Genomic DNA, 72,089 nt, shown 5'->3' with positions numbered 1-72,089 from the left:
AGACTGCAATTGGTTTTTCCTATTATGGTTTCAATGTAAAAAATCAAACTTTGAACAATTGGTCAATTAATGACATTAATTTAAATTAATTTTTTAACAAACAATCAGATGCTTTGTTGACTCTGTCTTTTATTTACCTTCCATAAAGACCAGTGTTCACAATCAGGAGTATTTATTTCAACCCCCTTTCTTCTGAAACACTAAAAGCTAAAAACGGCTGATCTCAGACACTTTTAGGTCGGTAGTTAGATCAGCATCACTAAATGCTGACCCTAATTCCAGGGGCTGTAATCAGATACACCTAATCGAAAATAAGGGAGCACCTAAAGAAAAAACTGTACCAAGAACAAGCTGAGCAAGTTACAAACCAATAAGCCAAATTAACTTAGATTGACTTTACTGTTTTCATGCAAAAATGGTGTAGTAGTAGAGTAAACCTACTAAGTTCAAACCCAACCCTCTATAAGTATTCTGCTAAACTTGGTTCTGCATACAACAATAAATAACAAAAAAGTAGTGCAGAGTAGTCTACTCAACTGTATTAGCCCGATTAGTTTTAAAGAAAAAGTAAAAAAGCTCTAGAAAAAGGTTATTTTTTTTTTAATTAATTTATTATAAAGTAAATACTATAAAAAAATTAAAAAAAACTAACTAATAGTGTTTGCTGTGTTTCTTCAAGAACGACTGGTGAAACAGTGCAAATAATGCATGTCCGAGCATTACCACCCAAAGACTTTTGAAGCAGTCTAGTGAGTTTTGAGTCACGATAAGGAATGTGACAACTGTAAAGCAAAAACACTTTGACTATTATTTTAGCTTTTTACAAAAAATAAAAACAAAAAATATAATACTGAAAAAAATAGCTTATAGTACAGGGTAACCAAATATTGATATTCTGGCATCACAAAAAAACCAAATTATTTAACTTCTCAGTAAGTTATTTCTTTTTAATAAATATAAAAACACATTAAATGTTATTATGTTACATTAAAAAATCTAATTTTTATTATATAAGAAACATTTCAATTTTAATTTTATTTTCTACTTAGCAAAATTAAAGTTTAATGTATCAAAATAATATTAAGCGTTCATGGTTAAACTGAAATGATAAACATAACTTATCAAGAGGAAGCGAAACTGTTATTTTAATTTTTAAAATTAATATATATTTAAAAATAAATGTTATACAATTTATACATTATATAATCTTAACTTTATATAACTTACAAAATTTTATATAATTTACTAATAAAATTTATTATATATAATAAACTTTACAAAACTTTGATGACTTAAAAAAAAGATTTAAAATTTTTATTTTTGTAAACAATCAATAAAAGTCAACTGTTGCTTTGTTTAAAAGCGATTTGCTAATATAAAAACATTTGATCAGAAAAGTCTACAAAGTTAATTCTTTTAGTGCACATTTGAAATTTTTATTCAGACATACATGGACACATACTTAAACTTGAATGTTCTCAAAACATTTGACAAGCCATGGTCAAGTTGTCACAACAAGAAAATGCTTTCGCATCCATTCCTGATCAAAACTGTAACATTTGTTTAAAAAAAAATTAAACATAAAATAAATAAAAAATTGGAAATACCTTTTGTCACCTTCACTAAGTTTTCTGATAACTACACCAAGTGACATCAAACTTGTATTTATGAAGGATGATTCTTTTAAACGAATACCTAAATTATAGCAAATAAAAATGTTAATATTAGATTTTTATTATACATAAAAGCTATACCTAACTATATTTAAAAGATGAAGAGTCAAAAAAATTAGTTAGAATCTATGTATCTGATTTTCTTGGGCAAAAAATAATAGATATTTTTGCAAAAAAATAAATATTAAGCAAACCTTATCATCATTACCTAAGCAATTGAACAATAAAATTAAAAAAAAAGAATGTGTGACAGATGCAGAAGAAAAGACAAGGTCAATTTAAAGCAACTACACTTCTTGTTTTAGCCTCTACATGTAGGTTATGCTTTTCTTTTTAATTAATTATTTGCATGACTTATTTAAAAAAAAAACAATTGAATATAAAGGGTATGCTACAATTAAATTAAGAACTACTCAAAGAGTTTCAGATAAATATATATATTTTTATACATTTTAAAAAAATATTAAAAAAGAGCATCAGTTGAAATGCAAATGTTTTTGATTAGATTATACTAACTGAAAAATATAAAAATATTAGACTCTAAATTATGGGATAATAATTTTTATTTTATGTTTTAAATTATATTTTTTATATATTAATTACATTAATATATTATTCATTTTTATTGTGGAATTTTTATTTGTTGTAATAATTCTTAAAATGGCATTCTATTACAATAAGAAAATATAAAACATTTCTTATAAGTAGTAAAAACTTTTGCAGCTCTTTTCCAAACTTTCTATCAAATAAGCAAATGTTGTTTATAAAAAAAATGGATAGCTAGTGTGAAAACACAAAAACAACGCTCATCTAAAGTATTTTTACAAAGAGCAATAAATGATGCATTTATGTATATATTCTTGTAACATTAACATTACAAACATACGATTGTAACAAGTATAAAACCAAATTTTGCATATACAAACAATTTTTTAAATGAATAAATAGATAGCTTGTGCAAAAACCAAAAGCTCTGGTAAGAAGCTGTTTTGAGGAGCAGTTCGCATGGCTTGCCATGTTCATTTTAGGAGAGCTTTTCTCAACTCTCATTCTCATTTAATCCTGCCACGGCCTATATACATATACATATATATATATATATATATATATATATATATATATATATATATATATATATATATATATGTATGTATATATATATATATATATATATATATATATATATATATATATATATATATATATATATATATATATATATATATATATATATATATATATATATATATATATATATATATATATATATATATATATATATATATATATATATATATATATATATATATATATATATATATATATATATATATATATATATATATATATATGCACACACACACACACATATATACATTTATATTATAAATTATATATGTCAATATATATTTGTATTATGACTTTTAAACTTTTTGTAAATAATTAATTTCCTGTGTCATAAATTGATGAACTTTTACCAAAAAGTAATGAAAATTGGTCTTATTCTGATTAATTTTTCGAAAAAGATCACCCACAACATAAAATTTTTTTCAAAAAGAAAACACTACATTTAGAAAGCTGGTCACTGTACTTTGATGGTAAACATATTAGTCACCAAAAACATCAAGTGTTATTGTTGAAGAATAAACAAAGAGAAGTTAAGTTACAAGCACTAGATCTGCCAGAAGGAAAAAGCAGACAAATCAGATCACTCTCCATAAAATTGCACAAAGTAATTTGCATTACTCTGTGCAATTATTGATGATGACAAAGAAAATGTATTACTTGCAAACAATTTCTCATACCCGTTCAGTCAATGAAGAAAAATATAAGCACTTTTAAAAAAACCTAATTAGCTGCAACTCTAGATTGCACTCACATGATGCAGTGCTACTATGATATTGACTTAAGCAATGATTTAAACTGGGTTGCCTGGATATAAACAGCTAGCGCAGTTTCAATTATCACTTTAACATCTTCATCACACTCCCTAGATTCAAAAAAAATTGTGCTTTGTCAGTCACAATAATTGTAATGAAACTGCTGAGCAAATAAAACCATGTTATAAAGAATCAAAATTTGTTGTATACTGGGGCAGAAAATTGATCTCTGCAGTTTAACTTTAATTGATTGTCTAAATATCTGGCTTATATCTGCAGCATATGGCAATAGCAAACCTCTTGACATTGTCTGGGGACTGGACAAGTCACCACTGATGCTGTTCTTCTGCAGCTCAAGTGTAAATCTATCATTATAGGAGTGTGCTTTGATACCATATCAAGCAACACAGGATGACAAAATGGAGCTTTTTAAGTAATGGAGAACTGAGAGAATTTAATGCACATGTAGACACCATATGCATGAAATTCTCTTGGACTATCCAATAAGCACAAAGTCATCTTTTTCAATACTGTTGTCATATTTGAGCTGATTCTTCTAATGATACTCTTTCTTTAAAGACAAGGTCTAAAAACCCATTGTAAATGTAGTTGGACATCTTATTAACAAACTGAAGAAATATGGTGACACAGTTATTAGTAAGCTTGGTTTGAATATTAAATCCTCCCAATGACAACTCGAGTGTTTTTTGAAACAACTGGATGTGATAATAGTTTTACTAGCCCATTAATGAAGGACTTGCCTAAAATGTTGTAACATGAATAAGTGCTGTCTATCATCACTAAACCATAAATAGTTTAGTGATTTTATGACTGTACTGAACAGGGTATATTTATTATACTTATGTTTGGGATCAAGTAACCTAAATTTGAATATCCCAAAACATTTAAGAGCTCTTGACTATTCTTTGAAGTTGTATTAAAAATATAAAACTTCCATATTTTAAAAATTTAAATATAATATATAATATAATTACCTTGGGCTCCAGTTTGGCCAGCTCTTTCTGAACCAGCCAAGTCAACAACATTCTAGAAAAAGTTTTACAAAAACAAATAAAATTAACATATCAAATTCAAAACATTTTGAAAATAAAAATGTGTAAACAGTTACTAGCTCAGCAGCTATGATGGTACCATTAGCTTCCATACTGTTGTTTAGTTCTGAGATTTCTCTACTTTCTATAACCTATCAAATAATAAATAACTATACTTAAAAAACCACCATATTTGTAATTAAAAACAAATAATATAAAAATAAATTATATTCACACTTTTAGCCTTTTATGGAGGTTTTAAATCTCCTTAAAAGGAATAAGAACTTTTAAATATTCTCACTTTAAAATCAAAAACAAGGAATACAATAATAAGAAATACCAGTCTAAAAAATAATTAAGAAATACCAGTCTAAAAATAATAAGAAATACCAGTCTAAAAAATAATAAGAATTACCAGTCTAAAAATAATTAGAAATACCAGTCTAAAAATAATACCAGTCTAAAAGTTAATAAGAAATACCAGTCTAAAAATAATACCAGTCTAAAAATAATAAGAAATACCAGTCTAAAAAATAATACCAGTCTAAAAATTAATAAGAAATACCAGTCTAAAAATAATACCATTATAAAAATAATACCAGTCTAAAAATTAATAAGAAATACCAGTCTAAAAATAATAAGAAATACCAGTCTAAAAATTAAATGAGAACGACTACTCCTTTCATTCATGTTTGTAATGCCAATTTTTCGATTAACTAAATATAAGAAAATATAGAAATATAAGAACTTTCTATATCCATAATTCTGTGAAATTAATATATGCTCAATAACTTTTACTGTAGTTATTTTGCACATTTATTTAAAAACAAATCCATGAGGCACTTTTAAAATTTTTCTAATAATATTCAAAATTACTTAACACTGTCAAATTATTAATAAGTAATAAATATATTAGTAATAAATTATATATGATTGTTAAAAATAGATTTAAAAAATATATAAAATGCTATGTTAGTGTTGCATGATAAAGAAGCTTATTATCAGCACTTTTTAGAACAATTAAAACCCATAATCCTACTGTATCAAAATAATGTCACTGTTAATGCATCAGTCCCCAACTTTTATGAAATCAATTCCATCAAAACATTCTTAGGTAAGAAGCTTAAGAAGACACAATCTTATTACTGGTCTTATAAATTTCTTTTTATCACTTAACTTTCACAATTCTGACACATTATCTTTACTTTTGTAAAGATGACTCTTTTGTAATTCTACTGAGCGACCAATGTATGGCTGGACAATCATGTTATCTATTTTAATTTTGCATTTTGTTTTTTTTTATTTGATTTATAACATTTTGAAAAGGAAGAAAGCTGGAACTAAAGAAAGTTGGAACTAAAAAGTTTAATTGTATCATTTTTTCAAAATGATACAAAATTAGAAACTTTTTTAGTTCCAACTCAGTCCTTAAAATCAGGAACTAAACAAACTTTCAGCACATCAGTAATATTGGTTTTTAGTATTGATGCTACTGTACATGTTGCATCAAATCATAAAACCTTGACCATTATTTCAAATACACCAACAAGATGAGATCTTAATGGACCATTTAAGTGGCACTTGATTCTTTTGAAGATCTATTAACTTTATTCCTATCTAAGTAATAACAAATTTTAGTTCACAGATATTGTAAACTAATAGAAATTATCTGTTGATAATTACTTTTCATAATTTTTTACAAACCGAATTTGTTTCACTGTCCGTCAAAACAACAAATGGTATTCCTGTTCTGTTTACCAAGCAATAAAAAGCATGGAGGAATAAATTTGTATCAAAGTTTCTGGCACTTTTGAGATGTACTGCATGAGATAATAAAAAAAATTAACAAGCAAAAGTATCTTTAATTTCGGGTCTCTTCTTCATACCCTGCATAGTAAGAAAGGGTACAGCAAAACCAACACAAACTCTAAAAAATCCACATACTGGTTCTTTTAAGCAAATTCTTGATAGAAGTGCAATTGTTGGTTGGCATTTTTTTATTTTACATTTGTCGCAATTTGATTCACAGATTTCTTCTTATCTTTGTCTTTGACCTAATATTGTTCTGATAACTTTGTCAACAGTTAATTAGTTCCCAGTAATCAGTAAGTTCCCGTTACATGATTTCCTTTGACGATTTTTAACTGTCAGTTTTGTAATTATATGACCTCTTGTCAAAATTATTCAATACTTAAAATTAAAGTCCAAGTAATACATGTTTTGCAATCGATTACAAGAACACAGTAAACCATCTTCATTGATTTTTGGATTTAAAAAAATAGTTTTGCATAATATTGATACCATGTTTTCTTTTTTAATGTTGTTATATTTATTTTTTAATCTTTCCTGTTTAGCCTTAATTTAATGTTTAGCTTTAGCAATAATGTACATTTTGACAGTTACTTATAAAGTGATGTATCCATCAGTTTATCCTTACAAGTATTTTCTAACATAAGAATTTATTTACATAAAGCAATTGAGCAGTAACTTCATTGCATAACACAAAATTCATCAACACATTCTATTTTACTTCAACGTGAGCCTCTTGCGTGACTTCAATGTAATTGTGTGGTCATTTTTCTTCTAAAGAATGCAAAAAAACTTGATCCATCATACTGTCATATTTAAACTCCTTCACTGATATTTAAACTCCTTCGCTGATATTTAAACTCCTTCACTGATATTTAACTCCTTCACTGATATTTAAATTCTTTCACTGATATTTAAACTCCCTCACTGATATTCCTCTAGTTAGTAAACCAGCTATATAAACTTTTGTTGACACCTCCATTCTTTTGATCAGTTTTGATTAAATTAATCTATATGGCCTGGCAACAAACAGCCTAAACTTTTGACTTTGATTACTAATCCACCAGAAAACAATAAGACTATTACACCCTATAGTTACATATTTTTTCAAGCGAGCTTCAAAACTTTAAGATTCTTCTCACAAGTCGTAAACCAAGAACAGCTCAAAATAATTCAAGCCTTTGCATACTAATAGACTGCAATAACTCAATAACTCAACTAATAGATCGCAACTCACTCAAATACTTATGATGGGCAACTATTATACTTTTGTTTATTTTATACTTTATTAATCTTTTCGTTCTATGAATTAAAAGACACATCCATAAAAATGTGTATCAATCTATTTGCAACAGTTCAAGATATTTGCAGGCTTCTAGGAATGTTTATTATTTGAAGATATTTTAGTTCTTAAAACCATTGATCAACATCAAAAACATTCTTTTTAGGAATTTTATCCTAATTGAGTTTATCAACCCATAATTTTTGCATAATAATTTTGATGCAAATGATATAGGGTGATAAAGATACCAACAAGTCAAATGTTAAATTTTTTTTTTTAATTGTCCAGTATATAAGATACACAAGAGGCAAATTAAGCGATCACGAATTGCAATGGCAAAAGCTTGAAAGAATGTTACTTGAAACAATCTATAAAAATTATAAAAATTATAAAACTATAAAAATTGCTAATTTTTATATTCCTGGGTAAAAGTTTTTATGAAAAAGGTTTCATCAAAGTTTAAAAATGATGTTGATACAAAATAACCTGGTCAGACGAGTACGATATATAAAAAACATAATATGTATACAGGGCTCGAAATAGGCGTCGGACATTGGACATTGTCTGGCACTTGTCCGGTAAAAAACGACATCTATCAGTCATTTTGTCTGACATATATTTTATATGCATTGATTTTCTAATCATTTTAGTTGTTCCAAAATTATTAATAAATTCAGTATTGTGTATAAACTTTATTGTTTTAACAATTTATTTTTTATCCAAACAAAATTGAAGTTGAACGTACGGCTACATAAACAAAATATGTCATTTTTTTGAGTTCATTCATTTTTTAAAAGACGCTAAAGCATTACAGTTTTTTTGAATTAAGTAGCCTGGTTTTTATCATTCATATTAAAACGTTGCAATTAGTTATTAATTTAAATTTATAGTTTTAGTTTTTTCTTTTTTTTTTTATCCTATGGTTTTATAAATTTCAAAACAATATTTTAGCTTTTAAAACCTCTTTTAAAATTATTTTCTAAAAATTTTAATCTTAAAGTTTTTTTTAATGCTTATAGAAACCAGTACTTTTTACTACGCTATTTGAGTTGTTATGTAACATTTGATTTTGCACTAAAAAATTTCGCTATTAAAGTGTTTATAAAATTAAAAAGTTTGAAAAGATTTAAATACATATTTATATAAATGTAATTACATATAATATACTTTGATAATTTAAATAAAATGTGTTTATTGTAAACATTATAATTAATTTGTTACTTTATTTAATAAAGTAATAAGTAAATTTAATAATTTATTTATTTAATATATTTACATAGTAATTGGTGTATTTAATAATTTTTATTTTTATTAAACATTTTTAATACATAATAAAATATAAATTTAAAAATAAAATAAATTATTTATTTAATATTTATTTTATAAAATATGTATTTAATAATTGACAAAGCATTTCGCATAATATAGTAATTTTTAAAAAACGTAATATAATTATATTTTCCTTTTCAAATTTATATATATATATATATATACATTTATTTATACTTTCAAACACTTTAAAGATATCAATTAAAATTAACAACAATCGTTGTATTGCAAAAGTATTAATAAAAATTTCCTTACTTATTCCCTTTTGTACCAAATCCATTGTGCTTTCATATGAAATGACAGTGTGAGTTGTGAGATTTTCAACAACAACATCATTTTCAGAATTTGTTAAAATTTTAATGTTTTCTTTCTTACTTGCCAACAGATCTGTCATCTCCTAAAATAAATATATACAGACTACATTTTAAGTATTAGTACATAAAACAAATATCATTAATCGATTAAAAAAAGAAAATAGAAGACAAAAGAATTATTTTAAATATTTAAAATCAATCACAAGTGCTAACTAACATATATAAACTTTCTTGATTCAATACAATATACAGTCTTTTCTGTTTAAAATTTAATGCCAGCGCACAAAAAAACGCTGCAGGATGGTCATTTTTAAGTTAGCCTGCGCGATTTAAAAATTTCATTTTGTCTGCTATTTAAAATATAATAAAAATAACAAAAAGAATGCTTCAAATAAATACTAGATAAAATAATTTTAAAAAAAATCTGGTAAAAAAAAGCCATATTTTATAAAAGTTAAACAAATTAACAAATTGCAATTTAAAACAAAACTCTTATATTTTTTGACAAGCGCTTTTTTATGTCAATATTTTGCGGGCATGTGAGCAAGCACAAAAAAACTTGAGCGTGAAAGCACTGGCTAAACGGAGAAGACTGAATACACAATACATAATTGCTTAAAAATTAATGATAACGTAGTAACAAGAAAGGGCAACAGTAATACAGCTGAATATAGCCAATACAAACTAATAGAGCTAAATTCTTTTAATACAAGTCATAAAAATTTCTGAGGCAGCCTTAATATTTTGAATAAAGTTTAAAATTAAAACCTTGTACTGAATGTGCTGAACATGAATGAAAAAAATTGAGTTTTATCTGAATTAAAGTTCACCAGCCACTGTGAGCCCCATGCTGTAGCAGAAGTGAGATCCTTTACAAGCTCAAATGCCCCTTCCAAGCGATCAGAGGGTGTTGGTTTCTTATCACGACAAGAATAAATGGTAGTATCATCAGCAAACAATGCCACCTTAGATGTGAGAATATCTGGAAGATTGTTAATGTAAATTAAAAAGAGTATAGGGCCAAGGATAGAACCTTGAGGAACCCCTGAAGTAACAGAATAAAAAGAAGAGTGTTGTCCATCGAGGACAACTTTTATGCTACGATTGGAAAGGAAGGATTCAATGATCTTAAAGATGTTGCTGGATACACCATAAGAAGAAAGCTTATGGAGAAGACCAGCATGCCAAACTTTATCAAAAGCTTTTGAAATGTCAAGAGCGATGGCCTTAACCTCTCCACCTTTATCTAATGCAAAGTTTTTAGCAAACAATTCGACTTTGTCTTTAGGTGAGGTGATAAAGTCTGAACCATACAAGAGAGGTGGAATTATAGATTTGCCCTTATTATTGATATTATTAAAGATTCTCCAGAAGTCACTAGAGCCTAATTTTTGAGATGAGATGCGAGATTTCATGACCTGAGAACAGCGGGTTTTGGCGTTAGACAAATCCTTTTTACAACTGTTTCTAGCAGTAATAAACAGACGTCTGTTTTCTGGAGAATTGTTTTGCTGATAAATATGGAAGTAACGGTTTCGATTGGCAATCGAAGCAGCACAGTGTGAGGAAAACCATGAAGGAGAGCGAGGCTTGACCTGGAATCGTCGAGAGGGAATAAAAGATTCCATGCCAGCCTGAATCCACGAAGTTATGTAAGAAGCACAATTGTCGACAGGAAGACAAAAGATTTCTACCCAAGGGCCATCACAAAGAAAATCACGGAAAGAATCCCAGTCAGCTTTACTGTAGTTGTAAGAGGTTCGATAATAGGGGGATTCAGGTGATGAAGAAGAATGAGATATTAGTTTTAGAGAGATCAAACTGTGATCAGAAGAACCTAAGGGTGAATGTGGAAGCATGGTTACTAGGATCAGAAACGAGACATAAGTCGAGTAGAGAAGGTTGATGATTCGGGTTGTCAGGAAAGCGAGTTGGAAAGTTGACTATTTGAGTTAGGGATTGAGAAAGGCAAAAGTTGTGGGCTTTAATGCCTGCAGAGTCTCTGAGCCAAGCCATTCAGAGTGGTGAGCATTAAAGTCACCGACAACAAATATATTAGCTGATGGATAAAGAGAGAGAAGCTTGGTCAATATGATCAGAAATAACGTCAAAAAGAGTGCAGTCTTGAGATGAAGGAGAGCGATATAGAACAAAGAGAAAGGCAATAGAATGAAGTGGTGCTAAACGAAAGTACATGAAAGAATAGTCTGTGGATTCAAACCTAGTTTCACAACAAATGGGTGAATTCTTACAAATGTAAATGCCGAGGCCAAGCATGTGACTATTGGAGTCTTTACGAATTAGAGGAAGATAACCATCAACACTAAGATCACAAGATGAGACAGCCGAATTCAAATTAGTCTCACAAAGAGCAAGTAGGTCTGGTGAACTTTGCAAGAGATAAGACTCAACAGAAGAAAAGTTACTTTGAAGACCACAAATATTAGTGAATGATAGGTTTAAAAAACTTGGTGATGATGATGGTTTTTTGTGTTTTATAGTTTTTGGTACTTTATTCATTTTTAAATTAGATTGAAGAAACTGACTAAAGCATAGATAGTACTCAGAACACCGTTTAATAGCCCAAGCAATTGCCTCATTACTACTAATAAACCCTAAGCCGTAGCAAAGGACTCCAAATGTGGCCTCCGCAATGCACATCAAAAGTACAAACAGGGACACCATCCATGTGCAACATGGCACTGTTAATACTTTGATATTTTTCAGCTGTTGATGGAATCAGCCTCTCTGAGAGCTACCACAGAGTTCGGGAAACCTGACTACCAGCCGGCCTCAGAACCATAAAACTGAGTTTTAGAGCTGTACCCTCATTAGGAGATAATAATGAATTGCCTAGTCATAAAAACTGAGACACAAGCAAAACCCATGCATTTAGTCAAGAAGATCCAGCATTCAACATCCTAAACTGAAACAATGTATTAAAAATACATCTGCGCCAGCCTAATAGATGAAGAAGGGGTGCGAGGCCTAGGAGGCCTTCTACAAGACAGTAGCCGGGTGCATTTAACATCTGCCCAAGATGAGTATTTTTATCGAGACACCATCTCTAGCCTTTACTCAACCAAGAGCCCCAAGGCAGGGGGTGTTTTTATGATGAAATGATGATGAAACCTAAGTAAATGTAAAATAATGCATTTTAGTAGGTATAATCAAAAACTATACTAGCCTTGACTACGATCATAACATAAGAATTCGAACTGAAGGTTCAGATTCAGAAAAAGATCTAGGCGTTATGACATTTACTGATGAAAAATACAGCCAACATATTAATTACTGCACCAACAGAGCTAACAGAATGCTAGTTTTGACTAAACACACTTTTGAATTCTGCACCACCGCAATTGCTGAAATATTGTATAAAGCCTTTGTTCAACCGCTTCTAGAATATGTGGCAACAATGTGGAATCCATCAAAAAATACAATATAGCAGTTCTTGAAAAAGTTCAAAAAATAGCAACTCAAACAAGAAGCCTCTCACATCTAAGTTATGAACCACGATAAAAAAGGTTTAATTGCTACAATGCAAGAAACTCATAGATTTAATCGAGTGCTTCAAAATTGTCCACGGTTTCATTCAAGTTAAGTGGTGTATATCTACGTCAAAAGTAATAATAAAACCTGATGAGTTAATAGAGCAATCTGCAGAAGAAATCCCATTCAATTAAAAAAGGAATTAATAAAAGAATGTTGTTCATTGAGAGAATTTCATTCTTAATAGAATAGCCACTGTATGGAATCGTCTTCCACTGCCTATCATGCTACCTACATCAGTAAAAATATTCAAAAAATGATTAGACAAATATATTAGAAGCAAACATTAGTCACCGGCTGATATAGAGCGTGCTAATTACACACTCTCGTTTAACATTATAAACATTTAAATTATTTTGATTGTTATTTTGTTAAATTTCAGCAATAAAAGTTATTATCATTATTATTATTAAATCAGAAGTACAAAAGTATAAATATTTATGTAAAAGATATAAATTTACTTAAAATATATTGTTATTAAAGAAAATTAAAAAATTGTTTCGGCTATTTAAAAAGAGGGAAATGGAAATAGCTAAAAAAATTTGTCAGAAATATTTATGCAAATTATGCTATTGAAATTAAAACTTCTCTCACAACCTAATAAAAACCAAGGTTTTCAAACAGAATATGAAAAGTATATATCCCAGTGATTCAAAAAGATCACTTCTCCATATACCCGCCTCGTATGTATGGTCTTGTTAAAGCTCACAAACCTGAAAAAGTTTATCCTATGAGAGTAGTTATATCAGCTATCGACACATCTAATTATAGAATATTGAACAACTTAGTACAAAAAATACAACTTGTCTTAAACAAAAATTAAACATGTCTGTAAAATTCTTTTGATTTTATTAGTAAAGCAAATTCATGGGTTCAAGTTTCATTTGATGTAATAAACCTGTATCCATCAATACCATTAAAGGAAGCCACTTTAATTCTTGTAGGCCAATTAAATAAAGATGATTCCTACAAATATTCCACCAAGCTTACTATATCTGAAACAAGACAACTCATAGAGCTTTGTTTATGCTGTTCTTATTTCCTGTGAAACAACGAAATCTATGAACTTGAGAATTCTGGTCCTTCAGGTCTTTCATTCATGGTCGTACTTGCAGAATCTTTTTTACAACATGAACAAAACGCTTTCAAAATTGCAATGGCAGTAAATTGTCAGTTAATTCTAAACTGTTTTTAACACTACAAGAAATTTTTGTATAATTTTTACGAGCTGATGATCCTGGTAACCATAATCCAGCGAAAATTTCTAATAATAAATTATTAATTGTATTAAGAGAATTTGTATTATTTGATGTTTTCTTACTAACATAACATATGCTCTTATACACAATGTCAACACTAAAGTTGGCATTGTTTATAAGAGTATATATTATAAAATATTATAAAATTATTATTAAATATATATATATATATATATATATATATATATATATATATATATATATATATATATATATATATATATACACTGCGACCATTTTCTATAGACGCATGTAGAATTTAGCAGATTTACAGTGTTACAGTGGTAATAAAACTGTTCTAACGGTACTTTTGAATAAGTATATGTAGGAAAACAATGATCCATTATGCACCTGATTATTAATTGTCTTGATTGTATTAAAATAATTAAATTTTTAATATTCACGTGGCAATTTTCTATAGACGCACTAAAGTTCTTACGAGTTTTGACGAGCAATTTTCTATAGACGCACTAAAGTTTTTACGAGTTTTGTTGCAAATTTCTAATATTCTGTACAATTTTTTATTTTGTGAGTCGAAATTAAGTTGAATTTAACCAAATGCCAAAAGGAAAGGTCCTTACCGTTATTTAAATAGGTCAAATATTAGCTTATTATCGAGACAAAGTTCCAAATCGAGAAATTGCTAGAAGATTGAAGAGATCAGATCACATTACCTGTAATTTCTTAAAAAATCCAACAGATTATGCTACAATCAAGAGGAAACCAAAGAAATCTAAGGTTTTAGGCCGTGAAAAACGCAGAATTGTTCAAATTCATCAAAAAGTTTGAAAACAATTAAGTCAGATTTGGGTTTAAATGTTTGCAAGGAGACGATTAGGAAAGGTCTTAAAGACAGCCCACACATTGTACGATCAAAAATGAATGAAGCACCAAATTTGAAGCCCGTTCACAAACAGAAACAGATGGAATTCGCCCAGGATAACATGGCACGCGATTGGGAACAAGTAAGAAATTTTAGATTAAATTTTCATAAATACGTAAGATCTCTAAACAGCTGAATATTTTTGTTTTCAATACCAGGTGATTTTTTCGGACGAGAAAAAGTTTAATCTTGATGGGCCTGATGGTTTTAGTGGCTACTGGCGTGATTTGAGGAGAGAACCCAAATATTTTTCGACAAGGAATTTCGGAGGTGGATCTTTGATGGTTTGGCTTGGATTTTGTGCAACAGGAAAGTTAAATTTAGCATTTACATCTTGCAAAATGAAAAGTTCTGAATACATTGATGTGCTAAAATTATGTTTGATTCCATTTAAAAACAAATGCCGACGCAAAAAATTTGTTTTTTAACAAGACAACGCTAGCATTCAGACTAGTAACAAGACTAAAGCTTGGTTTGAAGCTAAAAATCAAGCAAATGTGGTGGCCTGCTTGCAGTCTAGATTTGAATCCTGTTGAAAACATCTGGGGAATCATTGTAAGACGTATCTATGCTGACCAGAAGTAATATAACTCTGTGGCAGAGCTAAAAGTAGCGGTATCAGAGTGTTGGGAAGATATGGAGTCAAAAGTGCTGGAAAACTTGGTGGGAAGTATGCCAAAACAAATTTATCAAGTAATTTAGCGCAAAAAAGATTCAATCGAGTACTAAAAACTTGATGAAAACACTTTTTTTTTATAGTTTTGTTAAAAAAATGTGAACTGCGTCTATAGAAAATAGTCAGCTATCTTTTGAATTTAATTAATTTATGATTAACCTCTTTTCAAATTTGATATTATTTTTTGATAATTTTTATTATTTTTTGAAACTTTATTTATAATTTATTGAAATACACTATAAAAAAGAAGTTAAGTAGGCTTTTAAGACATAATCCACATGCGCCTATAGAAAATGGTCGCAGTGTATATATATATATATATATATATATATATATATATATATATATATATATATATATATATATATATATATATATACATATATACACACACATTTTAAAAATGTTTTCAAAAATATTTCTGACACAATTTTCTGAAACTTTACAGCTTATTTATTACTTTACATCATTCATTTAGAAGGCTTTAAATGCTACTTAATGGTTTCTTACAAGATATTTATACAAAGTTTTAAGGAAACTGTCAAACTACATAAATTAAAATAATTGTGAATACAGATTTGTTGGTTGGTATAACTAATAAAAATTAATTAAAAGGTTTATAACCTAATTTTTTCACAACATTTTCCAGTATATCTTTTGATAAAACTAAATTAATAAAATGAGTAACATAAAGTGAATTTGTAATTGACACTTTAGTTATAAAGAAATAGTTTTCATTAAAAAAAACTTTTTTTAAAGTCTTCACCAAATATGGTTACTTTTTTATGATGCAAATATTAGATATGGTTTAAGACTCCCCCCCCCCCCCTTGTATTAAGGACTCGAGAGTACACACGATCCTGTATAAAACATTATATAAGTGGATTTTTTTACATTTGCATATAACATATGTGTTTATATACAAAGACAACTTTATTGCTATGCTCTAAAGCTGCCTGTTTTTTACCAATCAGTAAAAGAATAAAATCTTATACTGATTGTTATTGGTAAAATGATTTTTTTTTCAATTACATGCATAAACTCAGTAGATCAGTGGTTTAATGCGCTGTCATCTGTGCCGTTTTGCAAGGGTTCAAATCCGACCCTAAACACAATATGTTTTCAATTTTTTCAATCTGACCATATATATTTATAGCAAAAATTTAAATATAGCAAAAAAAGTCTTGTAATTTTTAAAATAAAGTGTTAAAGTTTTTTGTAGCTACGCTTTTCTTTTTTTTTTTGCCTACACAGCAGAATCTTCTGGAGTAGCAGGACTGCCTTATTAAATTTTTTCTTTATAAAGTCTCATACCATCATTTTTTTCAGACCATCCACAGTTTATTAGGACTAATTACCTGAGCACATTAATAACATAAGTATCTCAATCGTGACACATACGCAACAAATTTGTCTTAGTGAATTTTTAGTCTTTTTAAAAATCCTTTCGTTTGTATGTATACAATATCTACAAAACTTTAAAAGTGTTTTATTTTGTATTTTAAAAAAATCGAAAAAGATTAAAAAAAAAGTCACCAGTGGTAGGTTTCATACCAGGGCTTTTTCGTTCAGAAGTTCTGCGAGCTAACCACTCGGCTGGCAAGCTGACTAATGAAAATTTTAAAACTATATAATAAATAAGACTTTATAAAATCGAAATAAATGCTATAGATCAAAATTAAGGAGATGTAGCCCCAATGCAATTTTCAAAAGTAAGTTAAATTGTACAACTTGATATATATTTTAGTATGTTTTATTACATAATTTGAAGTTTGCGTAAGTTAGATATTTGAAAACACTTTCGTTCACATTTTCTTATAACAAAAAAGTGCTGCCGACTCTTTCTCCCCACCAACTCAGTTGCAATGGCTGCCAAGAGTTCTGTGTCAATCACGCTGAAAGGGGCACTGCTATTACTAAAACTGCTATTATTACTAAAACTAACAAGTTTGACAATAACATATATATATATATATATATATATATATATATATATATATATATATATATATATATATATATATAAAAACTTGCATACCATTTATACCACGCATTGCATTTTCAACCAATGGCTTTCCAAGAATATTATAAATATTCTCAGTTGATGATGTAGAATCAAAGACTTCATCTAAAAAGATAAATCATATACAAAATTTTCAAGATACTTAAAGGCACCTAAAAAAATAAAAATATATAAACAAAATTAAATAAAACATTTAATTTGTATATATATATATATATATATATATATATATATATATATATATATATATATATATATATATATATATATATATATATATATATATATATATATATATATATATATATATATATATATATATATATATATATATATAATTTTTATTTTAATATCTTAATAGCAGAAAAAAATGAATTTTTTAATCGCGCGGGCTAACTTAAAAATAACCATCCTGCTAGTGCTTTTTCATGCACTGGCATTAAATTTCAAATGGAGAAGAATGTATATACAGAAAAGCGTACTCAGTCAGCACTCAAACGCCATACTGAAATAGGAAGAAGCTGAGGGCTTCAGTACATACATCGACTAATATAGGGAGAATATGCATGAGAGATGCTACTACATCAACTGAAAGTTTGGGTTTGGCAACAATAAATTTATTTCACTATTCTTAGTTTTTATCTTCTTTTTGCTAAAAAAAACCATACGGATATACATAGGCAAAAAAAGTCAGCAAATGTATAAGATACTTATTAGATTTTATTTTATTCTTTGTAAATTTTATAATTGTACAAAAATATTTTATAAAAAGGATTATAATTCTTTGCATTATTCAAAGATTCGAATAATGCAAAGAATTACATGTCGAATAATAAAAGAAGTTTTGACAAGTGTTTCTGGTGGTCAATGCGTAATTTTCCCTCTAATTCAGTTGACAAAATTAAATCCCAGAGCAGGAATAAGCAGCTACCAGGTCAAAGTAATATTTTTTATAAAAGTAATTTTTGTGTTTTAAGACACCTATAAAATAATACAGTTGCATGACTTTATGAAACACTTCGGAACTCTGGAATCTTGGGAGCTTTAGAATGCTGTGATTCCTGACTATTTAAACATTACAAAAACTACTTACCAAAATGATACTCTTTTTCTGTACTGTAAATTCTTTTATTATCTGCATTCCAATAACAAGCCTGGTTAGTTTGGATCTCTCTACACATAAAAACTATATTATATATATATATAGATAAAGTTAATAAAAAAATGTAAACAAGTTATAAAAAAATAAAATTCTAACCATTAAAAAAAAAGTAACTACATAAAAATTGATAGCTATACTAATTTTGCATTTTTAACAATTTATCTCCTATGAAATTAGTAAAATGAAAATCGTTAAAATTGTTAATAATGTATCATTATCCAGGATATGAAGTTCCAAAAAGAAATCCAGTTTTTAAGTCACAAAATCTCTACTTTGTTTTATTTTTTGGAGTCCATTAGATCTAAAAATACAGAGGCTTTAAAAACTTGGAAACTAATTTTTTTTAGATCAGAGTTCCTGGCTGCCATTTTACACAAGAACTCTGTGTTCAATATTGTAAGCACCAGTGTTAGCTTCATATTTGTGACCGTAACGAAACGTAACGTAGTCAGACTTCATCTTCCCAAAAACCAAAATTGAACGTAACGAAATAATAATTCAACGAAGTTGAACAAAGTTGAACGAAGTTGAACAAAGTTGAACGAAGTTAAACAAAGTTGAGCAGGATAACTTAAAATATTGAAAACTTCATCACCAATTTGCAATTAGTAAATATATATGAATGTTGCCTCAACTAATAGTTTCAACCTAAGATTAGCAATGGTATTAGGTCAATTTAAGATGTAAATTAATTACCTTAATGCATGAAAAACTAGGATATCAAATGTACTAAATCAAAACTGAAAAAAGATAATCAGGACTTAATACTGGCTATTGCCACATTTGGGGACCTACATTTTATTTATTTTGACTAATTTTTAGTAAAAAACAAAAAGTTTAGTACTACTATTGTAGAGTTATTTCCAATCGTGTAAGCTATTTAATAAACAAAATTGAAAAAAAAAATTTCCACATTTTTGCAGGCTTAGGCTCGACTTTCTAAAATCAGACTAAACTCTGGCTTTAACACCTTCTTAAATTTAATTTTGGTTATTTATACTAGCAATACAAATCAGTGGTTTTTAAAAGTTAATTAGGTTGTTCAAAAATGTATTTGGTTCAACTACGTTCAACTTTGTTCAACTACGTTTAACTAAGATGATTAATACAAAAATACCGTAAATAAACGTAACGTAATTGAAACAAAACTACGTTACGTTTATTTACGTTCAACTACGCTCAACTTCGTTGACCGTAGTTAAACGTAGTTGAACGAACGTAACACCGATGCTTACAATATTGATAAGTTCCCATATTTTAAACATCCTGATTTTTTAGCCTAAAGTCTAATATTCTAAACCTTTTTCAATAGAGTTTGGACATATTTAACCCTAATTTGAGCTATTATAAAAAATAAAAATAAATTTTTTAAATTGATAAATTAATTTCTAAAATGTAATAATTGTATCATAAAAATGTATAAACCCATCATTGTTAAACAATTTTGAAATCAACAGTTTATTTTATCTATTTCAGAGTAAATAAAATCCTTCACACAATTTGAATCACAAAAATTATACTTAGATTAATTAGGATGAAACTTGTTTTTGTTAATTTTTAAAATAGCACTAGCATTTCTCTAGAAATTTATATTTTGATCCAATATTTTTATTTATGTATTGCCACATTTGATTAGTTGCTTTAAAACAAAACTACTTGACTATATCAACAATTGGTTATTGAAAATTTATTTTATTCATATACTAAGTTATATATTTTGTTTTAAAGTTTTTAAATAGTTGAAGCATTTTTAAAATCATTTAAACACATAAAATGATCCATATATAATCAATTGTTGACAATGTCAATTTTAAATGCTTTGACTTTCGTCCAAGATTTCTGTGTTGTTTAAAAGCCAAAACCATTAAATTAATTGCGAATAAAAATTTTTTTTAAATACCGCAAAAACGCAAACTTAATTTGAATGTGTTGAATGTGCTATAAAAACCACACAAATTAAAGAGAAAATTAAAAATAAACAAACCATAAACTGAAAAATTAAACGAAAAATAAATAAAGGATAAACCAGAGAAAATAAAAGCATAAAATAAATATATTTTTCAATTTAAAAGTGACTTAATAAGACAAACTTTATTTAAAAGCTTTTCAATTAATAATTTAAAGCTAATAGTTTTTTCCTATATTGCCACGTTGTTATAGCACTTAGGTTGATTAATTGTGACATTTATATTGCCACATTGATGAAGCACTTAGGTTGATTAATTGTGACATTCATGAGGTGCGACTATTATACCGACATTGGATGAGGACTCAAATCCTACTAACTGATAAATTTTTTTTTTTCATGTTTTATTTGCTTTGTAGATATTAGAAAATAAACTTTGTTTCAAATTTTTAAATAATTAAGTTTCAAAATAATTAAGCTTGGATTAAATAACTTTGAAACTTCAATTTTTTCTAAACTCTTGTAGTGAAACACTTTTTTATTAAAATAAAAACGTATTAACTTAATGCTTTTATTTTATCTGGTTTATTTTTTATTCATTTTATCATTCGTTAAAATTTTTAATTTTTCAGTTTAGTTTTTTATTTTATTGTATTTTATTTCTCTTCCTAGTTTATAGTTTATTTTTGTTTCTAAGTTTTAGTTTACATTTTTTTATTAAGCGCGTTTTTTAAAATCGCTACCTTAAAACATGCAAGGAGCCATGGCCAAGTTTTCAAAACAAAATATAGTCATATAAGGTGTGCAACTATGTTTCCTGAGAAGGCTTGATACCCATATAAAAATTACGAAATCATTAAAAAATTCCTTTAAAGTCTTATCTATATTTGCTTTATACTTGAAACAAACTGTAACGTAATTGTTGTAAATGTAAATGCTTTATAAACCAGTTATTGAATCCCATAGTCGCATGAGTTATTGAATCCCATAGCCGCTAAAAATCACAATATTATAAAAAATTTTGGGAACTTTAATGTGCTACAGTTCAATACCTACAGACAGGCAGTGCAAATTTTTTGTAACTTTTGTGTAATTAGGGTAACCACTTGTGGTAAAAGCAAAATTCTGCATTAAAAGTTAGTTAAACATTTGCAGCAGCCTATTAAAATATCACTTTTTTAAAAAAATATGATAAATTACATTCACTTTGCAGGCATATAAAATAGTATAAACAGTTAAAATAAACTATGAAACTTTTTACAGTAAAAGATCTATAAATATAGACAATCCTTTTAAAGAATTTAAAGACCTATACTCTATCATATGATATGATTATAGCCTTATGACATAAGTGTATATTTTTAACTTTTTTTAAAATATACTCAGTTTTACCTTAGATGATATAATCATTGTCTTAATTCAATTTATTTGATTTTGGAATATCTATTTAGTTTTATGCATATAATATAATTTACATATCATTATAATTTGAGTGTAAAACACTTCAATTGCATTAAGAGTTGGTTTTAAAATCTAAATCTAAAGTTTAAAGACTATCTTTATTGGTAATATCTCCACTCAAAAATGAAAGTAAATGCGATAAATTAGGATGTGGAAAGCAAAATGTTAAAAAACTGGATACAAGTATGACAAACCTAGTAGCATCAGCATTGGATATAGACCGGAAAAAATAAATTTGTTAAAAACAGAATACAATAATAAAACCTAGAAAACTAAAAGAAATTAATTTTGGATTTTAGCAAAATACAAATCAAATAAATTTAACTTACTGATAGCCAGTAAATACAAAATATTGCATATTTATTTTTTTAATGAAAGTAGTTTTTAAAGAAAAGTTTTATAAAAGTTTCATAACATTTTTCATTTTATCAAAACCATCATAAACAAATGCTTTATAAATTGAAATGCAACATAATATTTTGATATAACCACTAAAAACAAATTAAAAGAGAGTAAAACCTAAACATGTGATCCAAATTTTATGTAAAGACGACAACTTAACAAAATTTTTACAGGAAAAGTATTTTTTATAAGGTAACTATTTCTGATAAAGGGTATAACCTTTCCGAAAATAATGGATTTAGCAACTTAATATTTTAAAAAACAAAAAGCAGTAATGATTCAAATCATAAGTAAAAAACTAAACAGGGGTGAAAGATTAAGTTAATCTTTCTTTTTTAAATCTGGAACAAGTTAGAACAATCAGAAGTTCAGAAGTTGTGATGCAAAACAAATTACAAAAAGACAAAAGAAATTCAAAAGGTTGTAGATTTTTATAGATAGCGACCCAACAAAGATAGTACTTTATAATTCACTACTCTTTTTTAGAGGTTTCAGTTTAAGTTATTTTACTTATAACTTTTTCAACCAATCTTTCCAGCAGGTGAAACATGAAATAGAAACTGTTAAAAACAAATTAAAAATTGCATCTTTTTTCATTTTTTTACCTTTTTTCAAAACATTTAAAACCTTCCAAAAATGAGGAGGTCCTAAACTTTATGCAGTCGTATCTTTGAGTGTCAAAATATATTTTAACAAAACTTTGAAACCTAATTACAATTTATGATAAGATTCAAGATATTTTTTTTTTTTTTTTTTCAAAAATTAATGTCCCTATAACACAGATGCAGTTTTTTAAGGGTATTTCTGTGTTCTAATTGCCTAAACTTTTGGCAAAATATTATCATTTAAACCAATAATAGTTGCAATTATCTTCTTGTCAAAAATCTATTTGGAATGCAAAAAACTTTCTCTCTAACAAATTCAGACAAATGAAATGCCACAAACAATACCTTAAATATTATAATGTGTTACAAAAAAGATATGATATTTTTTTGTAACACATAATATTTAAGGTTCTGTTTTCTGGAGAATTGTTTTGCTGATAGATATGAAAGTAATGGTTTCAAATTGGAAATAGCAGCAGCGCAATGTGAAGAAAACCATGGAGAAGAGCAAGACTTGATTTAAAATCCTCAAGAGGGAGAAAAAGATTCCATGCCAGCCTGAATCCAAGAAGTTATGTAAGAAGCACATTTGTCAGCAGGAAGAGAAAAGATTTCTACCCAAGGGCCATCGTGAAAATCACGGAAAGAGTCCTAGTCAGCTCTAAGGTAGTTGTAAGAGGTATGATGAAAAGGGGATTCTGATAATGAAGAAGAATGAGATAATAGTTTGAGAGAGATTAAACCATGATCAGAAGCACCTAAGGGTGAATGTGGAGAAACTAAGCATTGACTAAGATCAGAAACAAGACAAAAGTCAAGTAGAGAAGGTAAATGATTCAGATTGTCTGGACAGCAAGTTGGAATGTTAACTAATTGTGCTAGAGATTGAGAAAGGCTAAAGTTGTGGGCCTTAACACCTGCAGAGTCACTGACATTAGAGCCAAGCCATTCAGTGTGATGAGCATTGAAGTCACCAATAACAACGATATTGGCTGATGGATAAAGAGAAAGGGTTTGGTCGATTTCATCAGAAATAACATCGAAAAGAGTGTAGTCTTGAGATGAAGGAGAGCGATATAGAACAAAGAGAAAGGCGATAGAGTGAAGTGGTCTCGACAATACACACCAATAGTACAACCAGGGATAGTATACATGTGCAAAATGGCACTGTTAGTAATCTGATATTTTACAGTTGTTGATGGAATCAGCCTCTCTTAGAGCTACTTTCTCTTAGCTCTCTCTGAGAGCTATAGAGCTACCTTAGAGTTTTGGGAAACCTGATTACCAGCCAGCCTCAGAACCATAAAACTGAGTTTTAGAGCTGTACCCTCATTAGGAGATAATAGAATGAGTAGCCTAAATATAAAAACAGAGATACAAACAAAACTCATGAATTGAGTCAAGAAGATCCAGCATTCAAAAACCTGAACTGGAAACGATCTATTATAAATATATCTATGCCAGCCTAATAGATAAAGAAGGGGTGCGAGTCTGGTCAACAGATAGAATCATACTACTACTACTACTACTACTACTACTACTACTACTACTACTACTACTACTACTACTACTACTACTACTACTACTACTACTACTACTACTACTACTACTACTACTACTACTACTATACTACTACTATACTACTACTGCTACTACTACTACTACTACTACTACTACTACTACTACTACTACTACTACTACTACTACTACTACTACTACTACTACTACTGCTACTACTACTACTACTACTACTACTACTACTACTACTACTACTACTACTAGAATCATACTACTACTACTACTACTACTACTACTACTACTACTACTACTACTACTACTACTACTACTACTACTACTACTACTACTACTACTGCAGAAATCAGAAAATCTTACTATTAGCCTACCTTAGAACCATTAAACTGAATTTTTATAGCTGTTAAGAGATAAAAACTAGATTTACATACCCACCACCAAGAAAGTATATTAATGCATGTGATGAATAAAATCGCCCAGCGCAATATTTTTTACTCGTAAAACTGAAACACGTTATTAACAAGAGCTATTATGGACATTCAACATCAAGCCTTCGAGAGCGATATTCAGGTTTGAAAATTGGTTCCCATGGGGTATCCAAAAATTATGTATGCAGGTATGGTGAGGGGATCACCCAAAAGCGTACCAGTGCGAAAAGTGCTTAAAAGGGAAAAGGTGGGCGATTTTTTGTTTGAATTTTTTTCATGTGAAGTCCTGGAAGTCAGACAAAAAAGCTTTAGTTTTTTCGTTAATGCATTTGTCTATGTATCGGAAGAATATATATATTCTGCGGTTTTGATATTAAATAAAAACAATGAAATATTGCGTAGTTTGATTTGTTTTATTTTCTCAAAATTTGAAAATACATTTCAAATCAAGTTTTCAGTTGAATTATTACTTTAAAAAGTATTCATCTTAACAAATAAATAATAAAAAAGATTATTTATAGATTTTTATTCAACTTATTACTAAAATTTTATTAATAAGTTGAATTGTCATTAAAAATATTTAACACGTGATTTTTTAAGTTTTCTTGCTCCACATTCCAAATTTGCGGTTTAAAACTTATGATTTTTCAAAATTCTATCTAATATATAATATTATAATAGATGAAGAAATTTGATGACTTAGATGATGATTTGTCTGAAAGAATTGTAGGTAGAAAATTATGCCATGAATGGTATGATACTCAACAATCTAAGTCTGTCGTGTATGATAGTAGAGTAGAAAAAGTAAAAAAAATTTTGCAAGATAGAATTTACATTACATAGTATTTCTTACATTACATAGTATTTCTTCATAGAATTAACATTACATAGTATTTCTTACTGGCAAAAAAACGAAATAGATTATGAAGCTGTTGATTATTGCATGAAAAAATTCAAGCTTGCTGCTGATGTTGTTTCAGGAGAGTTAATATACTCTTAATGTTAATGTGTATTATTTTCACAATTGTAATATTTAATAGTGCTAAAATAGATATTGCAAGAGTTTCAACTTGAAAAAGGTATGGCAAGTGATGAAACTTGCAAAATAGAAAAAAAGAAAAAAATGTGACTTGCAGAAAGGTATAAAGTGAGTGATGAGACTTGCAAAACAGATACTTTAAGTGTTGTGACTAGCTAAAAGGCATTGCAAGTTATGAAACTCACATAAAATTTTTGATGGCTACGGCTTACTTTCACGTGGTGTCTATCATTAAAAATTATTAATATATAGTTTTGTTATTGGAATTTTAATTTAAATCATTTACTAAAAGCTAAACCTAAAAAATTAGTTTTTAAATACATTTTCAATGTAATCAAATATTATTTCTTGTTAATGAGATTTTTATAAATTCCTTATTTTAAAATAGTAACCTTATTTTAGCTTTTAATTATTTTTCCATTAAGCTATATGAAATATTCTAGTTATAGTAGACTTTCAATACCAGTTGTATAATGTTACTTTATAATGTTGGGTTGTATTACTTTATATTGTTGTATGTATAATATTATTTTGGAAACTTATCGCAAATATAATCTAATTTTAATTTCTAAATAATCTTTTAAAATTAGATTAAGAGGGGCAACTATCTCATCACCTAAAGAAATGGACACAAAACAGATAAATAGGTAAAATTTGTAAGCGTATTTATAAATACATAAATAGGTAAAATTTGTAAGCGTATTTTTAATAATATTTCACATTCTATAATGATAAAAATAATTATAATATTGAAACATTCTTTGATTTTAGGTTAAGGAAATATGTATTTTTTTGTGTAAAGATGGGGGAGCATCTCCCACTCCAGTTACACAAAGTGACATGATTATTTTCTCAAAAAATAATTGTTAAGTAAATATATATATGAGGTATCATTGCTGCATCTAAATTTTCTTTTGGTAACTTTAGCGGGCAGTAATAGCAATTGAAAAAAAAAGTTTCGGGTCAGAGGCAGAGGAAAAGGACTTTATGTCTCTCACCCACTATGTCAAACTATACACCACTAATATATATTTTGAAATCGTAATGAATATCTTTTTATTAAACAATTACAACAAATTTCATTTGTTGTAATTGTTATAGTACAGGGTTCATGGCAGTTTTGAAAATCCATTTTCCCTGAGTTTTCCTTGATAATTCCCTGATTTTCCTATATTTTTAAGTATTTTTTCCCTGAATTCGTGCGGTAAAAAGTACATATTTTTCCTTTTTTATGTTGAAGGATATATTACTTTCGCAACTGAATACTGGTTCCTAAAACAAATAGTTACTACAGTAATCCATTTATCTAAACATATAGCTACTATATATTATAAATGTTATAAAACCACTGTAGTGAGCAACTTTCAATATTAAAAAAGATTCAAAAACTGGATACTGTAAAGTAATTTCAATCAGAAATATTAAAATAAAAAATATTCCCTGAGTTTTCCCTGATTTTAGAGATTTTAAAGAAAAATTCTTTGACTTTTCCAGGTATTCCCTGATTTTTTAAATTTTAAAAACTTTTCCCTGGTTTTCCAGGTTTTCCCTGAGTACCATGAACCCTGTAGTAGTTTTACCTAAAAAAATATTCATTAGAATAATTTTTTTTTTATACTAAGGTGTATTAAACCATCACCACCATATCTACCCTAACTTTTAGATACAACTCTAATATTTCCTTAAGGTGTAAAATAAAATGATAACAACTTTTTATATATAATAACTACTAACTTCATTTAAATACACTCTTTTATGGATGAAACTTGCATTTATTGAGGTTTATAAAGGTTGTGGTGCCTTCTCTAACACCCCTGGATATGCCCGTTGACTAGTGACTAATGTAATAATATAGCCCTCATATACGCTTAACTTTTGATACCAAGATATAGTTTTTTAGATAGGGATTGACAAAGTACTAATGATTTTACTTTAGAAAAATTCAATTTTGACTACTATTTCTTCAAAAAATCTATTTATTAAAAAATAGGTACTTATAACGCCATAACTTTGGTAGGTTTGCTTACCTTTAAAATTCTGTATTGAAGCCCTTTCTAATGATATATAAGAACCTAGTATATTATTAATTTGAAAATTTCATGTCACATAGGTAAAATAGATTAGCTCATCTGTTATACCAATTTGTATATATAGCTTTTAGTAATTTTTAAAGTATATTTGCGAGTAAAACTCATTTCTTATCGTAAACAATTTAATGTTGTTTTTTTGTTTGTTTTTTTAGTTTTTTTTTTGTAAAATTGAACCTAATTTTTTAAAAAATGAATGAAATATTAGAGTGATATATAACCTGTCAACTTGAAGTAATAGTTGAACATTGGAAAAATTTGATTATTATTAAAAATTTGATAATTTGGTAATAAAAAGTTCATAGTCAGAAAACTGGGAAAATTTTAACTAGGAAAAATTAACTTAACAAATTCATTATACCTGCGTATTAAGGGTCTTATTCTTATACCAACTTGAATATTAGTCGTATCCATGGCTAAATAATATATAAAAACTTTCTCATCTAAACTAAAATTTCAATTATAATATTTAGTAAAATACGAAAACAACTTTATAAAAACGCGCTAAAAACATAGCCATACGCCGAATTTAAAATATTGCTTACTTAAACAATAAAAAGTAACTTAATTTTGTCTGTCTTGGGTTATTTTTTCTTAAAAAATAATCGTTAAGTAAATATATATACAAGTTAGATTGCCTTGAATATTTTGATTTGCATTTCATAAATCTAGTTCGGAAATATAAACAGAGTTTGATTTAAAACTTTAGCAGTTATATGCACACAAAAAATTTTTTGGAAGGTTTTAACTACTTTGCTTGTTTCCGTTTTAAATTAAACACAGTGTTATAAAATGGGTTCTAACCTTGACTTTCTGACCCGAGAAAACCCTTTTGTGGAATGATAGCCCACACTATGGGGATCACTTGGATATAAGTATTAAAATCAGATTACAATGTCCTGGCAAGTTATTGATGTTTAAATTTTCTGAATTTATTGATTACACACACATTCGAAATGACAGCTTGTTTTGCATTTTTACAGTAAGATATAATTTTAAATTCAAGTAAACAAACATACTGTAGCATAAAGAGCATTATGTTTTATGAAAACATAAAAAAAAGTTGAAAAATTAAAAGATATCAAGAAGATAAGTTTTCTTTATTACCAAACAAATATAATATTTTTTTATTCTTCTGTTTTTCTGTTTAACTTTTCATAAAAATTATTTTTAACTGTGAAAATAAGACAGTTTTTGAATTTCGGGAAAATTTCGGGAAAATAAAAATTTCGGGAAAAGGCATGATTTATTTACTTTATTCACGAGAGCAAAACTGCGCACATCTAATTTTACAAAAAAATGCCGAATACAGCAAAAAACCACCAAGACTGCAGGAAAACTGTCTGTTTTCTTTGCTTCAGTAAATGTCAGAAGGAACTGACACCTTTCCTAAAAGAAAAATGCCAAACAATACTCAATGAGAGGATCGATTTTAGTAATGACAAAAAAATTCCACTTGGAATTTGTGAAAAGTGTCGTTCTTGTTTAAGAAGAAAGAATTCTGGAGAACACATCACTCTCCCATCACTTTACAATTTTGAGACTATAAAAATTCGACCTCAAACTAGAGACACACAATGTGACTGTTTGATTTGTTCTGTTGGAAAACTGAGAAATAATGGTCAACAGAAAACTCAGCTTTTGCAGAGCTCAGCACAAAATACTCCATGTTCAACTGTCCAAAAACGATGCTCTGACTGTTTTTCAATTATTGGAAGAGGATTACCTCATCATTGCACAAAGGGCACTTTGCGAAATAACCTTGTTGCTGTTGCAACCAAGGATCCTGTTGCATCTGAACGAGTTGCTGCTCTTGTTGTTTCAAGTAAGGATTCTTCTCCACATGGCACTGTTCGATTGAGTCAACCACAAGGTGGAAGAATGCTTCCAATAATGCCAGGTAAAAGTTTAACTTTCATGAAAAGATATTTTAGAAATTTCGAAATTAAACAATATCTGCATTTATTTTAGGTTCCTCATCAGCTAGAAAACTATTTCCTCCGAACCCATCAATTAGTATAAAAGAACTTGTTCAAGTTCAGGCAAACACAGGGCTTTCAAACAATGGCATCAAGAGACTAGCTGCTACAATTAATCAGTCAACTTCACAACATATTGTTGAGAAAAACTATGCTGTAAAATTTGATGCAGTTAGTAAGCAGCTTTCTCACCATTTCACGAGTTCATTGATTAAAGATTATGCTGGATGTGGAAGGACTGTCATTCATTGCAAGGACTTCAGAGAGCTTAAAAATGAACTCATTTCTATGAGAAGCACATCAAACAATCATATTGTGAAAGTTGGAATTGACGGTGGGAGAGGATTCCTGAAAGTAAGCCTTGGAGTTATTGAATTAAATCGTGAACCTAACACTCCCCCAGCAAAACTCAATTGCACAAACAAGTTTTTCAAGGACACTGGAGTTAAGCGGCAACTTATTATTGCTGTCCTAAGGACCTGCAAGAAAACTACTCAAATATGTCTCAAATTTTCGAATTGATCAATATGAGAGACAAAGATTTTGTTTTGTCCTGTGACCTAAAACTGGCAAATATAATTTGTGGTCTTCAAGCACACTCAAGCGCACACCCCTGCACCTGGTGTGAGTTAAGTGCAAAGGACCTTTTAAATCAAGGAAAATTAAGAACTATCCAATCTCTTGATCAGAATGTCTCACTTTTCAATGCAGCAGGATCAAACATCAAAAGAGCTCGTGATTACATGAATGTTGTTCATTCTCCTGTATTTGATCATCTAAAAAAAAAAAAAAAAAAAATCTTGTCGGTAAAATTTGTTTTTTTCATTTTCACCCCCCCCCCCCCCACGTCTTTGTCGTTCGGTATGGCCCTGTCAATAACTTGCCAGGACGTTGTAATCTGATTTTAATACTTATATCCAAGTGATCCCCATAGTGTGGGCTATCATTCCACAAAAGGATTTTCTCGGGTCAGAAAGTCAAGGTTAGAACCCATTTTATAACACTGTGTAAAATTTGGTGTCCGATTTGAAGTAAAAGTTGTTCAGCGAAGATGCATCACGATGCATTCTGAAAGATTTAACGATAATGTTATTGTGCCAAACATTGGGGTTGTTTTTTGTTTTTTTGTTGTTGATATGGTTAGACAGTGCCTCTTCGGATATTAAGATACTACAAAGATTCCCGCGCAATACGTTCACCTGCAATAGAATTTCGGTTGAATACAACTTTATTTTCAAAAATAGGCTTTATCCTAGGCTTTTCCGTAAAAGATTTTATGGCCTCTTTTATGGTCGATAGCAGTTTTACCTCTGGTAATTGGTATAATTGTTGACTGTTTTGTCTGCAATTAGCTTACAATTTATGTAAAAAATTTTATAAATTTGTTTTTCTGTTAATGTTATCAACATTAAATTAGGGCCGCCCCAAGAAAGAACTAAAGGTCCAACTTCAGGGTCAAAACTTCCCGACTAATTTTAAATAAAATTTTCCAAGGGAGTTAGACGCTTTTTCCCCCCACCCCAAAGTATGGCCCAGCATTAAATATATGTCACCTAGACATGTTGCAAATTTATAATGCTTTCTTAGATTTTTTCTACCATCAGCGTCAAGAGATTACTCTTCTGATAGAAGAAAACTGATCCGTATCTAAACTTTCTATAATTTCGCTGAAAATTACTATTCTCAGATTAAAAATATCAACTTTTCTAAATTGTGAAAACCCTGGGATGATAATATCTATTGGAGGAGAATATATTTCTGCAACATTATTTAAGTAAAATTCAAAGAAATTGTTAATTGAATACAAAGTTGAGAATATCTCTTTAATTTCTCTTGGAGCCATCTTACTTTTATCTTGATATTTTATCATACTTTTTTGCTTAACTTCTTTTTATATTTCATCTTTCAGTTTACATTGGTTACATATCGTGTAATAAAAACTTGGAATCTGGAAAAAGATCATAATAATCTTGTCGCCAGAACCATATAAAGATTGTAATGCAGTTAAATATAATACAATTAATTTAAATCAAAATAACTAATTTTTTTTTTTAACATCTTCGCTTCCAACAAAGCTCCAAGCAACATAAGAGTTGGAAGTTACTGGAAGAGAAAAGATGAAGGTTATAGAGTAAGATAACGATTGACAGACAACTTAAAATTATGCAAATTATATGAATCAGGAAAGCAAAAAGAAGGAAGCGAATTCCAAAAATATGATGCTGGAGCAAAAAAACTAGAGGAATAAGAGTTTTTGGAGCACTTAATAACATTCACAGAAAAAGGATGATACTTATTTGAATGACGAGTAAGATGAGAATGAATTTTAGTAGATGACTTAAGAGACGCTGGCTTTTTAGAGTGCCCATTATAGTATTTGTAAAAAATAAAAAGAGAAGCAACATTACGACGATGCGATAATGGTTTGAAATTGGCTGCAAGAGCAGGTCCAACTATGCTCACAATCTGTTTTTGTACCTTGTCTGAAAGATAAATATAATTGAAAAATAAATGGTCAAAAATATTTTAACATACTATACGTTGAAAAAAAAAATTGACCAAAACCAAAATTGGACTAAAAAATTTTATTCCAAAAGATAAGATGCTCGATAAGTTATACAAAATTGGGCTGAACAACTTTATTCCAAAGGTAAGGTGCTCGATTAGTTATACAAAATTGATTAAACTTTGATCGACAAAAGGGTTTATTGAAATAGCTATTACATCGCAAACTATATTTATTATAAACATTTAAAGCAATTGCTTTAAGTGTACGTACACTAGTATGTTTACATAGTGTATGTATACATAGATCGTTAAAAATATTTAATAATACGTTATTCATACAATAAAACGTAAAACATAAGTTGTTATAAGGTATTATAATATAAAGTTCATAGACGTTTAAAACATTAATATCTTTAAATAAAGGTTTTGTGTTTGAAAAACGATTCGAAAAATATACTTACCGAATTGCATGTTTCTGATTGCGATAAAGACGTCTTATTTTATTTTTGCCTGTAATTTCCCAGTCAATATTTGCATAGTTTATGTTGCTATGAGTAAATGAGTAGTATAGTTGTTTTAAATTATTTTTATTTAAATAATTTTTAGCCTTATATAGGATTCCAATACTTTTTGCAACTTTTGTTGGTATGTAATCAATATGGGGGTTTCCATGACAGACTTTCATCAAGATAAATACTAAGGAACTTAAAATGAAATCTTCTTTTCAATGATTTCTACTTTATTAATAATGTTTATGCAAATAAATGTTTGTGCAAATAAATGTTTATGCAAATAAAATGTTTATGCAAATCTTTTGGCAAAAGACTTTTTTTTATTGAGAAATGAAAAAGAATCTATTTTGTTTTGTCAGTATTTACGGAATTAGCAGTAATTCTGTAGAATTCAAGTTATGTAAGTAAAATGTTGTGATTGACTGTGTCAAAAGCTTTTGACAAATCGATAAAAACACCAAGTGTATATTATAATATACCAAAAGACTTTGAGACTTCACGTGTAAACTGAATAATAGCTTTTTCAGTTGAACCAATTTTTTTAAAGCCAAATTGGTTTTTTTATAGTAAATTATTCGTAATCAGGTAGTTTATGTCTTGTCATATATAATTTTTTCTAAAATTTCTGAAAATGTCGAGAAGACAGAAATAGGGGGATAATTGTTAACATTAGATTTATCACCGTCTTTGTGAATCAGTAAAACTTTGAAGATTTATAAAGAAAACCCCTTGCTGTATAGATGCTTGGAAAACTTTAAAAAGATTATCTTTCAAGTTTTCACAGCAGTCTATAATTATGTTTCTGTTTAGTCCGTCCGCCCCGAATGCTTTGTTACCTTTTTAGAGATTTGAACGCTCTTCCAAACTCTTTAATAGATAAAAGCAATAAACCATAGTGAAAAGTGAATTATTGGTAGATTTTAAAAGATGATGAAAGAATATATCAGTAGAAGGAATCCTATTCGTAATTTGCTTCCGATATCAGTAAAGTACTTATTGAACTCATTTCCTATTTCATTCGGTTCACATAGACATACGTTGTTTATTTTTGGTTGGACATGTTTTCTGTTTCCCTATTATTTCTTTTAATATTTTCCATAAATGTTTTGAACCATTTTTATATTTAGTAATTAAATTAGGGTAATAATTTTTTCAATTATTTACGAATTTTTTCAAATAGAAGTTTGTAGCTTTTATACATCTGTAGATTTGAATTGGATTTTAATTAATGTATTTTATATATAATTTTTTTTTAATTTTTAAAGATTTTTTAAGTCCCTTGGTAATGCAAGGACTATTTTATGTTTTTGGTTCCAGAATTTTTTCTGGGACTGGAGTATTTTAATCGTACACTGAGTGGATTGTATTAAAGAACTTGTTATTGATTACATCTCACGGAACGTTACATAAGTTGAGCATGTCGACGTTGAATTGTTTTTTGCAGCCGAAATATTGTAATATTTATATTTATTATTATTTTTTTTTTTCTTTTTTTTTTTTTCTTTTAAACATTTCAGTTTACATTTGTTAGTTCGTTTTTACAATATAATGAGAGCAGATAAAAGTTAATACAATTTATAAAGTAAGCAAATGCTACTAACATTTGAAAAACTAGGTATCTGAAAGAAGATCAGTAAGATCTTATCGTCAGAACCTTATACTAGTATAAACAAAATATTAGGTTATAAAGTAGCTATAAGTACAACATAGTAAAATAAAATTTACAAATACATATCACTTTGTAGTGTAGCTAATAAAGTTTAATAAATATTTCCATAATATAAATATTATTGTAAAATTTTGATAATATTGGAGAGTAAAAGATTTTTCAGCCTAATTTTAAAAAGATGCAAAGCGGTAAGAAGATCAAAATTGAAATTAGGCAAAACAATTTTATTTCAAAAATAGGGTGCGCGATAATCAATGCAAAATTGGTAAAAAATTTGTTCGACAAAAAGGCTCATATAGAAGGTTGGTATTTCTTAGAGAGTATTTATAGGTAGGTTTCGAGGTAATTAGATCATTATAAACGGCAGGAGAAAGATTATTTTTACATATATATACAAAACATAAACTATTAAAAATATTAAGTTCGTAAATTTCAAGTATTCTCATTTCAGAAAAAAGTTGTTCAGAGTGAGAAAAACGATCAGCAAAATTAATTACACGTGTTGCATGTTTCTGACGGCAATCGAGAGATTATAACTTAGTTTTTTCAGTGCTTGCCCAAGCAATATTTACTTAATTCATATAGCTATGAATGAACGCATAATAAAGTTGGGATAAAACTTTTTAATTTATACAGATTATGGCCTTATAAAAAATTTCAATACTTTTAGAAACTTTAGTACCAACATAATCAATATGCTGCTTCCGTGTGATGTTCTCATTAAGGAAAACATCTAAAAGTTTTCTGACGCAATCTCTTTTTATTTCAATTTGGTCAATAAAAATATTAGGTAGAGCTGGGGGTAAATAACGCTTTTTAGTTATCGAATGAAAACAAATACATTTTTGTTTTTTTAATATTATGGGTAAGTTTATTGCATTTAAACCAGTTAGAAATATTTTTGAATTCGTCAATCATAGTAGTTTATTAATATTGTTATCAGATAAAAATAAATTAATATCATCCGTAAACATAATACTTAAAAGATTATATGCTTTATGCAAATCATTAATGTAGATTAAAAAAAGAAGTGGCCCCAAAATTGATCCTTGTGGAACACCACATGAAATATCTAAAACATATTTTTGATAAGGATTGTTTAAAGAAACAAACTATTTTCGGTTTGTTAAATAACTTTTGAACCATTTTAAATATTTTAAATTACGCCATTCACTCTATAATATTTAAGTTTATGAATCAAAATGCCATGATTCACTGTATCAAATGCTTTTGAAAAATCTAAAAAAATACTTAAAGTGAATTGTAAATTTTTGAAAGAGTTAAAGATTTCACGGACGGATGATTGCATGCTTAGTCTATTTTTTTTTGAAACCAAACTAATTTTTATAAAAAAAATTCTTCTCCTTAAAATAAGTATATAATCTATTGTAAATAATTTTTTCTAAGATTTTTGAAAATTTTTATATAATAGAGATAGGTCGGTAGTTTCAGGTATTATCTCTGTCTCCTTCTTTGTATAATGGGATTATCTTAGCAATTTTTAAATAATCAAGAAAAACTTCTTGGTGTATTGACGCTTTGAAAATTTTAGAGAGAATATCTTTTAATTGTTCAAAGCATTCTTAGACTATGTTTCCATTTATTTCATCAACTCCAGAGTCTTTGTGTTTTTTTAATATATTTAAATGACACTTGAAACTCCTCAAATGAGCTCAGAAGATAATTTATTGGAGCAAGTGCAATCATCCATCGGTGTTAAAAAGTTATTGAACATAACTTGGGTATTAGGAATTTTATTTGCCAGTTTGGAACCGATGTCAATAAAGAATTTGTTAAACTCATGAGCTATTAATCTATGTTCAAAAACATCTTTGTTATCCACTCTAATCACCTGCGATAGGGAGCCTGAGCAAGTTTTTTGTTTTCTATCAATTATTATTTTTCAAGTGCGTTTAAAGTCGTTCTTAACATTTTCAATTAATTTTGAGTAGAAATTCTTTTTGAAGTTTTTAAGAGTTTTTTCAAATAGATATTTGTAATCTTTGTAAAATTTTTCAATCAAAGGTGTTTTTGTTTTTAAGTATTTATATATAGCTTTTGTTTGACCTTAGATGATTTTCTAAAACCCTTACTTATACTTATACCTTAGTTATCCAAGGAGCATTTAAGCTTTTTTGATTTAGTGTTTTTTTGCAAATAGAAAAATTGGCATCATAGACAGAATAAAATGTTTTAAAAAAATTTTCATAAATTTTAATTGCGTCGTCATTAAAATTTATAGGTTTCCAATGAAGCAGTTTAAACTGTTCAATATTGTTCGTATTATATTATAAATATTGTTCATATATGCGTTTACTTATTTTATTATTAGTTTTGCTTTAAAATTTAGTATTTGAGTCAAATAATAGAAATATTGGGAAATAATCAGATATATCTGCTTTTAATATAACTTTTTGTATATTGTTATTGAAGACATCAGTTGTAATAATGTTGTCAATGAGAGTTGCTGAGTTTACTGATACTCTAGTTGGACTATTAATTTTTGCAGGTTATCACAGTTTAGTCTTTCCTCTTAAAGAATGTAAGAGTCGGTGAATGTTAAAAGGGCGGAAGTCCAACAATGTAATTTTTTGGGAAACTAAAAGAAACTACATTTCATTCTGTAATAAATTTTTGTTAATAATTTAATAATTTTTTTTTTAAAGGTGAAAAAGATTATCCTTTTCAGAAAAAAAATTATTAAACCATTAACAAAGTTTTACTATGGGGGAAAATGCAGTTTTTCATTGATTTCGGAAAATTTACATTGTTGGACTTCCGCCCTTTTAACATTCACCTATTCATAAATGAATAGTTCGTTAAAAAAAATCTTTATACCAAAAGTGGCGTTATTTTCAACATACCCAATCATTTCATCTTAGGAAACCAGTTTCCTAAGATGAACTTTTTTAAAGGAACTCAAAAAAATTCAGAATAACAGAAAAAAATCATAAAAAGAAATTAAATTAAATTGTATCTTTAACGATTATACTAAAGTAAAAAGTAATACATAAAAACCATTTTAAAAAACAATAAATCTTTCCTATTTCTAAAACAGTTTGCTATACTGTTCGATTTTTTTGAAAAAACTTTCGCTCTTAAAATGCCAAAATAAAGCTCCTTGGAGAATAACTTTAAAAAAACGCGTTTTTCTTGATAAAAAGCCGCATCTCATCTTAAGCGTCTTAAAACATATCATCTAAGCCCTTAAAGGACAGCGGGGTATTTTACCACCCCAGAAAAGTTTATTTTTAATTGCCACGTTAACAAATTTTGTCTATTTGAACTGCCATTTCAGAAAATCTTCTATTACCATTTAAGGAAGTTGTTAGTTTTAATAAATTGACAATGATATTGATAGTTGAAAATTTAGTTATTTTAAAGATGGTTAGGGTATTTTATACCCTATGCAAATTTTCTAATTTTTTAGTTAACAAATTAATAAATATATGAATTATGTTTAGTTTAACACTTGCTTGTGTTTTAGTAATTTTTAATTAGTATTACTTATCTTTTTAATGAGTAAATTATACCATACATGCATTATATATATACAATCACTGTAACAACAATAGTGTGCTTATGTTGCATATATTTTGTTTTAATGTCAAAAATATTTATATTATTGATGCAAAATAATAATGTCTAAAATTTTTATATATTTTTCACATTTTTTGTTTGATAAACACTGAAACTATTTTTTAGAATAAATCTAATTAATATCATGAGTCGCCCAACGAGAAATCCTGCAGTAGAGGTTAATAATATTATTTTTGGTTTAATAAATTCTCTTCAATTGATGATCAGCTGATGAAAACCTTACAGACGATGAAGAAGATATTATTACAGCTGACGATGAATCAGATGCTATCATCTCTGATGAAAGTGATGAATTGTTCAGGTCATTTTAGATCAAAACATGATTTCAAAGAATGGTGACAAAATTTGGAGTGAACTTCTACGTGTAGATGCTGCTCAGCCACATGCACACGATATTATTTGACAACCAACTGGCCCAACAAGGTTTGCAGCTCAGGTTTGCGGCCAAAGTGTGGATACTGCCTTTAAACTCTTTATAACACCAGAAATGATTAGAATTATTGTCAACTGCACTAATGCTGAAGCATGTAAAAAAGACTAGAAGGATGGGTTGTCACGATAGTAAATGAGCTTTATGAGTTAATTGGAGTTCTTCTCCTAGCTGGAGTGTTCCATTCTAAAAACCTTTAGATTGATGGCATACCAATATTTTTGGCTTCAATGCAAAGAGATCGATTTGTTACCTTGCGACAATGCATTCGATTTGATGAGAGAAAAATAAGAATCCACGACGGTTTGAAAACAAATTTGCACCTTTAAGAAATATAATGGAAATTTTTATTACTAAATGTTAGAGCAACTACAATTCAAGTGCATATCTTATTGTCGATGTGCAACTAGTTACATTTAGGGGATGTTGTCTATTTAAGATGTTTATGCGTTCTAAGCCAGGAAAGTATGGAATGAAGATATTGATATTATGTGATGCTGAAACCTCTTACTGCATAAACTTGCAACCGTATATTGGTAGAGTAAATGGAGTACGTGATATTGGACAAGGTTCACGAGTAGTTCTTGAACTAACTGATTATTTAAATGGAAGTGGTAGACACATAATAGCTGATAATTTTTTTACAAACATTCATCTTGCACGTGGATTGCTAGGACGTAAAATTACATTCAATGGCACCTTTAAAAAAAATAAAGAAATACCAAAAAAGTTATTGCCAGCCTTACATTGATCAGTTTACACTAGCATTTTTGGTTTTCAAATGACTCTACTATAGTTTCTTATGTACCTAAGAAAAACAAAGCAGTAATATTATTATCAACCTTCCATCACATTAATGATATTGTTTTGGACCATAATGAAAAACCACGTTTCATTCTATGGTACAACAAGTATAAAGATCGAGTTGACATGTTAGACCAGGTTATCAGGTGCTGTTTAAGTCACCGAAAGTGCAACTGATGGCCATTTACAATGTTTTGTAATATTTTGGATATTGCAGCATACAATGCTTTGATTTTATTCTTGTCAATTCACCCAAATTATAAAAATGGGGCTTCTCATAGAAGTAGAGAATTTTAAAAAGAATTATCAAAAAGTTTTATTAAAAAACTTAATGCAAATGACAATCTTCCACAAATAGTTGCAAATAATAATCTTCGCCAAGTAATTGCACTAAATAACCTATTAAATCAAGGTCAACCAATTCAAGAGCAGCGCATAAAAAGATGCTATATGTGTCCTCGTGTTCATCACAGAAAAACCCGTCTAAAATGTGCATTATGTAGCCATTCTGTTTGCAAGGCTCATAGCAAAATTGTTTACAATAGTTGCCTTATTTAGAAGATAACTTTTGTTTTTATTTAAATGAATTCAAGCATCACTTTTATTTAAAAAGCATTGAGAAAAATGATATTTTTGTTGAAAGCACACATTTTAATATAAAAAGTTCAACATATTTTCTATAAAAACCTATATTTTTAGTTGGGGTAGTTTAGTACCCCAGCCGTCCTTAACGTAAATATTTTTTCCCGTGCCTAACTAGGTAAAGTTGCTTACCTAAGGGTAGGCAACTTTACCTAGTTAGGCACTTTAACATCTTAGAATGTAATATCGATAATCGATAAAACATGGCTAACGAAAAAACATCTGACGTTTTATGCCGACAAACTAGTTTTAGGTGTATGTTTTTCCATTGTTCAACCGATGACTTAAAATACAATAACTTTTTATTTGTTTATTGCAAAAAGAAGAACCACAGCTTAACAATAGTACCAAAACTATTTGTTGAGATTTTAATTTTTAGAGATAATTTGATTCAAAAATTAAGGTCATTTTAAAAACTAAATATTTTGAAAGTATTTAGTGCTTTTTATTAACAAAATCAATTATAGCATTACATTAATTGTTTGCATAATTTTGAATGGTAAGCGTTGATCACACACAAAATATGCCTCCCACCAAAAAGTTAACTGTCAAGAAAAAAAAAAATTTCTTTTAGCACTCGTCAATTTTCAAGACGGAAATTTAATTTTTAAAATTAGTTTATTTTTTTGCATTACGATTAAATAAAATATTTTTAAAAAGTACTGCCGCAGATTCATTATGTCAAAGGAGGGTCGTTTTCCAGTCATTAAAATTCCAATTACTATAGTTTTTATTATTATTATATTCTTAGTTTTGAATAATAACGATCTTGTTTATTGTTACTTTTGTAAAAGAATGGACGTGATGGAAACGTTGATGCAATTCTTATAAACGTTGAATCGCTAAAACGTCAAGTCATACAAAAGAAAAAACTCATAAGTTTTGCGGTTTAAAAGTTTTCAAGTAATAATAATATAACGATAAGTTTTTAAATCAAAAAAACTGTTTTGTTCTTAAACGTTATTATTTAGCTCTAACTTATGGTACTTGATTTTTTTTCATTTAAAAAAAAAAAACGTTGAAGTTCCTAACCAAGTACTATCATAATTTAAATAGCACGATAACAACTTGTGTATAATCTCATATAACCCATTGAATTAGCAGTAGATAAGCATAAAACATTTAGGATATAATAAATTTTTGATGATCTTGTTTCGTTCTTACGTAATTACAAAATATTGAATAATAAAAAATTATACTGTTGATGGTAAATTGTTTAACAATAAAACAATATTAACTATTCAACCAAGAAATTAAAATAAATAACACTGCTGACACAGTTTGTAGATTTTAGACCTAACCCCAACGAAAACACCCGGAAAAATTCTTTTGAGGGATGATAGTACATACCAATAGGAGTTCATAGCAATAAATCTTAAAATCAGGGATTACCGTCCGTGGGACTTTTTTGCGTTTAAAGTTCTTAATTAGAGTGAAAGTTAGTTTTCTTTATTTTCCGAATTCAATAATTAGTTTTACAAAAAACTTTATAAAACAAAATATGTTCTCATTAAAATTCTAAACAACTCTTATCTTATTCATATTTTCCCAAAAACGCGTTTTTAACCTTCAAAATTCGAGACAAAAAATCGGCATTTTGTCTACCATAATGTCACGCTGAAAAAATATCTTTTACAACCATCGTGTCACACTGAAAAACGATTTTTTGACGATCTCATCTAGTCGCACGGAAAAACAACGCTTTGTTTTGGGAAATGGCACTTGAAATCTTGACTAAGCTTTAACTTTTGACTCATTACGACCAAAATGCCTAATGCATCAAAAACACACGATGAATGCAGAAAATCTGTATGTGTTGTGTGCATGAAAAAAAGTGATAGAGAACTGACAGTTGCAGCAAAGGAAAAGATTCTTCAATTCATTGAACCTGATTTAGACTTCAATGATGACAGGGTTCCATTAGGAATTTGTGTCAACTGCAGATTTCAACTTGGAAAATTGGATGGCTCCATGAAAAAAGTTCCAACACTTTTCAACTTTCAGAACATCTTAAAAAAGCCTTCAACTCGCTCATCACTTATTTGTGACTGTTTGATCTGCCAAATAGCTAAACTGAGAGGAAAGGAGCAACAAACTTGAGGACTCCTCTGAAAAATCAATCAAGCCTGAAAACCAGAGCGTTGAAAAGAGATGCACCAAATGTGTTTCATTAATTGGTCGTGGACTCCCTCACAACTGCACACCGGGGACTCGCCATGAAAATTTGAAAAAAATTGCTGAAGCTGATGGATCAGTCCCTTACGGTTGGTAGAACCCAACTTTCAACTGAAATTTGCTCAGGCAGGACAAAAAGTAGCAGACCACTTTACAATTAGCAGCATAAACCTGTCAGAATTCAACCAGACCAGGGAGGTTGTGCACTGCCATAGTCTCATTGACCTCAGTGTCCTCAGACAAGTTTCAAGAAACTTTGGAGATTCAGTCATCTTGAAGCTGGGAATAGATGGAGGTGGATCATTTTTGAAGGTCAGTTTCACTCACATTGAACTGGAAAAGAATGAGTTGGAGCCACAAAGTCCTGTTCAAAAAAAACATGAAACTAACTTCTCCATTTTCAGCCAAAGCAACAAGTGTCAAGCAGCAAATGCTTGTTGCTCTCTCTCAAGACACACCTGAAACTTACCAGAATGTCAAGCAGATTTTTGGTCTCATCAAAATCCATGAGAAGTCTTTGCTAGACTCTTTGGTTATTTCCTGTGATTTGAGCCTTGCTAACATTCTCTGTGGAATTCAATCACATAGTAGCAATCACCCTTGCTGCTGGTGTAAGGCAGAGAACACAAACCTCATCAGATGTGGCCATCCAAGAACCTTCGGTCAAATTCGGAAGCAATTCGCAGAGTTCATGAAATCAGGCGGTGACATTCGCAAGTCGAGAGATTTCAAAAATGTTGTTCATCTGCCCTAGCTTGATTTTCATGATGACATGCTTGTGCTGGAAGCCATCCCACCTATGGGCTTCATCTACTTCTTGGTGTGGTCAACCATCTCTTCAAAAACCTCTGCGATCTTTGACCAGATGCAAAGCAATGGCCAACCACACTGCACCTTTCTATTCAACCATTCCATAGGGGCTATTTTAATGGAAATGATTGCCTTAAGCTGCTGAGAAGATTAGATTGCCTGAAGCAAATTGCAGAGCAAAAGCACTTCAAACAGGCCGATGGATTTATTTAAACTTTGTCTCTGTTCAAAGATGTTGTTACATCTTGTTTTAGAATCACATTGGATCCTGATTTTGAAGCAAAAATTGAAAGCTTTAAACAGAGCTACATTAATCTTTCAGTCTCTATTACTCCCAAAGTACATGCTGTCTTTCATCATGTTCCTCAGTTCATCAAGAGAAAAAATATGGGACTAGGACTTTTCAGCGAACAAGCAACTGAGGCTCTTCACTCAAATTTCAAGCCCTTCTGGGACAGATACAAAAGAAATCCAGAGAATCCTGATTATTCCAAGCATCTTCTCTCTGTGTCATTGAATACAATAGCAAAAAAATCTAGTCTCAGCAAGTCAATGTAAGTTATAGCTACAGATTGTTAAGTTGCATCTTAAAAAAAGCGTAAATTTGGGGAAAACCCAGATCAAAAATGATTTCAAAGAATAATCCAAAGCTTTTTTTTCAGTTTCCTCTAAAACTAAAGGAAATGTAACAAGAAAGAACAAAAATGTCAAAGAATCAAGTTGAAGAAGAATATTCGAACTTATAGAAAAATGTTTTTTCAAGGAAAACTAATCAAATTTTGGAAAAAATGAATAAGATAAGAGTTGTTTAGAATTTTATGTAGAACATTTTTTGTTTTATAAAGTTTTTTTTAAAACTAATTATTGACTAACTAAACTAAATTTCACTCTAATTTAGAACTTTAAACGCAAAAAAGTCCCACGGACGGTAATCCCTGATTTTAAGATTTATTGCTATGAACTCCTATTGGTATGTACTATCATCCCTCAAAAGGAATTTTCCAGGTGTTTTCGTTTGGGTTACGTCAAAAATCTACAAAACTGAGTTGAACTTGTATGAATATACTTAACCAAAAAAATTAGTAGTCTACCCGTAAAAGAGGTTATACCATCTTAGGAATCATTTTATGCAACCTTCCCCTACAAGATTTGTATACTCAAAAACAGCCGTGATCTTAGTTCGATTGGAAACTTATGATGTCTATTGGTTTCCATAAGCCTTTGAATTTTTAGTTGTAATTTACATGCACTATTTGGCGCTTTTTAAAAATTGCACTCAAAAAATTCTTGTTAGGGGTCTACAATTAATTTCATTTGTACGACTTATTTAGTACGTAATATAAAAATACTTTTCACTACTTAAGAAAGTTAAAAAAAATTGTAATAAAAAATGTTTTTATGTTTTGTAATTATGTTAAAACTTTATTTACAAATCTATAACTATAACTTCTTTTTTCCAGAGAATGCTAGTGGCTGCCGCTCATTTATTTATTTTTAATTTTTTATTATTACCAAGCACGTTTTTGTATAAATCTTATGAAAATTACAAAACTTTAGCCCATTTTAATACCAGAAACAGCTCAGAAAAAATGCTAGTAATGAGGCAGTTTACTTTATTTTCTAACCATAAGAAGCGCGTTTGGAAACTAAAAAATACTCATTACAAATCCAGTTCTCCTAACCTCAAATAAAAACCTTATGTAAAAGTTTTTAAAATTTTAGGCCTTAATGACAGGTTTTGGGGTGGGGCCCTAAATGGTAGCCACCCAGTTATTTTTCAAAATATATCTTAATTGTCTTTTTTTTTCTCTAATCACCATATAATCAACGATTGGAAGAGGAACCATGCATTGTAACTTGTTTTTAAGTTTTTGTATTATATATAATTAATTAACAGTTTTTTGATTTACGAAAAAAAAAAAAAAGGCTTAATAACAAGATAATAACAACATATTTACAGAAAATAGTTTGGTCTCATATAGTTTTGAAAATTAGTCCAGGCTATTAACGCAACCGTAAAGAATAAAGTTATAAAATAAATAAATGAATAAACAAAGAAACCAAACAAAAAATTCATTAAAAATTTTAATAAATGTTAATTTTAATATGAATGATGATAAGAAGAAATACAAAAATAACAATAATAATAATAAAAAGAATAATAATAAGAACAACAGTACTACTAATAATAACAATTATAAAAACTATAATAATGAAAAATTAAAATTAATAAATAAAAGTTAGAAAATACAATCTAAAATTTTATGTACTCTAAGAAAATAATAAGTTATCATGATAATTGTAAAAATAATTGTTTGTGATAATCTACTTTACAGTAACAGTAAAAAGTGAAAACTCTAAATTCTAAAGAAATTCTAAAGAAACACACGCAAACAATAATTTTTTAAGTTGAATTCTGTTGAACAGAAAATAATCGATAACAAAACTCTTGTCAAGAGAATATTTTTTTCAGATCTTTTTCTTATAAATATACTGAATCTATTTTTAAATACATTGGCTTTTTTTGAAAAGTTTGCCATATTTAAATGTTTTTTAAAAAGTTTCATTTTTTATTAATAATACTTAAAAAAAACATAACGAATACAATTCGAAGAAAAGTTTGGAACTTTTCACAATTTAGAACGCAACATCTTTTCTTGTAGTTTTTTATTTTATTTTAGTTCACGTTTACTTAAAATTTTAAAATCAAAGTTTTAATAAAAAAAACTAGTTGCGTAAATGAAAACTAAATTTCGATCAAGCAAATTTAGTCTCTTTAAACTCCTAAGGGCTTTAAAGCCTCTACAAAGACCTGTAATTTGACGTCACTGCCCGACGTCAAATTGATGCTTTTAAGAGGATTGATTTAAAAAAAATCATTTGAGTTTTTGCAGTCATTCTGTTGTCATACTTTTAGTAGTAATAGTTTCTGCTGAATCAGCTTGTTTGTAGTAATAGAAGAATTACTACAATGTGGGTTTTTAATATTGTTCATTTAGTTTGCTATTGGTTTGGCATCAATTACAGTAAGTTCCTTTGATTTATTATTTACTAGCCAAAAATGTTCTTTGAAGCAGATATTAGTGATTATAATATTCTAATACTTTCCAGCAAAACTTTTGTACGAAGAAAGTTTGTATAACCTTTTATAAATTTATATATATATATATATATATATATATATATATATATATATATATATATATATATATATATATATATGTATATATTTATAATTTTATTTGCCGTATAGTATTATTTACAATAAGATTTATAATATAATATTGGCATGACTTCAAGAAGATTGTGATGACTTTATCACGAAGCCCTTAAATAGTAAAGAATATATATATATATATATATATATATATATATATATATATATATATATATATATATATACATACATATATTTATATAACAGCATAGTATAACTGAGCAACTATTGTTCTGCTTCTCGTTGATACGTTAGTATGATAGTATTATCTGATTATTTATTTTAGCGGTGCAAGGATTCTTCAAGCAAATTGCTTGTATGGGGGAAAATACTATTTTCGACGTTAATGATTTGAATTTAGCATCATTTTTGCGTAAATCAAAGGTTACTTGGACGAAAGATGGGCGCCACTTGTATTCACGCCGGCAGACTCATCGACTATGCTTTCTTAATTTTGTTTAATGTAAACTTATTTGATAGCGGAATATATAATCTGACGCTACAATCTTCGGAATATACGAAAACATTTTTGTTTGAACTAATTGTACCAGGTATACAGTTACTTTCGATTTTTATTTTGAATTTAATAAATCAATTCTAAATTTAAAAAAGTTAAAAAAAATTGCACAATTTATATTACAAAATGAATTTTTTATAGATACCAGTGTAGAACTGCTGACCGAACAAACCATTTATGTTAAAGAAGGCAATTACATCTCTATGGAGATAAAAACAAACGATTACGGGTCATCAAAATGGAGTTTTGTAAATAAACTAAACGAGAAGAAAACGCTAGACCTTGTTAACACTAACGATACTCCTAAAAAAAAATTTTCAAAATTAAAAATGTTTCTTTGAATGACGAAGGTCGTTATCAATTTTTATATGAAGTTAATCGGTGCACTTCAGTGATAGATATAGACGTTGTTGTTTTTAATGGTAAGTGTTTCGATATAGGCTTATTTATTAATTATGTTTCTAACCAGTTTTTGAAATAAATAAACCGCGAAAATTATATTGGTTTTAAAAATTTTAAATATGTATAAAAATATATACACTGATATTATACCGCGATGAATTCTTTTTGTAATGTCAGAAGCTAAGAGGCAGCGTTGCGTTTAGTTATTGATTTTTGTTTTAATTTGTTTTTAATTAATTCAATTTTATTATTCTTAAAGGTCAGTTTTATGATTTTTGGAAGTGCTTACGTTCAAGATATCATCATAATTTTATATTACTATTATCCTTACTTTTGCTCGGATATTGGATACAACGCAGAGAAATTGGCGTTCGTGAATACGCCAAAGAATATGAGGACGAACTTAAAAACAGAAAAATAAAAATAAATTCTTAACTTATATATTTTTTAAAGAGTTAAGAATTTTTTTTTTTTTTCTGTAAAAATAGAGTTTTAAATTTTTGAGATAATTCTAAATTTTTATAAATTAATTTTCTACTTTGTAAATATTTTGTACATAAATTTCGTTTTTATTACCTTCTTTATTATCATTTGTAAGAGCTTATGTATATTAAATATACATTTTCTATATTTATGAAGCCATTTTATTTCTGTTTGAAATTTAAGTTAATTTCACTGCTTTAGAAAAAATTCGAATATTCTTCATTAATATCACAGTATTATTGATTCTTTAATTTTAAAATTTATGTTATTAGTCTGTAATCAATTTTTAAGTAACAAGTCAAAAATTAACGGCAAGCAATAGTGTAAACCATCATTATAAATTGCTACAGGCATAGTAGTAATTATCAAAACTTACAACACCAAAATGCGAGCAAGTTAGAAAACTCAGAATTTGATTTAAATGTCTCTGACTGTTGCTTAACGATTATTTTGCGATCTCATTTTGTGCGAACTGATCAACTGCCAGCTTTTAACCAAATTTCCATTATGTAAATATATTTAAACTGGATACAATTGTAATAGCAGACCCGTAGCAACCGGGGGGTGGGGTGGAGGGGCAGCAGGGGCATTTGTAACTACTAGAAAGTCCGAACCAGTAAACCGGTCAGGATGATATGTTTATTTACCTCCCACTTATTTCTTAATCGTTTTCAATGTTGCAGAAAATGGTTGAAAGTAATGATCTTAGCTTCATTAGAGATCTAATTTAACGTTTCCTTTCGAGCGTTTTATGCAAATAGCATAACATAGTCAATATTTATAAAAGTTGACTTAAATCTTTTGGCCTATAACATCAAGGCCTTTATTTCCACCCGAGAAGACTTGTGTATATGTACAAATATAAAAATAGTTCTCTATAATTTGGGAGAGTCCCTCATTATATACCATTAGAAAACAGACTGTATAGAGGCAAGTTAACACACTAATGTGTGTGTGTTTTAATTATAAGCTTTCAAACTTGGTTCTGTTCTATTATTTATCTTTATTTTATTTAATAATGCCGCAGAAATTAAAAAATATATCGACACACATTAGAGCTGTTAACGTATGCCAACCATGTATTTATTTCAGCATTCATCAGAGTCATATTTTACTAAGGCGGAAAATATTAACGAAAAGTATCCGGAATATTTTTTGCCCTGACTTCGTCTTAATTTTTTTATTTAAAATTATTAGTTTTAATTAAAATATTCCATAACTTTTGTATAGGTAATAGGCTAAAAAGTTAGAAAAAAGATATATCTCAATAAATACATATTTAAACTTGTGAAAAAATTGTATTTTTAAAAGATGAAATTAGTGTGATACGTTATATTTTCAAAAAATTGCAATTAAACCATCAAATACATTTATTGTAAAACGATTGACTGTAACTTAAGTTACATACTCGGTGTAGTTAAGGCGATTTTTTTTGTTTTTAGGTACTTCCAGAAGTCCTTGCAGTCTTATCGCGAAGCACCGCGGGAGAGCATTTAGCTAGAGGTTCACGCCTCCTTTTAACCAATGTCGCTTATTGGACGAGAGCCGCCGTCGAACCCGGGACCTCTGGGTTCTGAGCCAGAACTCTAACCACTGCGCTACGGCTGCTCATAAATTTACAAATTATTCGTATTATCTTCAAATAATTGTAAACCTATGAGCAGCCACAAAAAATACAAGAATTCCGACCAAGAAAGAGATTGTAGTTAAGAAAAATTGCCAAAAACCAATCAGAACAGATCATATTGTTAAACTATAATGTTCATTTCACCTAAAAAACGTTTTTATTTAAAATTTTATTAAAATTTGGACAAGCGATTGTGATTTTAAGAAGATTTTTTTTAAAAAAAGAATCTTCGATCTGGGTTTTTTCGCTATAAACATTTATATTTTATGATACCGCAAAATTTACCATTTTAATTTTTTTCGTCTTTTCATAATTCACAGACCAGATAATTTAATTGAAACATATCGAAGTCAACAAAATAACATACATACGCTATAATATTTAAAAGTTGTCTTAACTGCACCGAGTAACTAGAAATAATTTACAATTTTTTTTTTCATTTGCTTTTTAAATATAAAATAAATTGCAAATAAATCTCAATTAAAGTTTAGGCACACATGGGCACCCACAGGGTTTCCTAATATTTTAGATATAACGTTTAAAAAAGCATTTTTTTTTTATATTATTTGTTATTTAGGCGCTCCAAGAAGTACTTACGATCTTATTACAGAGCACCGCGGAACATCGTTTAGCTAGAAAACTTTGACATACAAAAATTACATAGAAAAGTTACAGATGATGTTCAAATAATTGAATCTAATAAACCAAAGAAAAAACAGAAAAAGAGAAAGAAATATAAAAACTCTGATACAGGAAACCAAGAAAGCAATAAAAAATCAATTGAATACAGCGCCGATATTATAATTAAAAAAATACTGAACGAACAATTAAAAGAAGATTCTGCAATACAAGAAAGGATTACAGTTTATTGGTGTGTTACAAAGTCTAAGAGCATGTTTCTATGCACCGTGAGCATGTATTATTTTCCTACATTAATATTTTTATAACACTGTATTTTTAACATTTTTTTAAGTTCATTACAGATTAAAAATAAATACTATTTATATTATTTGTAATGTGATTATTAAGAAAGTTTGAGTTCAAGTTAGGCTGAGACAATTACACAGAAAAAGTACTAATGACTGAAGATAAGTCTACATTTGAAGTAGGGTTTTCACTACTACCCTTTTTTTAAGTATAATTTAACTCTAAGTTTTAAAGAGCTGTGCTACTATTTATAAAAATTCAAAGTTTATAGCATAATTTCTTTATAATTGAATAGATAAACCAGTTAAAACCGAATAAAGTTTGCATTTATCTTCGTCAAGCATGTGCTGTGCATTACGAATTTAATTTTAATAAGCACAGAAACATGTACATTAATATGCAGGTAAAAATGAAATTAAAATGCCAAAAAAAAAAAAAAAAAAAAGAATGAAACAGCTGGCACTGAATGGTTTTATTTGTTATTAAATCGTACAAAATCTTATTGTACGCTGGATGAGAGTTAAATAACAATATTTATTTGTAGAAATGAAAATTTTCTTTAAAAACTTTGATAGCAAAAACGCTATAAGCATTTACGAAAATAATGAAACTGGTCTTATTGCTGTTCATGAGCCACCAAAAGTGATTACTGGAAAAGGACTATAACAAATAGGACAGGTTGTTTCTGCTGAAAGAAATATCCTAGTCACAATGGTGGGTTGTATAAATGCTTTTGGAAATTCTATTCCACCGTTTTCGATTCTTCTTTGTCTTTACTTTCGCAGCCACATGTTTAAAGGTGCACCAATAGGTACCAAAGGTGATTTTAATCTTAGTGGATGGATAAACACAAAAGTAATAACTAGCTGAGACTAGCAAGTAAACAACTAGCTGAGTTAGAGAAATATAAAAGTTTTAAACTTTAGGGCCAACAGGGTCATTGGTATCAGAGCTTAGCTATATATATATATACATATATATACATATATATATACATATATATACATATATATATATATATATATATATATATATATATATATATATATATATATATATATATATATATATATATATATATATATATATATATATATATATATATATATATATATATATATATATATATATATATATATATATATATATATATATATATATATATATACAATGTGGTACAAAAAAAAAGCACTAACATTTTTTTCTTGATTTTAAGTATAAAATGTATAATGAAGTAAAACAAAAAAAATTGGGTGTGGTAGTGAAAAATCTTGGACAGAAAAGGTATGTTTATATATACACTAGTATTTATTTAAATAAAATCTTTAGAAAACAGATTAATACAAACACATTTAATATTTTAGAAAAACAACTAACAGATATAGAAATTGGACTAATTATTGAAGCTGCTGACCTAGAAGAGTCTCACAGAAGCATTGGAAAACGTTTTAAATGACAAAACTCAACTATTAGTAGATTGGTAAAGAAATATAAACACACTGGTGCAGCTGAAAGGTCTGTTGGATCTAGGAGAAAGCCTAAAACTTTAAAAATGGAAGATCGCTATATTTTTAATGTTGTTAAAAAAGTTTGTAAAATTACATGTTCTGAAATAAAACTCAATTTGAACCTTACTATTATCTCAAAATGGACAATATCTCGTCGTATAAAAGCATCAGGAGAGATTTTTCCTGGAAAGCAAATAAAAACTCTTAAAAGCTTTACCGGGTGGAGGGTACCATGGACTAGCATTTGTATCACAAAAGTTAGTTAATAAATATAGACCAAGTTTAGAAGTACTTTTTCCATGATTCTACAAGATATTGATCCCCAACATACGGCAAGGATGAATAAAAGATATCTGGAATCAAAAATCGATACCAGTTATATTTTGGCCAGCACAGTCTCCCGATTTTAATCCAATAAAAATCTTTGTTCTATATAGGATAGAAAATTGCATAATTGTAGGGCAACAAATGAAGATGAACTGTTCCAAATTCTTCTTGCTGGTTGGAATGCTTTGCCAAATGAATTATTAAAAAGAGTTGTAGATAGTATGTCTTTGAGACGCGCATGTCATAAGAAACAGAGGATGGCCAATTAAGTACTAATATAGCTAAAACTTGAAAAATACTTTACAAATCCTAATTTCTTTTCACTATATGCAATGTACAATAATATTATATACATTTCTATAAAAAAACTGTCTTGAATTAATTTTATTATATGAGCTTAAAAAGTTAGTAAATAAAAACCGTACTTTACAAAAGTTATAATAAAGCAAATTTTTAAAAAACTATATAGGAATATGTCGTATTAAGTCCAATTCAAATAATTTTAAAAAAATCAAATACAAAAAAAAATTATTTTAATTGATCACTAGGTCTTTTATACTCTTTTTTATTTCTAATATCAAAAAAAGAAGATTTTTTTTTATAAACAATATTGTAATGAAAAGCTAAGATTACATTTCCTACACATCGGTCTTGTATTCTTTTTGAAATATGACACATATTTAATTGATATTTGACACATATTTCCTTGGGTACACTCAGTTGGCTCATGGCCCTGACAATCAAATTGATCATTTGCTGGTAAATCTAAATGTTTTCCATCTTTTTCCCGTTTGATGTTTGAGTTGGTTTCATTATGACTATTGTAACTTCTCGTCTGAAAAATAAGTAAGTAATTTTGTCATTATTAGGATGTAGAGCAAGAAAAAATCTCCAAGCTGCAACCAACGATAATTTCAATACATTAATCATTAGCTGTAATCACCATTTTTTTGCTCGGATCATAGGCCTGTAGGATCTCAAAAGACGATCTATCAATCAACTTCACCCATTCCTTTGTTGAAAAGATTTTTTATGTTAGGCCGATTTTACTTCTGTATTTCTTTTAGTTCTAACTTGCCCTTTCACCTGGTGCAAGTAAAATAGTTGCTTGCAATGGTCACAGTACTACTTTTTTGGATATCATTACTTTTGAGGCACCATCTGTTTTATTTTCACGGGCAGCTTTAGAGTTTTTTCTGTAGCAATGAAAAAAAATTTCGTCAACTTTCCACTAGTGAAAAAATTATCATAATAAATTTCGTGAAATTTTGGACTAGATTTTTGCTTCACTACTTTTAACACATTTTGATAGAAGTCGTGAAGCAAAACTTCTAAATTAGTAGTTTATATGGATACCCATCATTTCCACATAAAGCCCAAAGCTTGAATCCAAATGGACTTGCTTTTTTTTATGGAAAGCAAATACGTTTTGGCATTGTGTTTGTCAAAATAGGGCACCGTCTACACATCTATACTAAGTTTTTCATGACATATTCCCCAAATACTTAGCTGTTCATTTAAGGTTTCATATAAAAATGACACACAAACTCTAAAGCTGACACCCTTATGATCACATATGGGAACATTTATTTCGACTTTTATTTTCCTATTTAAATGCACGCATATCAATATGAGTGATTATATAAATACGTAATTATGAAAACACAAAGTATAAATTAATATGAATATTATCTTTTTGCAGTGTTCCGTATGAGAAAGTTAGGCGCTATAAGGTTAGAGTATTAGTATATTGAATTAATATATATATATATATATATATATATATATATATATATATATATATATATATATATATATATATATATATATATATATATATATATATATATATATATATATATATTAAATTAATACCATATTTCTTATTATTTTACAGCTGTCTCTGTCATCTCTGTAAGCTACCACGGAGTTTTGGAAACCTTAATAAGAAAATTTCTATTGATCAACATGTTATTTCCTACTTACCCCTAAATTTTTGCGATTGAATCATTTTACAAAAAAGTAGCCGGATGCAGTCAACACCTATACATTAAAGAGTATTTTTATCAAGACACCAATTCTAACCAACAACTATTAATTTCTATTTTTTCATCATTTCTCTAAATCTAGTATTATTTTATCATTTAGAGCTATTATAAGAGCTAATATAAATTGTTATTTATATTCACTCTACAGAACCAGCTTTTTTGGTATTTGAGGAGCTAACTTTCAGACATGAAGCAAACGCCAACATTTTATATGTTTATAGTTATGTCAAATAATGTTTGCAAAAAATTGCGATGATTGGAGGCTGTAGAAAGCCCCGAATTTTGTGCCTCCCTGCACCAAACGTGAGAGCAACAACATGAAATATTTTGTACTGTTCTTAACTAGACTTATATTCATCGACAAATTTTAAGTTTCATAGTATTATCTTTCAGCGTTCAAAAATAATGACCATATAAAATTTATAACCCCCTCAAATTGAGGGGTTTTAAACTTTATATAGTCATAATTTTTGAAAGCTAAAATATTTTACTATAAAATTTAAAATTTATCGATGAATATTAGTCTAGTTAAAAGCAGTACAAAAAATATTTCATCAACTTGTTGCTCTCACGTTTAAGCCAGGGAGGAAGGGCACAAAATTTGGGGCTTTTTTGTTGCCAGCCTCCAATCATCGCAATTTTTTGCAAACCATCCTCATTTGACATAAGTAGAAACATATAAATGTTTGGAGTTTGCTCCATGTCTGGAAGTTAGCTATCTCAAAGACCCAAAAAAGCTGGTTCCGGCTCTGCTCTATTCCAGAAGCGAAGGGTGAACTTTTTCGACACGTCAACTACCTTTTATACTAGATTACACGTTTTTAGAAGCACGTTGATCCAAATTTAACTTGATTGTCACTGAACACGTTATTGGAAAAAGTTATTAGGATATATTAGTGGAAAAAACATACATACTGGAACAAACTAATACAACATTTTACTTAATAAAACTACTGTAACAAATTAGTGAAAGAAAATACAGTGAACTCCCTATATCTCAAACTTCCAGTAACTTGAAGTACTTTCAAGTTCTTCTTGAACCCTCACTAATACTTTCTCATAAAAATTACTCGATGAATCGAATCCCCGTTACCTCAAACATTTGCAAGTCGAACCATTTTTTTATTGTCGTTAATATTCTTCCGATAACTCGAACTTTAGAAGAAAAATTAAATCAAAATCTTAGTAAAAGTTATTATTTTTTTTTATTAAGTTATACTTTTTGGGAGTTTACTGTACTGCAAAAATAAACTTTATCTTGTGTACTTTCATAACCATTAAATTCTGAGCATTTTAAGTTTCCTTGCGTTTTTGTAAAGCACAAACTATATTGCGATTTTTTAGCATACTCATTTGAAAAAGTTAGACCTAAACCAATCATTTACTTTCTTAAATTTGATATCCATGCCCGCATATCGTTGGTTTATATATCTATTAGATTTGTCTGCAAACATGATGGAACTTTATTTCGCTAATGTATTATTGAAATTATTTATATAAATTAATATACCATAACAATATTAAAATTATAATATATAACATGCATTTCAATATTTAGATAAATTAAAAATAGTAGCGGGCCGAGAACCGATCTTTGAGGCACTCCGAACAGAATATTCATTATGCATTAGATTAATATATTGCATATATTGATTTTTAGTTAGTAGGTAGCTTTCAACCCAACGACAGAATTTCTTACCGTAAGTTTTTAAAAGAATACAGTGATCAATAGTGTCAATTGCCTTAACAAATCTTTGCAAATAAATCGATACACGAGGAAATTAAGTCGATAGAATAAGTCGATACACGAGGAAGTTTAGCAACCAGCAGAACATTTTAAAATCATTACAATAACACCCAACCCTCTATTATTTATTCGTATTAGATTACAAAAACCATTGTAAGAACGCCTGTAACTATGACAAATATTTCACGCCTTATACTGGTTTCCAAATATTTATCTGGTCATAAATATACTAATACCTACAGTGAGTTAATCACTAGACATTATCCTGTTAGCATATATTTTTTGTTAACAAATCACTACGTAAATATTGAGTCATTATTTTCATAAAAAAATCTGTTAAGAAGCAAATAAACTTGCTAGTAGCTCTTGATGAAAGCGAGAATTGTTCCGTAACGTATACTTGAAAACTTAAGAATAACATTTAAAATATTCATGTAATAAAAATATTGAAGTTATTTTTAAGGCGATATTCTTCGGGAATTGTTCTTTAATCATAGTTTCACCAAACTTTCTCCTGGTTAGTTAATTTATTTCTGCTACTTGTAACGATCACGACTTCTGCTACGCTTTCTTGATGATTTATGACGACTTGGGGATTTCTCTCTGGAACTACGGCGTTCTTTCGCAGACCTATGATCTTTATGATCTTTAGAGGACCTTTTATCCGATCTATCGCTATCGCGACGTTCACTGTGATGTTCTCTGCTATGGCGTTGATCTTTATCTTTTCTTCTTGACTCGAGGTTCGTGTCTTGTCACTACTTCTACGAGGAGACTTTTCATCTCTTCTTTTGAGCGTGCTTTTCTGCTTCTCCAAAACTTGGATCAGCTTTCTCATCTTTGCGATGAGCGACGCTCTCTAGATGATTCTTTATTTTCGTCAGCATATACTTTCCGATCGTCGCATAAATTTATAGCTCTAAGACTAGCTTCAATCTCCTTATGAATCGGAACAGGTATTCTTGGAAATAGCGTACCATACCAATCCAGCTTTAATAAAAAGCTTCGAACAAGCTGACCAATAGTCATAGAACAACCGCCACCTAATAAAAAACAGCAACATTAAATAAAGTTTAATAATTGAAGCGACAAAAGCATTAATAAAAATTAGAATTTAATAAACTAAAAACTAATTTTACGTGCCCATGTAACCAATTTAATAAACATATAAAACAAGTCGCCATAAAAAATAAAGCTAAATAAATTATTATAAAAATGATCCAAAAAGTAAAGACTTCTGAAAAGCAAACAAACTTAAAATCCCTAAAAACCTGTTCTTATAATGATCTTTAGTTGTGATATTTTTTTGATATTTTAAGTAAGAAATTTCAACATTTAGCTATTAGATAAACTCTATTGCTAATTTATTTTTGACTTAAGAGTTTGTACCGTACTTTGATTCTAAAACTTTGCTTTTTATATAAAATTGGCCTTTCGTTTTCAACAAAAGAAGAATTATATAAAATAATAACAATTTAAGGAGAAAATAAACTAGGCATCATTCATATATATGGATAATACATGTTTTATTACTACTTTAGTGCTTAGGCATTAAGGAACAAAATTTTTGTAAAAAAATTTAGGGAAAGGCATGCAAGAAACAACATATACAAAAGTTGCAGGTATTTTAACGATTTGGTGTTTTAAGTAAACTCAAAACATTTATGTTTATTCTTATATCAAATAAAGATGCTTTGCAAAAGATTAGAGCCAGGAAAAAAAATCTAAAATTTTTGTTTCCCCTGACTAAACCTCATTTAATTTGAGGGGCTTACAAATTTTATATGGCCATACTTTTTGAACGCAAACAAACTATCTTATGAAATTTAAAATTTATTAACGAATATAAACTTAAATGAGAATAATAAAACAATATTATCCACTTGTTGCTCACACGATAAGGGCAGGAAGGGGGCGTTAGTCAACAAAAACTTTTTTTATTGCTTCCAGTCTGCAATCATCACAGCTTTTTGCAAAACATCCTTATCATACAAGTATTAGCATATAAATGTTTGAATTTGCTCTATGTCTGGAAGTTAGAAATTAATTGAATTTCCCCCTTAAAACAAGCTACATATGCCATTGAACTATTTGTTAATTTTCTTGCTATCTATGTTGTTTCATCATGAATTTTTCTCAACGACACTTAGTTTCTTCAGATCCATATCCCCATTAGCAACATGCATTTCCATTATAAAACTTGTTTCTTTTGCTATACATTTATGCATTACTCTCTCTCTCTTACGTGCCTAGAAACAGTAAAGCACTTGCTTCACTGTTTCTAGGCACAGTAAAAACATGTTATTACCCTTAACAATTTGATTAAAATATTGATTATTTAAAATATGTTGTAAAAGTTGAGATATCTAATTAGATGATAGTTGAAATAATACCCATTTGGTCCTAAGAAAACATTTAAACGATGTTTATTTGGAGCCCTGTTTGTTCCGATGTAGTTCAAAATGAATTTGTTATAACAGGATGCAAAAAATACATTTCTTTAAATGTACTAATGCATGTATAACAGGACACAAAAATTGAATTTCTTTAAACGTAATGTTTATCCACCTGTTTAGACAAAAATAAAATTTAACATCTTGATCTCATTTATATTATTACTTTTTATAAATGCTACACTTTCGCTTTTAAAAGCAATGTTTTCAACTTTATTAAAATACCATACATTTATGGTTATATCTAATCCTAATACTGACTGAATTTGTATAAAATTTATCCTAAATATGGGAATAAAATATTAAGTATTTTGTTTATAAATTCTTATTTTAAAAATATTTTAAAATAAAAATGTATAAACAAAATAAAACTTGAAATATTACTATGCAGTATATATAGTTTATTTGAAAATGTAAAACCTAAAGATTTGAAAAAAACTTAAGTATCCAAAAACTAACACCAGGTATGTTGTATTATTTTTTCACAATTTTAAACATTTGTTAAAACAATTTTAAAAAATTCATCAAATAAGCAGTTTGTTTATTTAATGATGGATTTTCCTATTTAATATGGAGTGCTTTTATTTTCAATTTGTTTTTGTTAGGAGCAATATCCAAAATTTTAAAATAATTATAGTTGGTTAAATTTTTACAATTAACAGATGAAATTAAATGTAAACATTAGATTGCTTGTCACTTGTAAGGTGCTCATAAATCCTTGTTGTTAAATGTCTGGAGGTTTCTCCAATATAATTCTCTAATATATTCTCTGTTAATATTTCTTGGTAATGTCTTAAAATTTTGATTTTATATTCCAGATGTTTAATTGCAATTTTATCTTTTGAAAATGTAGTATGTATATTACGAAACATGTCAATATTGCAAAATATCACATTTTTCTTAAAAACATTTTCACATTTATTGCTACTACGTTGCTCAAGAAATATATATTATACTTTATATATATATATATATATATATATATATATATATATATATATATATATATATATATATATATATATTATATGATAAAAGAATAACATTTGTTAATACTTACTGCATGGTTGTAAAAAATTGGATTATTAAATGTTATTACTTTACGAATAAATGCCTCAGTACATTAAAATATAATTCTATAGTTGCATTGGAATTACAGAGGGGAGTTGAAACATAAATACTATTTTAATTGTCTACATTATTTCTAATTATTAAATCTGTTGCAAAATTAACATCTGCTAGGTTGCATCTCTTTATCAGCTTCGACACTTTCTCATTTTGATTCTATTCTCTATCTCTTATAAATCTCAAATCTGGCCTTGTATGGAATACTGTTGCCATATCTGGGGTGGATCTTCTAATGATGCTCTTTCTCTTTTAGACAAGATGCAAAAACGCATTGTAAACATAGTTGGACCTGCTCTTGTAGCTAACCTCCAACCATTATCACATCGTCGTAATGTTGCTTCTCTTTTCTACAAATAATATAATGGGCACTGTTCTAAAGAGCTAGTGTCTCTTGTGCCATCTACTAAAATTCATTCTCGTATTACTCGTCATTCAATTAAGTCTCATCCTTTTTCTGTAACTATTCCCAAGTGCTCCAAAAACTCTTATTCGTCTAGTTTTTTTCTTCGAACACCAGTTCTTTGGAATTCGCTTCCTTCATCTTGCTTTCTTGATTCATATAACTTGCAATCCTTTAAGTCGTCTGCCAATTGTTATCTTGCTCTACAATCTTCATCTTTTCTCTTCGAGTAACTTCCAACTCTAATTAGTGGTTGCTTCCAGCATTGTTTGAAAAAAACCTTTTAAAAAAAAATTTTCACTTGGTGTTGATTTTTTTCATTCTTTTTACCTGAGTAAGAAGATTACTATTAAAGGTTTATGAGATCTTCATAGGGGCCATCCATATATTATGTACGCAAAAATTTCCAGATTTGGAACCCCCACCTTCCCCCTGTTGCACCTTGTACATTTTTATACCCCCACCCCATGCATACATAATTAACCCCATGTAAGTTTTATATACTTGGTGGTCTGACCCCCTCCCCTCAATTTCTTTTTCCTCTTAAAGACTTTTCTTTTTGCGTTGTTCAACTTGCGTTTGCTATGCTAAAATAGCATAAACAGCATACCTAAAATCAACCCCCCAAAACCAGGATGTCTGGTTACCCTAACTATTGATTGCACAAGGTATTTACAAATTAGCAAAGTATTTTTGATTGAATTATTACAAATACTAGAGTAACTCAGTTGAATGTCTATAGTTCTTAACAAATAGTGTCATATATATGCCATCTGTTGTTAAAAGCAATTTATTCTTTCAGTGTTTAGACCTCTCCTATTTTTGAACAATTTTTTCAAAAAATTTTTATACAACCAACTTTTTATTAACTTCTATTAACTTTAAGAATTGTTAACTGATGCCAGCAACATTGAAACTCAAAGGTACATCTGAAATACTTGAAAAGGAGAAAACGGTGATAGGTGCTAAGACTACGGCTGTAAAAATTGTAAAAATGCTTGCACAGGTACCTGTCCATCAATATACACAGGTACCCATTAAAACAGTAATTATAAAAGTTGTACTTATAAATAGTCAATACAGGTACCCATTAAAAACATTAATTATAAAAGTTGTACTTATAAATAGTCAATAAAAAATTTTTATTCAATGATTTCATTTATTTAGAGTTGTTCTTTTTCACTTTTATCTAAATTTTATTTTCAATGTCCAGATTACACAACTCCCAATGATGGCTTCGAAAAGATCAACATGCCCACTGTTTTGGGTGCCAAAGATGCACACCATCGAAATTAATATTATCTTTTTATTGCAATTATTTAAAAAGTAAAGTATAAAAAAGAAATAACAACAATTAAATTGATGAACGCCATTTTTTTATAACATTTTAGTTTAGAGTAAACTTTTTAAGCCCACTTAAAAAAAAATAATTTTAAAACCTTTTTTTTTCTCAAACAAAATGTACATTTTTTTATAAAAAAACTGAAAACATTTTAAATATAATTTGCTCAACTGAAACTTAGGTTTCATTGATTGAGCTTCAAAATAAGTATACTTCATCTTCTGAAAGAGTTTTTACAAATGACAAACTGATAAACAAACTGAGGAGTTTTATATAAAAGACATTTTATATAAAACTCCTCAAACATTGCACGTAATATGAAGGAGCAATAAGTGTGTTTCTGAATCATAAAATGAATTAACTTTCCGATAGTTATGTCAATGTTTTTAGAAATTCTGATGGTGAGAAACTAATTGAGGTTTTAAACATCTTTAAGATTCTTCTTTCACATGGTAATATTGTTTAATTGTTATATTTCAAAATATAACAATTAAACAATATTAACATAAACTTAAAAAAAAAATGAAAGGAAGTTTAATATCATCAAATAATGTTTACCTGTTATTTGATAATGCTACCCAGGCAGTAATCAATGACAGGTACCCGGGTGCCTGGGTATCAGTCGACAGCCTTAGTTGAGGAATCTTGAAATTATTTCATTTACTTGTATTTTTGTTGAAATAAATGTTTTTATGCCAGGAAGTTATATTTCCAGGCATAAAAACATTTATTTTAAGACTTCTCCACTCAATCCCTATTCATCGTGGTTTTTAGCCTTTATATTATTATACTATAACATTATAGCTAAAAAGAAAGCAAAAAAGTAATTTATATTTGTATAAATAAAGTTAATAATATAGGTATAATCAATATTGAAAAAAAGTAGTAGCGGTATTAGAAATGGTTTGCATACCGTAGTCATAACTATAAATAAAACTAAATAAAGTGAAGGTTCTTTTGAACACCCTGTACATACATCTTTTTTTTTTTTTTGACCTTTCGGGATGTTTTAATTTTGGATTTGGGTATTCAAACATCATAAATGGTTCAGATTTGAATACCAAATCTGAACCATTTATGAAGATAAAATTTAAATGTTTGTTGAACATCTAATTCAGATTGCTTTTGAATATTGGAATAAAGGATATTTAAAATGTATCTGGGTACCTAAAAAGAACCAGACCTAGTAAGTGACCAGGGCCCCAGCTAAAAATGAGATTTTTTTCAAGCCTGGCCCCAGCTAAACTATACAATTTAGCAGGGGCTAATAGCCTGGGCTAGAAAAAAATGTGTAATACTTAATATATTATAATTTTATGCATACATTTCCTATTTATTAAATACTGGCATATATTTATATATTTTCAAACTCTAATTTACAACAACATTGCAAACAACCACTTTTAAGTTATGAGTTACTTTAAATTAGAGAATAAGTAAAAATACTAGAAAATGTTTAACTGAAGACTTGAAAAGTTGTAAGTTGTATATAAAAGAAAAGTACGAAGATGGCTAATAGTTATAAGGTTGTTTTGATATGCAAGGAAAAAAACTGGATTAATAAAAGTTTCTATAACATGAAGGGACAGAGCACAAAAGATGCAACTTGTTAAATAAGAAACAAGCAGAAATGAGTTTTGGTTTATCCTAATAGAGATGATAGCTTGTTTGAGCATTGACCATGATGATATTAATAGAAAAAAGATGGAAATGCAACCTTGCAACAATGGGAGAGTGGCTCAAGCTTAGCAGATAAAGCAAGTCTAATTTATTATTATTTTTTTATGTTAATTTACCTCCCCAAGACTAAAAACACCACTACAGACAAGGAGGCTACTTAATTGTGGTTATAACCCTCTCTAAACTATATAACTCTGAAACATGAACCTTGACAACCAAGGCCACTGCGCAGAGAAGCAAGTTGAGCGCGGTACTACCAGGGATGTGGTGGGGATTAAACTCGATTACTCTTGCTTTTGATGCAAGCGCTCTACCACTACATCACGATTGCATCACATTTACAATGTACTTTTAGACTTTGTCTGAGAGTAAGAGGGCTGTTATTCATCAATATAGGAATACCAGCAATATTGCAATATTTTTTTGCAGTAAATAAATGAGTTTTATTGTCTAACAAAAATTGCAGATTTTAAGTCCAGAATTTAAATCCATAAGCCACACCAAGCCTTAGGCTGTTACAAAAGAAAGATCAGATTAAAATTCAGCTGCTTGTTCTAAGCAATCAAAAAGTGAAGATTTTTTGTCAAGACAAGAGTATAAAGTGGAGTCGTCAACAAATAGAGCCACTTTAGATGTTAAATTTTTATGAGTATTGATATTTTAGATAAGAAACAATACATGAGCAATATTTTAAGAGTACCACAAGATACGTTGTAGTACCCTTAAAGTTACTTGAAATAAAGAAGAGTGTAGACCTTTAAGAATATCTTTATTACTGCAGTTAGTAAAAAATAATTTAATAATCTCAAAACCTTTATATAAAGAAACTGAAAAAGAGTAAAGACTAATTGTAGGATAGAGGTCATGTGTTTTCTAGAGTTTTGAAAAATTGGAACCATTTAATTAGTACTTTTTAAAAGTTAAATATTATTAAATATTATATAATTAATAAGATTAAATTTTAGACTACTTTAGTTAATGACATTGAGGACTAACCAAAAGTCTCTAGAACTTAACATTTGATATAAGATACAAGATTTAGTAAACTGAGAATAACAGAGCTTAACATTAGATGGGACCTTTTAACATTAGATGGGACCTTTTTACATTAGCTTCTTGGAATAATAAAAGGATATTCGTTCTTAAGAAAGACGTTCTTGTAAAAAAGATAAATAAATGATTAATAAAGCAACTGCTCAAGATGGTGAAAAATATGGAGTAGAATAAGGTTTGATTTAAAATTGAAGAGTAGCAATAAAAGCTTATAAACTTTAAGTCCAGAAGGAATAAAAGCTTCTGAGATACGCTTTATGCATACATATTAGGGATATAAACATATATGTTTGCTATTTATTTAAATGCTGGGGGCATAGACATCCTTTTCATATTTATATAAACCTTAGTATTTATATGGTGTAGTATTTGTCGAAAGAGAAGATAATGATGATGATGATGATGATGATGATGATGATGATGATGATGATGATGATGATGGTAATGATGTTTATATATGCATATATATACAAAAAAGAACAGTTTTGAATTAAAAAAAAAATACTTTAGGATATATTAGTATAAATGTTTATGCAGCCCCAGTCACAAACCAGCCCCAGCTATATTTTATCAAACCCGGCCCCGGTCAAATATCAACCCAGGTCGATTACTAACCACACCTGAATATTCTAATTGGATGTCTTTTTAAAAGTAAAATTGCCAGCTGAGTAAAAGCAGACTTCCAGATATTCTAAAGATAGAAATAACAGATGCTGTTATTTCTATCTCTTTGCAGACAGGATAACAAGATTTAGATAAGCACTTATCTAAATAAAAAAGTATCAACAATACAGATAAGAAATTAGAACAATTTGCCAAGACTGTCAAAAAGATGTTGCCTGAACCATAAAACTGTAAATAACTAAAAGTTAAAGATAACTTTAGGCACAGGAAGAATGGAAATGTCTAGCAAATATTTTAAACTATTTGTCAGAGATGTCAGATTACAAGAGCTAAAATTTCCATGCATGAGACAGAATATTAGATTTCCTTTTGATAATATAACCAGTAAAAAAAACATACGGCAACTGTCTTGTTGAAACCTCTTACACAAATCTCCTTAAAGGTTAGCAGAAAATTTATGTTGCCTAGCTACATCTAATAAGCTGATGTAGATGTAAACCTGTTAAATTTTTTCATTCCTAGAATAATGAATGCTGGATACTCTTAACTGATAAGTATTTAAATGTTTCAACAAATTTTTACAATATAACAACAATGTCTAATCACTTGTTTGGAACATGTGCAGCTGTACTGGCTCAAAAAAGGAGTGAAGGAGTAGATAATTGGAAGAATACGTGTTAATTCTAGATTTATAGAGATATTGAATACAGTGGCGATTCAACAAAAAAAACCCGGGGGGGGGTGAATCCTTACAAAGTACAGACTGGTTCCTAAAAAAGTCCTCAAAACAAAAACTCACCTGACTGAACTGAATTGTGTCAAATAACTGATTAGTCGACTACATTCCTAAAAAAAAGAACCCAACTATAACTTGAACGACTTTTGGGGGCATGTGTGTGTAAGGCCCTCCCCCCAGAATCCTCTCTGGTTGGATAGATGTTCAGTATAAATAAAGGTTTTTTAGAAAGAAAAGACAGTGGCCCTAGGGCAGGAATAAGAAATTCTGCATTTAAATTGACAAAAAAATATGTAGGGTAGAGCAAGACATATAGGTACACTTCAGAAACAAATGCTAGTTGCAGATAAACTAGTCATAGTTAACACTATTTTTTATAAGCTTCCTATTTTTAGAATTTTTTTTTGTTTTTCTGTTTTCTTACATCAAATTTATTGATGTAAGAAAACAGAAAAACAAAAAAAAATTTCTAAAAATAAGCTGACAACCAAAGTAACGAAACTCTAGGCTAGCAAAACTTCTACATTTTGCAAATGGCTAGGGTAAAGTGGGACAGTGAAAAAGCAGGAGTTATTCATTAATTGTAAAGCTTTACAAGTGATAAAAAATGAAGGCATTTTATCATTTAAACTTGTTCAGACATCTAAAATCTTAAAAAAGTTACATGTCCATACAAATTACACACCCATACACCACAAAAAAAAAAAAAAAAAAAACTGTAATAAAAAAAACTATGTGTTAAATTATAAAATACTCTTAAACACTTATACAAATTTAAGAAATTGTTCTAAAACTTAAGTAGGGCAAAACTAGTATATATTATTAAATTGGCAACTACTACTAAATCTAAAATTAAACGAAAATTATTATGGATTACATAAATCACATAAATAATATTGTGTAACTATTTGATATCATTTTTGACGAGCTGGCTTATTAGCAATATGCCGATGTAGAGCAAATTTAAATATGCCATATGTATCAGCAGCTTTTCGCATTTCATCCCATTTTGGATGATTGATCTATCTTATATAATTTCTTACCATCATTGTTTACATTAAACACTATTAATAATGAAAGTTAAGTTATAAAAATAACAATTCCTTTGAATTTATTACTATTATTGCTTTTCTAAATAATGAAAATAATATTTTAGATTAAAAATAGTCATCAAACTGTAACAAACTGCAGTCAATTGACCTTTCCCCATAAATGCAATGCATTGTGGTATTTGTATGTACGCTGAAGTAAACAACAAAAATAAGTCGAGTAAAATATTGAAAGAACTCAGGTTGTCCCAATAGACTTTGGTATATTTTATTTCACATCTTTTAAATTTTTTATTTCACATCTTTTAAATTTTTTAGTTCAAATTTTAAAAACTATATTATTGGAGTAAACATTGCACTATTTAAGACTTCAGAGAAAAGATAACAACAAGTGCACCAAACAATGTTTTTCAACTAAAAACAAACAAAAAAAAGAAGTCGGGATTTTACATGTTGTGTACCTAAATGCTTTAGCAACTAAATAAAACATAAAAATTTATTGTTTTATGCAATTCCCAACAAAGAAAATATTGAAGAATAAAAAAAATATTAATTTCTTATAATAACTTTTACATACTTTTAAATCCTTTCAAATATTTTTTATCATAAACTGAAAATGAAATGTATTTAAACAAGGTAAATCTTATTGAACCAGTTTTCATTTTTAAATTTAATTGATTGCACAAAAAAGTCTATATTTTTGTATAGAACAAAGTCAATTTAACTCTTTTCTGTAAAATCTTTGATACCTTGACATTGGTAAAATTAACTGTTTGATTTTTAGTTTTTGCTGTCTATTACTATTTCCATACAAAAAGTTTTATTGGTACAAGCTTTTTGTACACAAAGATTTTTTTTTAAAAAAGAGCACTTTAATTATTATGTAGCTGTCTTAATACACAACTCATCAGTGCTAGAACCAGCCACGGCATTTAGGATTTATAACAAGATCACATTTTTTAGCATCACAGTTAACTTTTTCATTAAACTTTTCATAAGCAATATCTTCATTTTCAATACCCCACAAATAAGCTTGTGATTGTAAACTACTATCACAGTTTCTTATAAGCTTTTTTAACAATGAAGTTGAAGGAGTATTATTTCTATGGTTAATAACTGTACCAAAGCTTGATGCAGTAAATTTTTTATTTTGTTCTTCAATTCTTTTTTGCTTTTGTATTGATCTTTAGTTTCTGATTTAATTTGAATTATTTTCTAAACATTGATTAACATTATAGCAAGCTTTAACTTTTCTCAGTCAAATTAGTTTTAATCAAATGTTCCAGACAATGTAGAAATTTTTTCATTATAACTAGGCTTTTACTCGTTAATAAATATTTCACAAAATGATTTTGGCCAAATTTAATTTCAATAGTTAACACAGCCATTGTCATTCTTTGGTTTAATTCTATACAGGGATGCGGAGCTCCAAAGGACTCCGGCTTTATATCTCTACTTTTTCCAAGTTGTAGTGTCCAGAAGCTCTAAACATGTTTGTTGACTTATGATCTGCGACAAGAAAAAAATTCATGAGATTTAAAGACTTGAAGTTTATCTGTTTTCAAGCCCAGAGTCCTTGCCGCCATTATACTTAAGGACTCCAGGCTCATAAAATGATTGTTCCTCTAACCTAAAAGTCTTAACTTTGTTCCTATTAGTAGTCCATAAACTTATTTATATTTTTAGAGCTCCTGGATACCAAAAACTAGGATAAAGTAATCTTTTTGTGACTTTCAAATCTGGAGTCCTTTTCTGGGACTCCGCATCCCTGATTCTATATAATAAAATATTTAGTTTAATAATCTATTTTACACAGTTCTCTTTAAATAACTGATAACTAGCTATTTAATGGTTAGCAGCTATTCTTTCAAAATATTGTCTTATACTATATACATTAGAGCCAAGCCATTCAGTGTGATGACCATTAAAGTCACCAATAACAACGATATTGGCTGATGGATAAAGAGAAAGGGTTTGGTTGATTTCATCAGAAATAACATCGAAAAGAGTGTAGTCTTGAGATGAAGGAGAGCGATATAGAACAAAGAGAAAGGCGATAGAGTGAAGTGGTCTCGACAATACACACCAAAAGTACAAACAGGGATAGTATACATGTGCGAAATGGCACTGTTAGTAATCTGATATTTTATAGTTGTTGATGGAATCAGCCTCTCTGAGAGCTATAGAGCTACTTTCTCTTAGCTCTCTCTGAGAGCTATAGAGCTACTTTAGAGTTTTGGGAAACCTGATTACCAGCCAGCCTCAGAACCATAAAACTGAGTTTTAGAGCTGTACCCTCATTAGGAGATAATAGAATGAGTAGCCTAAATATAAAAACAGAGATACAAACAAAACTCATGAATTGAGTCAAGAAGATCCAGCATTCAAAAACCTGACTGGAAACGATCTATTATAAATATATCGTTTCCAGTCTAATAGATAAAGAAGGGGTGGGAGTCTGGTCAACAGATAGAGCCATACTACTACTACTACGACTACTACTACTACTACTACTACTACTACTACTACTACTACTACTACTGCAGAGTTCAGAAAATCTTACTATTAGCCTACCTTAGAACCATTAAACTGAATTTTTATAGCTGTTAAGAGATAAAAGCTAGATTTACATACCCACCACCAAGAAAGTATATTAATGCATGTGATGAATAAAATCGCCCAGCGCAAAATTTTTCACTCGTAAAACTGAAACACATTATTAACAAGAGCAATTATGCATATTCAACATCAAGCCTTCGAGAGCGATATTCAGGGTTGAAAATTGGTTCCCATGGTATTGAAAAATTATGTATGCAGGTATGGTAAGGGGATCACACAAAAGCGTACCAGTGCGAAAAGTGCTTAAAAGGGAAAAGGTGGGCGATTTTTTGTTTGAATTTTTTTCATGTGAAGTCCTGGAAGTCAGACAAAAAAGCTTTAGTTTTTTCGTTAAAGCATTTGTCTATGTATCGGAAGAATATATATATTCTGCGGTTTTGATATTAAATAAAAACAATGAAATATTGCGTAGTTTGATTTGTTTTATAGCCATTCTCAAAATTTGAAAATACATTTCAAATCAAGTTTTCAGTTGAATTATTACTTTAAAAAGTATTCATCTTAACAAATAACTAATAAAAAAGATTATTTATAGATTTTTATTCAACTTATTACTAAAATTTTATTAATAAGTTGAATTGTCATTAAAAATGTTTAACGCGTGATTTTTTAAGTTTTCTTGTTCCACATTCCAAATTTGCGGTGTAAAACTTATGATTTTTCAAAATTCTATCTAATATATAATATTATAATAGATGAAGAAATTTGATGACTTAGATGATGATTTGTCTGAGAGAATTGTAGGTAGAAAATTATGCCATTAATGGTATGATACTCAACAATCTAAGTTTGTCGCGTATGATAGTAGAGTAGAAAAAGTAAAAAAAATTTTAGTATTTCTTACATAACATAGTATTTGTTCATAGAATTAACATTACATAGTATTTCTTACTGGGAAAAAAAACGAGATAGATTCTGAAGCGTTAATTATTGCATGAAAAAAATCCAGCTTGCTGCTGATGCTGTTTCAGGAGAATTAATATACTCTTAATGTTAATGTGTATTATTTTCAAAATTGTAATATTTAATAGTGCCAAAATAGATATTGCAAGACTTTCAACTTGAAAAAAGGTATGGCAAGTGATGAAACTTGCAAAATAGATACAGCAAATAATGTGACTTGCAAAAAGGTATAAAGCGAGTGATGAGACTTGCAAAACAGATACTTTAAGTGTTGTGACTAGCGAAAAGGCATTGCAAGTTATGAAACTCACATAAAATTTTTGATGGCAACGGCTTAGTTCCACGTGGTGTCTATCATTAAAAATTATTAATATATAGTTTTGTTATTGGAATTTTAATTTAAATCATTTACTAAAAGCTAAAACTAAAAAATTAGTTTTTAAATACATCTTCAATGTAATCAAATATTATTTCTTGTTAATGAGATTTTTATAAATTCTTTATTTTAAAATAGTAACCTTATTTTAGCTTTTAATTATTTTTCCATTAAGCTATATGAAATATTCTAGTTATAGTAGACTTTCAATACCAGTTGTATAATGTTACTTTATAATGTTGGGTTGTATTACTTTATATTGTTGTATGTATAATATTATTTTGGAAACTTATCGCAAATATAATCTAATTTTAATTTCTAAATAAAAATTTTTAGTGTATTTTTAATAATATTTCACATTCTATAATGATAAAAATAATTATAATATTGAAACATTCTTTGTTTTTAGGTTAAGGAAATATGTATTTTTTTGTGTAAAGATGGGGAGCATCTCCCACTCCAGTTACACAAAGTGATATGATTATTTTCATAAAAAATAATTGTTAAGTAAATATATATATGAGGTATCATATCAACTATACACCACTAATATTTATTTTGTAATCGTAATGAATATCTTTTTATTAAACAATTACAACAAATTTCATTTGTTGTAATTGTTATAGTACAGGGTTCATGGCAGATTTGAAAATCCATTTTCCCTGAGTTATCACTGATAATTCAATGATTTTCATATATTTTTATGTATTTTTTCCCTGGGTTCGTGCGATAAAAAGTACATATTTTTCCTTTTTTATGTTGAATGATATATTACTTTCGCAACAGAATACTGGTTCCTAAAACAAATAGTTACTACAGTAGTCCATTTATCTAAACATATAGCTACTATATATTATAAATGTTATAAAACCACTGTAGTGAGCAACTTTCAATATTAAAAAGATTCAAAAACTGGATACTGTAAAGTAATTTCAATCAGAAATATTAAAATAAAAATATTTCCTGAGTTTTCCCTGATTTTAGAGATTTTAAGAAAAATTCCCTGACTTTTCCAAGCATTTAAATTTTAAAAACTTTTCTCTGGTTTTCCAGGTTTTCCCTGAGTACCATGAACCCTGTAGTAGTTTTACCTAAAAAAATATTCATAAGGTGTATTGAACCATCACCACCATGCTTAACTTTTAGATGCAACTCTAATATTTCCTTAAGGTGTAAAATAAAAACAACTTTTTATATATAATAACTACTAACTTCATTTAAATACACTCTTTTATGGATGAAACTTGCATTTATTGAGGTTTATAAAGGTTGTGGTGCCTTGTCTATCTCTGCACACGCCCGTTGACTAGTGACTAATGTAATAATATAGCCCTCATATACGCTTAACTTTTGATACCAAGATATAGTTTTTTAGATAGGGATTGACAAAGTACTAATGATTTTACTTTAGAAAAATTCAATTTTGACTACTATTTCTT

At 28.5% G+C, this 72,089-nt stretch overlaps 1 protein-coding gene and 1 long non-coding RNA gene across 2 annotated transcripts in view; one reads left to right on the top strand and one right to left on the bottom strand.

The window, feature by feature from the left end:
• LOC136084950 (uncharacterized) overlaps positions 1 to 9,419 on the bottom strand; it is a 14,695-nt gene extending 5,276 nt beyond the window's left edge. The window contains exons 1-6 of the mRNA XM_065806352.1: positions 9,281 to 9,419; positions 5,254 to 5,321; positions 4,683 to 4,757; positions 4,549 to 4,600; positions 1,608 to 1,695; positions 653 to 782 (exon numbers count right to left, since the gene is read on the bottom strand). Of these exons, the coding sequence (XP_065662424.1) occupies positions 653 to 782; positions 1,608 to 1,695; positions 4,549 to 4,600; positions 4,683 to 4,757; positions 5,254 to 5,321; positions 9,281 to 9,419 (552 nt within the window). The remainder of the gene's footprint in view (positions 1 to 652; positions 783 to 1,607; positions 1,696 to 4,548; positions 4,601 to 4,682; positions 4,758 to 5,253; positions 5,322 to 9,280) is intronic.
• A 37,728-nt stretch (positions 9,420 to 47,147) lies between these two features.
• On the top strand, positions 47,148 to 48,215 carry LOC136085109 (uncharacterized). The gene is made up of 3 exons (XR_010641085.1): positions 47,148 to 47,252; positions 47,360 to 47,640; positions 47,880 to 48,215. It is a non-coding gene; the product is annotated as an uncharacterized LOC136085109 (long non-coding RNA).
• The last annotated feature ends 23,874 nt before the right edge of the window (positions 48,216 to 72,089 follow it).

The sequence above is a fragment of the Hydra vulgaris genome, chromosome 09, assembly GCF_038396675.1.
Source record: "Hydra vulgaris chromosome 09, alternate assembly HydraT2T_AEP".
NCBI classification, from domain to species: domain Eukaryota; kingdom Metazoa; phylum Cnidaria; class Hydrozoa; order Anthoathecata; family Hydridae; genus Hydra; species Hydra vulgaris.
This window is presented reverse-complemented; position numbering and strand designations above follow the sequence as displayed.